Source organism: Zea mays, chromosome 1 (assembly GCF_902167145.1).
Source record: "Zea mays cultivar B73 chromosome 1, Zm-B73-REFERENCE-NAM-5.0, whole genome shotgun sequence".
Taxonomy (NCBI): domain Eukaryota; kingdom Viridiplantae; phylum Streptophyta; class Magnoliopsida; order Poales; family Poaceae; genus Zea; species Zea mays.
In genome coordinates, this window is record NC_050096.1 from 204,190,888 (window position 1) to 204,262,976 (window position 72,089).

At 43.7% G+C, this 72,089-nt stretch overlaps 2 protein-coding genes across 2 annotated transcripts; both read left to right on the forward strand.

Moving 5' to 3' along the window:
- Nucleotides 1-28,410: 28,410 nt before the first annotated feature.
- On the forward strand, nucleotides 28,411-29,791 carry LOC100282856 (gibberellin receptor GID1L2). Its single transcript, NM_001155762.2, has one exon. It carries the CDS (start codon nucleotides 28,512-28,514, stop codon nucleotides 29,493-29,495), a length of 984 nt encoding a protein of 327 aa, NP_001149234.2. The 5' UTR covers nucleotides 28,411-28,511; the 3' UTR covers nucleotides 29,496-29,791.
- A 28,390-nt stretch (nucleotides 29,792-58,181) lies between these two features.
- LOC100278083 (uncharacterized) lies at nucleotides 58,182-58,860 on the forward strand. The gene has a single exon (NM_001151476.2). The coding sequence runs from the start codon at nucleotides 58,291-58,293 to the stop codon at nucleotides 58,597-58,599; it is 309 nt and encodes a 102-aa protein (NP_001144948.2). The 5' UTR covers nucleotides 58,182-58,290; the 3' UTR covers nucleotides 58,600-58,860.
- Nucleotides 58,861-72,089: the final 13,229 nt, after the last annotated feature.

Below are 72,089 nucleotides of genomic sequence, written 5' to 3' on the forward strand. Positions count from 1 at the left end.
CCCCTCTAGGTGACTTTCAGTATGTTAGTATCTCTTTTGTTGCTTTTAAGTGTGTTGAAATAAATCACCAAAAAGGGGGAGATTGAAAGGGAAATGTGCCCTTGGGCCACTTCTATTTTGTTTTGGTGATTAAATGCTCAACACATTGTCTTGGACTAACATCTTGATGTATGAGCATAGGCACATACATTCGAAAGGCAAATTGAGAAACATAGGAAAGTGCATTTGGTGTATATTGCAAATTCTATTGCATGAAATAAGCAAGGTATGATTCTAGCATTTAGTAAATTGTTTTAGTTGCTAACTATGTTTATCTAAGTGCTAGGAAACTTCTCAAGTCGAACCATTTCTGGAGAAATGGTGTTTGGCTAAAATTAGCCAAACTTGTGCTAGTCTAGGAGCATCGAATTGTCCGGTGTGCACCGGACAGTGTCTGATGCCCAGACTATCCAGCCAGCGAACATGACGCTCTCGTGAAATCGCCGAGACGCCATGACTATAATTCACCGGAATGTCCGGTGTGCCAGCCACGTGTCTGGCCAACGGACGGCCCCACAATCCGCGCGGTCCATGTTAGTCCAACAACTGTCACCAGGCTGCACCAGACTGTCTGGTGTGCCAAGTTTGATACACATCTCAAAGGAGCAATCAAGTGAAGAGTTCTCCTCTCTCTCTCCATCTCGACTCATAACAACTTGGTTTCAGCTTTCACTAACATTCATTATAAACCAAGTTGTGTTGTTTAAAGTTGATTTTTGTAGGATCACCTATTCACCCGCCTCTAGGTACTCTCAGCCGCCCATGTGCAGCCAGACTTAAAGAGCATGGTCAAAGAGCTCAGACGATCGAGGCGAATACCGACGAACACGTTTCTACCAGGGGTAAAAAGCTTCATTCTACCACAACACAGTAACTCCTTCCACGAGAAGCCACTTGTAACTGGCCCCTTCCTTGTTCTATAAAAGAGGGAGGGTCGACAACAACTAGGGGGACCGAGGAGAACACAAGACCACGATACTCAACGACTTAGCCGATAGCCAACACCCGATACGTAGAATACATAGCGATGCAACCCCACATAGACATGGGAACTCTTCCCTCTTTGTCCTGCTTGTAGCCCCTACCACGAGCATTGAGCAACAAGGTTCCGGTGGTGCAAGCCACCGAAGACTGAAAGTAGGGTTGTTCTGCCCGAACCAGCTTAAATCTTGCGCCAACTGAGCACACCACCAGGATCTAGAACACACACATATAAATTTACTTGTTGGAGTTGGTTCAAAACACAAACACAATTCAATGAGTTTAGATTGTATACTTTCATTTGCCATATAATGAGGTCACACGGTCACTCGTCAACCTGCCATGGACAATACATTTGTTTTCAGTATACAAGGACACAAATCATGGCAACTCATCAAACAGAGTTTACCTACCATTAACAAATATGTTAGTAAGTCTCGTGGATCCCATGTCTTCACACAGCGCAAGCGGCCAACAACGGAGTGGCACGTGCCCAGGCTAGCTAGGCTCTTGCTTCACCACTGTACAGATGCACGGGCTAGGTCAACTAGACCGACACGTTCTATCTGGTGTACATGCCTTACTGAGGCTGTCATCATGTGTGTGATTGCGTGAGTGAGTGTGTATATCGGCCACGATGATTATATGACTCCTAGTTATTGATCTCCTCCCACTCCTCGACTTCTAGATCTTTTTTAACGGAGGAGGGAAATATAAGCTATCCTATTATGGTCACTTCCTCTGCTCTAGAAACTCTAACTCATTAGTTTGTTTGCTCTCTCTCTCCTATCTCACTCTAGCTCTCTGTCTTTCGCCATGGAAATCTTGTCTCCTCTTCCTTCTAAGTCTCCAGTAGGTGGTTGAGTCAACACTAGCTGGCACAACCATCTATGCCACTCTTCTTGACCCTTGATGTAGCTTCATTCTACATATCATGTCCTCATCGTCATTGTTTCTTCATCCCTCTCTCATTATTTTGAGGCTTTTAAGCATGTTTTAATGTCTTCCTATACTTTTTTGTAGGTATTTAGCTCAAACGATGGCATTGAGGTACTAGGGGGAAGATCTATGCATCGTCAACCTCACCGGTGTCTCCGATGCTCCAACAGTAGAGGTGATCCCCTCTTATCAAACCTTAACCCTAGATATGTTCTTCTTTAGATGTCTGGTTCTTGTTTTGATCCTTGCTTATTGCTTGCTTTGATGGTAGCCATCGAGGAGCTGGAGGCTCGATGGCGGTCGATGGGATTAGGTAGTCCATGACCATAAACGAGTAATTGTGGTTTTACATGTTGTTTGGAGTTGATGAGGACAATGATGTTCACATGGACATTGAGGATCTCTTAAACAATTTTTCTACAGATCCCATTCCCCTCAACTAGATCAAGGACTGAGTGCACCTAGAGGGGGGGGGTGAATAGGTGATCCTGTAAAACCTTGAAACTTAATCCACAAAACTTGATTAAGAGTTAGCACAGTTAAGCCAAGTGGCTAGAGAGGAGACCTTGCACAACACGATAACCACAAAGAGATCAACACATAGATGGCACAGTGGTTTATCCCGTGGTTCGGCCAAGTCCAACACTTGCCTACTCCACGTTGTGGCGTCCCAACGGACGAGGGTTGCAATCAACCCCTTTCAAGCGGTCCAAAGACCCACTTGAATACCACGGTGTTTTGCTTTTACTTTACTATATCCCGCTTGCAAGGAATCTCCACAACTTGGAGCCTCTCGCCCTTACACTTTGATGTTCACAAAGAAGCACAGAGTAAGGGAGGGATGAGCAACGCACACAAGACACGAAATCAGAGTATCAACACGCACACAGGTCACAACAAGAGCTCACAACACAACCCGACGAGTTCACAACTCAAATGGAGCTCTAGTTGCTATCACAAAGAATCAAATACGCGGAATCGAAGTCTTGATGCTTAGGAATGCTTAGAGAATGCTTGGTTTTATCCTCCATGCGCCTAGGGGGTCCCTTTTATAGCCCCAAGGCAGCTAGGAGCCGTTGAGTGCATTCCAGGAAGGCAATTCTTGCCTTCTGTCGCCTGGTGCACCGGACACTGTCCGGTGCGGATCTCCTTCCTTATTTGGCGAAGCCGACCGTTGGCACTTGGGAGCCGTTGGCGCACCGGACACTGTCCGGTGCACACCGGACAGTCCGGTGCCACTTCTGACTGTTGGCTCGTGCCACGCATCACGCGCGGATTCCGCGGCCGACCGTTGGCTCACCGGACAGTCCGGTGAATTATAGTCATACATCGCCAACGATTTCCCGAGAGCAGCAAGTTCGCTTGAGTCAGCCTGGCGCACCGGACACTGTCCGGTGCACCCAGACTGAGCTGCCTTCGGCTGAACAAAGCCATCTTTAATTCCAACTTGATTTTTCCTGTTTCCAGCACTTAGACATAATACATTAGTCTCCAAAACAATATACTAAGTCTTAGAAACATACCTTTATACTTGATTTGTACTTTGTCCACCATTTAACACTTAGGCACTTGTGTTGGACACTAAATCACCAAAATACTTAGAAATGACCCAAGGGCACATTTCCCTTTCAATCTCCCCCTTTTGGTGATTTATGCCAACACAACACAAAGCAAGTGCAAAATCAATTCAAATAAGAACTTAAGATTGTTTTGATTCAAATTTGGCATATATCACTACCAGAATCAATCGCTTCGCTGAGTGCCTGAAGCACTCGGCGAAGCCTTAAAAACACTCGGCAAAGAAGGCTCGGCAAACAGTGCATCGGCAAAGACTTCTTTGTCGAGTACTTTTTGTCGGGAACTCGACAAAGATGTTTGCCGAGTGCCAGGGAGCACTCGGCAAAGAAAAGCGGCCGTTACGGCACCGGGTGACGGAGACGGCGGCTTTGCCGAGTGTCAACGGCGACACTCGGCAAAGAAGATATCTTTGCCGAGTGTCTTCCGGGCAGCACTCGGCAAAGCCGCCTTCTTTGTCGAGTGCCAGTTGGAACACTCGGCAAAGAGCCCGCCAGAGAGGGTCCCCATGTCAGGCTCTTTGCCGAGTGTGCTGTGCGGCACTCGGCAAAGCCGACCTCTTTGTCGAGTGCCAGCGACATAACACTTGGCAAAGAACCTAAGCCGGTGCCTAGGTCTGTGCTCTTTGCCGAGTGTTATGACCCTGACACTCGGCAAAGTGACCAGTATATACCTTTTTTATTTGTTTTTTGTATTCCATCCACACAAACAGAAGATATCACATATATATCACATATATACATCACAGATATCATCACAGACATAAATAGCCAACACAAACATAAAACCGTCACCACAAACATAAATATCCATCACAAACATAAGTGTTCAACACAAGTATCAAACACAAACATAAGTCTCAAACATCGCAAGGTCTCACATAAGTATCAAACACAGACATAAGTATTATACATAAGTTCTGAAGTCTAAAACAATGAAAACACAACACTCATGGAGGTGGGCGGTTTGACCGGGGCTGCGTTGGGCTGAACCCTTCCGGAGGGTTGTTGGATGCCGCTCCAGATTGGCCCTGCACAGAGAAGAGATTGCATGTGTTATACCAGATGCATTACAAAAATCTAACTACAATTTTGATACTCACAGGAGTGTGGAATAGAGCAGGGTCAACTGGAGGGAACAATGGAGGTGGTGGAGCGATGCCCTGTGCGGCGCCAAGGCTCTGCATGTACTGGAACATCTCCGCCATCCTCTGATGATCTGCCCGGCGCTCTGCCTCCCGCTCCGCCATCATCCTCGCTTCCATATCGTGACGTTCCCTCCTCTCTTCTTCTAGTTGGGTCTATAATATTACAAGCCAACGTTATAGTAACTCAAAGAATAGGTATATAACTCAAGGAAGGACGAGTTATAGAAGCACTAACCTCGAGTTGTTGTATGCGATGCTGTGAGCTGTCATGCCGAGGTCGAATGGCTGGACTCGAGCCCGTGCTCCTTGCTCTCACCTGAGACAGAGTGGGAGTGGAGGACGAGTCGATTGCCCCGTCGGCAATCCAGTACCGCCCATGTCTCTTGCCTCCTCCGACCCTCATGAGCACATCGGGGTCGATCGGCTCGGTGCTCGGATCATAGTCTGGGCCATGGACCTCCTGCGCCATGGCGGTGTAGTCATGGAGGCGGCTGTAGACGGCGGGGTTGGTGTAGGCCTCGGGCCCGTCATCTGGGTTGTAGGTGACGTCAGACGTCGCCTTACCCTTATGGGCCATAGCATAGGCCGAGAAGGTGGAACAAGGCCTGCCACCATGTGACGCCGACTGCAACAAAAACCAACGAGATAGTTAGAAATAATATCTAACTTAGTGCTATATATCTAAATAAAAAAGGTGGCGTACCCATGCTTCGGCATATTGGCCCAGGCTCCGGCTGCCTTGGTGGTGGGACGGGCCTTGCATCATCAAACGCCGTTCCCGGTTAGCTGTGTGTGCCTCGTCCCACTCAGCTGAACACCACCTATCCACCATCTGCTCCCAGCACAGAGGATGTGCGGCGCACCAATGTGGAATCACCTGCAAAGTAAACACATAAAGTGCATATCAGAAGATAAAATAAAATTCATGCATTGAGTATTGGTACCAAACATGCATGACTTTACCTGCAGGTACTGCTCCCTGGTCAACGACATGGTTCGGGCCTGAGGTTTGGTCACCTTCTCCCCAAGGACGGAGCCGTGGTAGGTGATGATGGCCTGGATGCGGGCCTCATAGTGCATGTCCACAACTAGCTTCTTACAGCTCGTGGTGGCCACCACATCCGCCCTAGCCTCGTATCCAGCATCGCATCTGAAGAAATCATGCATACAAAAACGATGTATCCATACATTATTTCAAGAATTTGCAACGAATGCGACATATTTTACATTATACTAAGACTTACCCACAGCTCTTGCTTCACCCGCTCCGCCTTGTTATTGAATTCCCTGTCGTCCCGGTCTACTGCATCGGGGGCGACGGCGTAGTGGTCGAAGGTGAAGGCTGGGCCCGTCACTCCGGCGTACTCCACAAGTCCAGGGAAGTGTTCTCTGCACAGCAGGCCGAGGATGTTGTTGGGGGGGGCGACGATGACCCCCAGCATAATCCAAAACCGTCCAAGACCTGTCCAAGTGATAAATAAAAAGTATTAGTTTATATTATGATTTTGAACACATAATATGAACAAGAATGAAGAACATAAAGTTACATACCTCTCCCCTTCCGGCCGAATCAGCGGTCGTCTGTCCCGAAGTATGGGACGCGGCGGGAGACTCGCGGGGCCTCGCAGGTAGATGCTCCTCGAACTAGAGCCGCCTGAACCTGAGGCGTCCTGGTGCTGGTCGTCGTCGTCCTGCTGCTGGTCATCGTCGTCCTGAGGCGCCGCCTACTGCTGCGCTGCCTGCTCTGCCTCGTCCTGCTGCGCTGCCTGCTCTGCATCGTCCGCCGTCCTACTCCTCCTCCCCCTCCTCCTCCTCAGGAAACCGCCCACCATATTTGTCCAACAACCTGCAATTAAGAGTAAACAAATAAGCACATATAAATAGATGTATTTAAAAACAGGTGCGAAATAAAAAGTCATATAGCATTACATCGATTAAAAATAATCTTCATATGTGTCGGGGTTAGCCGGATCATAACTCTCATCATCACTATCAAGCATTTCAATCTCAACATCATCGGAAGACGCAACCTCATCATTGCCTTCCAGGATTCCTAAGTCATTATCATTTTGCACCTCATCCTCCTCCTCTTCTACAACCATTTCAATATCTACGTCCATTCCGATAGCTTCAGTTAAGTCTATCTCAAATCGCCCTTCTAGCCCATCTTCTTGGAAGAACTCTCCATCATATGTGTCCGGGTCTAAGTTGTAATCTTCATCGTTAGGAACAGGTAACCTCTCGTGCGGCGATACCTTATACACAACATCCCAACCCTTAAGATGTTCTTTCGTTTGACACGCATATGGGAGATAATACACTTGTGTGGCCTGTTGGGCCACGATATAGACATCGTCTCCTGCTAAGGTGGAATCTTGTCGAATTTCGACTATCCCAAGATTAGAATGTGTCCGTCTCATCACTTGAGGGTCAAACCAATGACATTTGAATATCACTGGAGTAAGAGGTTTGGAACCATAAAAATTGAGCTCATATATTTCTTCAATTCGTCCAAAATAATCGACATTGTCAAGGCCCGGCGTAAAGACTCCAGAACACGTTGTTTTCCGATTGGGCCGACTTTTGTCGTAGTGTGTTGTGCGAAAACGGTATCCATTGACGTCATACCCAGAATATTTCTTAACCCTATAAGCAAAGCCGTTGGCTACTTGTCTCAACTCGGCACTCATAGACGGATCTCTTTGGCCCTGCAAGTATTCGCAAGTTAAAAGACGCTAAATTGAGTTCAAAGACGTATCTCTTTTACAAACTAAGCACGTACCTTACGTTTGAACCAGGAAATGAAATCGGGCAACCCATTTCTCGCACCCTTTCTAAGAAGAGCGTCATATTCCTGTGGAGTGGGATCCCTTGATCGACGCCAGAATTCATGAAGAAATTGTTCCATGTATGGCGTCACCTCTTCAAGGTTGGTCAATACGTATAGCATGATATGCCGCCACTCTTCATGTGTCAGGGTCTTGGTGGTCGAGCCACTTGCGCTTCCGAGTTGGCCTCGAAATATGCTAAGGTTCGATTCATTGTCGCCATCATTGTAACGAGGGGGTGGATTATGCATGCTCGGCAGTTTGTCACCATAATAAGTTGTTGTGAAGTTTGAGACCTCCTCTAGAATGTATGCCTCTGCAATGGAAGCCTCGATTTTGCATTTATTTCTACATTTCTTTCGAATAGTCTTTAACATCTCTCGATTGGATAGCACCAACGTCCCTGCACGGGGCCCCCCATTCGTGCCTCATAGGGGAGATGAAGAATCAAATGCTGCATTGGATTGAAGAAGCCGGGTGGAAATATCTTCTCAAGCTTACACAGTAACACGGGGGCCAATCTTTCCAAGTCTGCAACAACGGTCCGAGATAACTCTTTTGCACAAAGCTGATGGAAGAAATAGCTCAACTCTGAAAGCGCTAGCCAGACATGCTCAGGGACATAGCCTCGAACCATCGCAGGAAGAATCCGTTCAATCCATATGTGGAAGTCATGACTCTTCATCCCTAAGACTCGCATAGTAGATAAGTTCATCCCCCTACTCAGGTTAGATGCATAACCATCAGGGAACATCAACATCTTGATCCACTGAAGTACTTCCTTCCTCTGGGCCCTGCTTAGGACGAAATCGGCCTTAGGCCTTCTCCACGTCTTTCCGCCACTTGGCGGCTTCATCTCTAGTTTTGGTCTATCACATAACGTTTGCCAGATCCACTCTTGCCTTCACATTATCCTTTGACTTATCAGGAATGTCCATAATTGTTGCCCACAGTGCCTCGGCAACATTCTTTTCAGTGTGCATCACGTCAATGTTGTGTGGAAGGAGCAGGTCGTCATAATAGGGGAGCCGAGTCAAGCCAGACTTATGTGTCCACATATGCTGCTCACCATATCCCACAAAACCACCATTTGTATTGGCCACGAGCCCATCTATCTGTTGACGAATTTCGGCACCAGTCATCGCTGCAGGTGGGCGGTCTGTCACTACGACACCTTTCGTAAAGTTCTTGATGTCTAGGCGGAATGGATGGTCAGCAGGAAGAAATTGTCGATGTTTATCGAAGGACGAATATTTGCCACCCTTTTTCAACCAAATGAACCTGAGAGCTTCCTTGCAAACTGGGCATGGGAACTTACCGTGAAAACACCAGACACAGAATAGCCCATAGGCCGGTAAGTCATGCATGGAGTACTGGTACCAAACATGCATTCTGAAGTTTGTCTTCGTAGCTCGGTCAAACGTCCATACCTCTTCCTCCCAGGCACGTACCAATTCATCGATCAAAGGCTCCATGTACATGCCCATTTTGTTCCCCGGGTGTCCGGGAATTATCAACGACACGAATATATTCTGCCTTTGAAAGCACACACCAGGGGGGAGATTGATTGGGATAACAAACACGGGCCAACATGTGTACAGGGCAGCGCTCATTCCATAGGGATTGAACCCATCTGTGGCCAAAGCAACACGTACATTACGAGCCTCTTCGGCTTTGTCACGGTGAATGTCATCAAAGTGTTTCCATGCTTCACCATCTGATGCGTGCACCATCTTGTCAGGATTGTATCGTTTTCCATTTTTGTGCCATGTCATCTGTTTCGCGGATTCCTCTGTCATGTACAGACGCTGGATCCTCGGTATGAACGGAAGGTGTCGTAGGATTGTCAAGGGGATGTCGAGCTGCCTCTTCTGTCCATCACCAGAGTTTACCTCCATAAACCTAGACGAATTACACTTGGGACAGTACTTTGCCTCCGCGTATTCTTTCCTAAATAGCACGCAGCCCTTCGGACAAGCATGAATCTGCTCATACGTCATCTTGAGTGCACGAAGTAGTTTCTGTGCCTCGTACATGCTCTTTGGCAGAACGTGATCATCCGGAAGTAGACTCCCAATAACCGTCAACAAGCCATCGAATGCGTCTCTACTCATGTTGTACTGCGACTTGAACGCCATTACACGCCCAATGGCATCCAGTTGAGAAACCTTTGTCTGGCCGTGAAGGGGCTTCTGTGCCGCATCGAACATGAAGTAGAACGCCTTTGCAGTCGGCTCTAGCTCGTCATCCATACATCCTCCCGTGTACTGTGCCTCCTGATAGTCGTTCAACATATCTGCTACCCCCGCATCCGCGTCATAATCCTCGACACATTGTCTCAGCACCTCCTCTCTCGTACGATGCGCTTCACCATGAAATATCCACCGAGTATAGCCCAGCGTAAATCCATTCTTCCAAATATGTTCTACCATGGTCTTCTTTGGTTTTCTTTTCCGATTGTCACAATTGCTGCACGGGCATGGGACTAGACTCGCTCCTTTAGCAGCTTCGTCGTATGCCCGTTCCACGAAATCATCGGTCTTTCTAATCCATTCAGTGGTGACATCGTTTCTTCCTCTACGGCCCGTGTACATCCACTCACGGTCCTCCATCCTATAACATATTTAACCAAAGCCTATCAACAAAAAAATCCGGCAGCACCTCCCCTGCACGGGGAGGTTTTCAAAGCCTGTAAATATAAGTAGCAGCACGATGGCTGACATCCACACACATACATATCCACACATATACATTAATGCCTAAATAACCACATAAACATAATTTGTGCAATTAAAAGACTTACCTAATGCAAGCAAAGTGACCATTAGAAACCTAACTCTATTTCACAATACACAATCACACACAAAAAAACTGACTCTATTTCACAATACACAATCAAAATGAGTTTGTACCTAGTTGCTCGGCGTGGACGGTGCACAACGGCGAACGGGCGTGACGGCGTGGAGGGCGCGACGACGGGCTTGCGAGGGCATGGAGGGCGCGACGGCGGCGAACCGGACGGCGAGGGGCGCGTCGAGGGGCGCGACGACGGCGAACCGGGCGGGCGCGGCGGCGGCGAACCGGATGGGCACGGCGAGGGGCGCGGGTGCGGCGGGCGGCCCCGGCACGGCGAGGGCGAGGGCGAGGGCAAGCGACGCGGGGGCAAGCGGCGCGGGCGGGCGGCGGCCCCGGCGCGGCGAGGGCGAGGGCGAGGGGCGCGGGTCGGCGATGGGCGCGGGCGGACGTCCTCGGGCGGCGGTCCCGGCGCGGCGAGGGCGACGGCGGTCCCGGCGCGGCGAGGGCGAGCGCGAGGGGCGCGGGCCGGCGGCGGTCCCGGCGCGGCGAGGAGCTCGGGCGGGCGAGGACGACGGCGAGGAGCTCGGGCGGGCGGCCCCGGCGCGGCGATGGCGTGGGCGGGCGGCCCCGGCACGGTGAGCTCGAGGGCGGGGGGCGCGGCGGCGGCGAAACGGACGGTGAGGGCGCGACGGCGGCGATGGTGAGTGAGAGAGTGAGAGTGAAGTGAGGAAGAAAGGTTAACTGGCGTATGTATACGGTCTTTGCCGAGTGCCCGCGATCTGGCACTCGGCAAAGATTTTTTTTTAATTTTAAAGTACGCTTTGCCGAGTGCCCTAGATGCGGCACTCGGCAAAGGCGCCTTTGCCGAGTGTCAACCGGGAGACACTCGGCAAAGATTCTGTCCTTACGCTTTGCCGAGTGTCATCTGTTGACACTCGGCAAAGTGTATTTTCATTTTTTAAATTTTGTCTCCCAAACTTTTTGTGGTATGTTCCTACACTATGTAGACCTACATGTATCATTTGTGGACAATTATAACATAGTTTCCATAGTTAGTAGATTTTGTTCGTTTATTTGAATTTCTTCGGAAAATTCAAATTTGAACTGCAGGTCACTCGAAACTTGGAAAACCGTGCATGAAAAAATGATATTCATGTTACTTAGCATAAGTTACGACCGATTGCAGAAGCGTACCGGAAACTTCGAGCAACATGCTCACTAAACATGGCCGTGAACTTGGCATCCACATGTTTAAAAATTGTATAAAACACAAACAAAGTCAGAAAATCATGAAACTTGTCCACGTGTCATGATATCATATGTACAGGCTGTGATAAAAATTTTAGAATGTTTGGAGAAAGTTGTGAGACACTATGTGTAGAAAACTAGAGGACTACACATGAAATCAAAGAGTTTCAATGTGGATCTCTTAGGTTTCTACACATAGTGTCTCACAACTTTCTCCAAACATTCTAAAATTTTTATCACAGCCTGTACATATGATATCATGACACGTGGACAAGTTTCATGATTTTCTGACTTTGTTTGTGTTTTATACAATTTTTAAACATGTGGATGCCAAGTTCACGGCCATGTTTAGTGAGCATGTTGCTCGAAGTGTCCGGTACGCTTCTGCAATCGGTCGTAACTTATGCTAAGTAACATGAATATCATTTTTTCATGCACGGTTTTCCAAGTTTCGAGTGACCTGCAGTTCAAATTTGAATTTTCCGAAGAAATTCAAATAAACGAACTAAATCTACTAACTATGGAAACTATGTTATAATTGTCCACAAATGATACATGTAGGTCTACATAGTGTAGGAACATACCACAAAAAGTTGTAGGATTACGGGGAGGCTACACTAGCGCAAAACAAAACTTTCAACCCCATAATACCAAGAACTATTGCGGTTATAGATCATGGAATTACCACTAGACGCGCAGAGCAGCGGAAGACGTCTCGATGTAGACGAACGCGTCGAGCAGTGTCGTGCAGTTGCCGGCGTCCTTCACGTCCTCGCACGGTTCGTCCAAATGCTCCAGATGCAGCACCTCCGAGGTATCCACACGTACAGGGAGGAAGCGCCGCGTACCGAACTGCTAGGTTCGCGACGGCGGCTTGGCGAGGGCGAGCGGCGGCTGCTGGTTTGCAGGTGGCAAATTAGGTTATCTCTTAACCGCGCCCCCGCCCCTCATTATATAGGCGTTATGGTGGGCTTCTGACGCCGAGGCCCATCATTAACCCTAAAGCCTAGTCTAATTTCGGATCTAATCCGAATTAGGCTTCCTTCCCCTTAAGTGTGTGACCCTATAGGTTCACGTACAAATAGACATAGCCCGAGTACTCTTACTTGGCCCAATAATTGACAGCGGCCTCTAGCAAGACATGTCAACTCCTATGTGTACGTAAAGATCATATCAGACGAACCATTGCGACATTACGTACATGTTGTTCCCTTTGTCTCACGATATTTGGTCTGGCTTTAAGCTGACCTCTCTTTCTCGATACTGTGAATTGGAATCCTTTCAATGGTTAACTCTTAACCCTAGCACGGCCATGCATTTCTTGATCCAATCACTCGAGGGGCCCAGAGATATCTCTCTCACAAAGAGAGGGACAAATTCCATCTTGACTGACCATGCCTCATAGCATGCTTCCTGACAAACCCAAAACTACCTTTATAACTACCCAGTTACGGGATAGCGTTTGATAGTCCCTAAGTAAGTCAATTCACATCTTGAGAACATGCGACAATCTCAGGTCTAAGGATACAATATTCATGTTGCAAGAAGAGAACTATATTACAATATCTCACGTTGGGTCGGTCCAGCCTCATGTCATACATGCGCCCACATTATTAGTTTAACATCTCCATGTTCATGACTTGTGAAATGTAGTCATCAACTAATACATGTGCTAGTCATCGACTCTGACTAGGGACATCATTTAGAATAACCATATAAGTAAAGAATCTCACAAACAATTCACATAATTGCTAATCAATACAAGGTGCCTTCCATGGATATTCAATTAAGCAATATATATATCATGGATACAAAGAAATATGCTCATCTCTATGATTATCTCTAGGGCATATTTCTAACAGTCTCCCACTTGCACTAGAGTTAATCTAGAAGATATCTAATACCCATAGATCTCACGTGTGCCTCATGCTTAGGTTGTGGAAGAGGTTTTGTCAAAGGATCAGCAACATTCAAATCCGTATGTATTTTGCATATCTTTATCTCACCCCGCCTAATGAATTCCCGTATGAGGTGAAACTTCTGCAGTACGTGTTTGTTTTTCTGGTGGTTCCTTGGCTCCTTAGCTTGCGCAATAGCCCCATTGTTGTCACAGTAGAGGTTCAATGGGCTAGATGCATTAGGAAACACACCAAGCTCGATGAGGAACTTTCTTATCCAAACACCTTCCTTCGCAGATTCAGAAGCTGCAATGTACTCGGCTTCTGTTGTAGAATCAATCACAGTCTCCTGTTTGGAACTCTTCCAACTAACAGCACCACCATTTATTGTGAACACAAAACCTGATTGCAATTTTAACTCGTCTGGGTCAGTTTGGAAGCTAGCATCGGTGTAACCAGTTACAACGAGCTCCTCCTTACCCCCATATACCTGGAACATATCTTTAGTCCTTCTTAAGTACTTAAGAATGCCTTTTACCGCTGTCCAGTGATCCTCACCTGGATCAGCCTGGTATCTACTCGTAGCACTTATAGCGTATGAAACATCTGGGCGTGTACTTATCATGGCATACATGATTGAACCAATTGCTGAGGCGTATGGTACTTTACTCATGCGCTCCCGCTCATTAGCCGTTGCAGGACATTGCATCTGGCTAAGGTGTTTACCATGTGACATAGGTATGAACCCTTTCTTGGACTGTTCCATGTTGAACCGTTTCAAAACCTTGTCAATGTACGTATCTTGACTTAATCCTATAAGCCTCTTCGACCTATCTCTATAGATCCTTATGCCCAAAATATATGCTGCTTCCCCTAAGTCCTTCATAGAAAAACTCTTTTTCAGTGAAGCCTTGACGGACTCCAGCATAGGAATGTCATTCCCAATCAATAATATGTCATCCACATACAAGATCAGAAATACAACAGCGCTCCCACTTTCCTTCTTGTAAACACAAGCTTCTTCTTCATTCTGATGAAAACCAAGCCCTTTGATCACTTCATCAAAACGAATGTTCCAACTCCGAGATGCTTGCTTCAACCCATAAATGGATTTCTGAAGTTTGCATATCTTTCCAGCATTGATCGGATCGACAAAACCCTCGGGTTGTATCATATACACGTCCTCATCTAGGTTTCCATTAAGGAAAGCTGTTTTGACATCCATCTGCCAAATCTCATAATCGAAATATGCGGCAATAGCTAGAATGATCCGAATAGATTTAAGCATCGCTACTGGCGAGAATGTCTCGTCATAGTCAACTCCTTGAACTTGTCGAAAACCCTTTGCAACAAGTCGAGCCTTATAGATGTGAACATTTCCATCCATGTCTTTCTTCTTCTTATAGATCCATTTGCATTCTATAGGTCTAACACCATCAGGCGGGTCAACCAAGTTCCAAACTTGATTTTCTCCCATGGAATCTATCTCGGATCTCATGGCGACATGCCATTTCTCGGAATCTGGGTCCATCATCGCTTCTGAATATGTTGCAGGTTCGTCGTTGTCTAACAACAACACTTCCCCATTGCCCAACAATAGCACTTCTCCTCGTGCCTCGCGAAGCCTTGCTGATCTTCGTGGTTGTGGTGGTGTTTCTCTTGCCATAGACGTCTCAACTTGTTCTGCTACATTAGCATCACTTGTTGAATCTTGTCCCACTGACTCATCCTGAACTTCTTCAAGATACACCTTTTGTTTACTTTTCTCTCTTTTGAGAAACTCTTTCTCTAAGAACACACCGTTTCGGGCGACAAACACTTTGCCCTCTGACCAGTGGTAAAAGTAATATCCTAAAGTTTCCTTTGGATATCCCACGAACATGCACTTGTCCGATTTTGGAGTGAGTTTATTCGACTGTAGTCGCTTGACGTAAACCTCACAACCCCAAATCTTCAGAAAAGACAAACTGGGAGTCTTCCCAGTCCACATCTCATATGGTGTCTTAACTACGGACTTAGACGATACCCTATTTAGTGTGAAAGCTGCTGTTTCTAGAGCGTATCCCCAAAACGACAAAGGTAGGTCCGACTAGCTCATCATTGATCGAACCATATCCAATAAAGTCCGATTACGTCGCTCAGACACGCCATTCCTCCGAGGCGTTCCAGGCGGCGTAAGCTGTGGAACAATTCCACAACTCTTTAGATGATTGCTAAACTCATGACTCAAATATTCACCACCACGATCTGATCGCAGTGCTTTAATTTTCTTGCCACGCTGATTTTCTACTTCATTCTGAAACTCTTTGAACTTTTCTAAGGATTCAGACTTGTGTTTCATTAAGTAGACATACCCATATCTACTAAAATCATCAGTGAAGGTTATGAAGTATTGGAATCCTCCCCTAGCTGTCGTACTCATTGGTCCGCACACATCAGTATGTATGAGTTCCAATAAATCTAACGTCCTCTCCGGTAAACCCGTGAAGGGCGCCTTGGTCATCTTGCCAAGTAAGCAAGCTTCACATGTCTCGTATGATTCAAAATCAAACGAAGTTAAAAGCCCATCAGAATGAAGCTTCTTCATGCGATTCTCACTTATATGACCCAAACGACAGTGCCACATGTAGGTAGGACTTAAATCATTAGGCCGAGGCCTTTTAGCACTAATATTACAGATAGGTGCATCATCAAGATTTAAAATGAATAACCCATTCATAATGGATGCAAAAGCCACAAACATGCCATTCTTAGAGATCACACAACCATTGTTTTCACTCGCAAATGAATAACCATCCTTCATCAAACACGAAGGAGACATAATGTTTCGACTCATACTAGGAACTAGATAACAATTATTTAACTCCAAAATAAATCCTGATGGGAGGTGGAGTTGCATCGTCCCGACGGTCAACGCAGCAACTCTTGCATTATTGCCTACCCGGAAATCAACTTCTCCTCTTTTCACGCTTCTACTTCTTATCATTCCCTGCATCGAATTGCAAATATGGGCAACCGATCCGGTATCAAATACCCAAGAATTAATATAAGAATCAGCAAGAAAAATTTCTGTAATGTGAATAGCAAGTGTACCTGCTGCGGCTGTACCCTTACCGCCGCGATCCTTAATAGAGGCCAAGTACTGCTTGCAATTCCTTTTCCAGTGACCAAGTTCTTTGCAATAAAAGCACTCTGCATCTGCAGCTGGTCCAGCCTTGGGCTTTTGATTTGGCTTGGATACTGTATCCTTTGCCTTGCCCTTCTTCTTTTGAGTTTTACCCTTCTTCTTAAAGTTGGGTTTGTTTTGGACCGCCATCACATGGCCGCTGCTGCCAGCGCTTTTCTTTATGTCCCCCTCTGCAGTTTTCAGCATGCCACATAGTCCATTGAGGCCCCTCTCCGCCCCATGCATATGGTAGTTCGTGATGAAGTTTCCATAGCTGGGCGGAAGAGATGCCAAAATGAAGTCAGTGGCCAACTCTTGGCTTATTGGGAAGCCTAGCTTCTCCAACCTCTGACTGTAACCAACCATTTTGATTACGTGTGGCCCAACTGCTGCGCCTTCTGCTAGCTTGCATTCCAGAAAGGCTTTGGACACATTGAACCTTTCAGTCCTAGCCTGAGTCTGGAACATATCCTTGAGCGCCACGATCATATCGTGCACCTCATGGTTTGTCTCAAACTGCATCTGCAGCTCAGGCTCCATGCAAGCAAGCATTAGGCAACTCACTTCAAGATTAGTATCCATTGCTTTCTTGTAAGCGGTTTTAGCTGCAGCAGTTGCATTTTCACCAGGATCCTCTGGCAGTGGGGTGTCTAGAACGTCTTCCTTTTTTCAGCCCTGAGAACAATTCTCAGGTTACGGATCCAATCCGTATAGTTTGTTCCATTTAACTTATCCTTTTCAAGAATTAATCGCAAAGTAAATGTTGGTGTGCTAGGTGCCATTTATCTACAACAAAATAATGCAAAATACTAAGACAAAAATATCCATGACAGAGTAAATCATATTAAACATTTAATAGTCTACTCCCACTAAAATCAATATCCCTCTATTGATACTTAGTGATTCAGAACCCACAACTAACAAGTCTACTAGTGAGCTTTAGCATCACCGCTAGAAGACAAGGTAGATCGGTAAGCAACTCCTTGCTAATCATATCATATATATGACTTCTGTTGTTGGGTGACAACTCTATGTCTCGGCTCCCAACCTTATGACTCAAAGTCCTTAACCATTAAGCTGACTTTGTTTAAGTTAACCAACCCTTTCTGCAGTTCGTATCCGATACAAACCTATCTAGTCAAGGAAAACTGGTGGCACCCTAATTTCATAGACCCACCACCAATTGTACAAGACTTATGATAGTGCAAGGTTTGGAGAGGCATTAAAACTTAAACATTTATGAGGGATCGTCCTACTTATAACATCGCACACAAGGACATATATGCAATATAAACAAGTAGAACAATAAGAATGGCATTCACACAACAGTTGTGATTCGGTATGGCTTGCTGTCACATGGTGATCCCCATCTCCAATAATCTATCCATCACGATGATCTCCATCTCCATGATATAGGTATGCCATCCTCCAGGTGATGAGTCCTTCAAGACCTATCTAACGTATGCTAGTAAACAAATTACATATACGCTTTGGATCATCACATGTTGACACGCAGGTCATTACATTAATTTTGGACAATACATGTGGCTCCAGCCGTATTGCCCTGGTCACGACACTCAGGTCATGAATAATTTATTAACATGCATCATATACACAATAGCCATACCGATCACAAGATGTCCTGCAAAAACAGGTTAGACAAACACGTTTCTATACGTTCGCCACTTCAGCAGATAGCCACTTCAGCAGATAACCTCATAGGATTCCATGCATCATATGTATGGAAATTCCACTGGAACTCTCATGCGGTTGATCAAATCAACCCAAATCCGAGACTTTCGACCCGAAGAAGATTACACTCATGACGTTGATCTGTTACATCAATCTGCTAGTTGTGTACGCAGTTAGCCCCGATGGTGATTCCAGCCGGTAGGGGCAAGTCGCGCATACAACAGAGAAGGACGAACTGATCTCTCTAGTCATATCCGATGTAATCTACTTCAACCCTTTATTACCAATTGATCTAATCAAACCGTGCATCAAGTAGATCCATCTCATGAACCTAGATCTAGACCTAAAACTACGTAGAACCTGGCTCCGATACCACTGTAGGATTACGGGGAGGCTACACTAGCGCAAAACAAAATTTTCAACCCCATAATACCAAAAACTACTGCGGTTATAGATCATGGAATTACCACTAGACGCGCAGAGCAGCGGAAGACGTCTCGATGTAGACGAACGCGTCGAGCAGTGCCGTGCAGTTGCCGGCGTCCTTCACGTCCTCGCACGGTTCGTCCAAGTGCTCCAGATGCAGCACCTCTGAGGTATCCACACGTACAGGGAGGAAGCGCCGCGTACCGAACTGCTAGGTTCGCGACGGCGGCTTGGCGAGGGCGAGCGGCGGCTGCTGGTTTGCAGGTGGCGAATTAGGTTACCTCTTAACCGCGCCCCCGCCCCTCATTATATAGGCGTTATGGTGGGCTTCTGACGCCGAGGCCCATCATTAACCCTAAAGCCCAGTCTAATTTCAGATCTAATCCGAATTAGGCTTCCTTCCCCTTAAGTGTGTGACCCTATAGGTTCACGTACAAATAGACATAGCCCGAGTACTCTTACTTGGCCCAATAATTGACAGTGGCCTCTAGCAAGACATGTCAACTCCTATGTGTACGTAAAGATCATATCAGACGAACCATTGCGACATTACGTACATGCTGTTCCCTTTGTCTCACGATATTTGGTCTGGCTCTAAGCTGACCTCTCTTTCTCGATACTGTGAATTGGAATCCTTTCAATGGTTAACTCTTAACCCTAGCACGACCATGCATTTCTTGATCCAATCACTCGAGGGGCCCAGAGATATCTCTCTCACAAAGAGAGGGACAAATTCCATCTTGACTGACCATGCCTCATAGCATGCTTCCTGACAAACCCAAAACTACCTTTATAACTACCCAGTTACGGGATAGCGTTTGATAGTCCCTAAGTAAGTCAATTCACATCTTGAGAACATGCGACAATCTCAGGTCTAAGGATACAATATTCATGTTGCAAGAAGAGAACTATATTACAATATCTCACGTTGGGTCGGTCCAGCCTCATGTCATACATGCGCCCACATTATTAGTTTAACATCTCCATGTTCATGACTTGTGAAATGTAGTCATCAACTAATACATGTGCTAGTCATCGACTCTGACTAGGGACATCATTTAGAATAACCATATAAGTAAAGAATCTCACAAACAATTCACATAATTGCTAATCAATACAAGGTGCCTTCCATGGATATTCAATTAAGCAATATATATATCATGGATACAAAGAAATATGCTCATCTCTATGATTATCTCTAGGGCATATTTCTAACAAAAGTTTGGGAGACAAAATTTAAAAAATGAAAATACACTTTGCCGAGTGTCAACAGGTGACACTCGGCAAAGAATGCTTTGTTGAGTGTCTACTATGTGGCACTCGGCAAAGAAGCCTCTTTGCCGAGTGCCAGCCGTTGGCTCTCGGCAAAGACTGACAGCCGTCAGCTCTGGGACGGCCGCTGACGGCCCTTTGCCGAGAGCCCCCCTTTGCCGAGTGTTTGACACTCGGCAAACTATTCTTTGCCGAGTGCCGCCCTGTGCCGAGTGTTCAGCACTCGGTAAAGAGGCTCTTTGCCGAGCGCCTAACTTTACCGAGAGCGGCACTCGTCAAAGCCTTCTTTGCCGAGTGCCCGACAAAAGGCACTCGATAAAGAATACAACACTCGGCAAAGCCTCGGATTCCGGTAGTGTATGGATCATTCTTTGCCACCACTTGGTTTGTTTTTGCAAATCAAACTCAATTTCCTATCTCTAAGTCAAACACACTTGTTGAAACATAAAGAGAGATATTTCACGAGAAATTGATCAAGGATTCAAAAACTCCCCCTTTTTCCCATAATTAAGCCTTCTCCCCACAAGAGACCAACTTTTGACAATAAGAGACAAATAGGAGTATTTTGACAAACAAAAACTCTAACTCTACTATTTTCAAAATTCACAAGTGGTTCACAAGTGGTAGCTGATCCATTTCTTGCTTTGGCCTTATGTTCTCCCCCTTTGGCATCAAGCACCAAAACGGGATCAATTTTGGCCCTTTAACCCCATTGCCTCACCAAAATCTTCAACTAAGAGTAAAAAGGCAATAAGAGTACAGAGATGAACTTGGAATAAGTTACTCTTTCATCAGAGTGCAGTGGAAGTCTTGCATGGTCCAAGTCCACCTTTTCCCTTTCAAACCTCCTTTGAGACTAAATTAAGCAAACTCAAGCAAACAGTTAGTCTCAAAGGGTCAAGTTGTAGCACATCTCCCCCTAGATGTGTGCATCACTTGCAAAGGACTTGTGAGGTCCGAGGAGTGCTTGTACAACTTGAGCACCATAAAACAACAAAATGCATTAAGGAACATGATCAAAGGCATAAACACATGTATGCTATGAATCAATCCAAGTTCCGCGAATCTAAGACATTTAGCTCACTACGCAACTTGTAAAAGGTCTGCTCATCTAAAGGCTTGGTAAAGATATCGGCTAGCTGGTTCTCGGAGCTAACATGAAAGACTTCGATATCTCCCTTTTGCTGGTGATCTCTCAAAAAGTGATGCCGGATGTCTATGTGCTTTGTGCGGCTGTGTTCAACAGGATTATCCACCATGCGGATAGCACTCTCATTATCACATAACTTTGCTCAAATTGTAGCCAAAGTCTCTGAGGGTTTGCCTCATCCAAAGTAGTTGCGCGCAACACTGTCCTGCAGCAACATACTCGGCCTCAGCGGTGGATAGGGCAACAAAAGTTTGTTTCTTAGAACTCCATGACACCAAGGACCTTCCTAAGAATTGGCACGTCCCCGATGTACTCTTCCTATCGACCTTACATCCAGCATAGTCGGAGTCTGTATATCCAATCAAGTCAAAGGTAGACCCCTTTGGATACCAGATCCCGAAGCAAGGCGTAGCGACTAAATATCTAAGAATTCGCTTCACAGCCACTAAGTGACACTCCCTTGGATCGGATTGAAATCTAGCACACATGCATACGCTAAGCATAATATCTGGTCTACTAGCACATAAATAAAGTAAAGACCCTATCATAGACCGGTATGCCTTTTGATCAACGGAATTACCTCCTTTGTTGAGGTTGGTGTGTCTGTCGGTTCCCATTGGAGTCTTTGCGGGCTTGGCGTCCTTCATCCCAAACCGCTTGATCAAGTCTTGTGTGTACTTCGTTTGGGAGATGAAGGTCCCATCCTTGAGTTGCCTAAGAAGTCTTCTTGAGGAGGCGATGAAGGTAGACCCGGTTGATGGCGTGGCAAGCCGTGTTCACGGCTTCCGACCAAAAGCGCTCGGGGGTCTTGAACTCTCCAAGCATCGTCCTCGCCATGTCTGTAAGCGTCCTGTTCTTCCTCTCTACCGCACCATTTTGCTGTGGTGTGTAGGGAGCGGAGAACTCGTGCTTGATTCCTTCCTCCTCAAGATACTCCTCTACTTGAAGGTTCTTGAATTCGGACCCATTGTCGCTCCTTATCTTCTTCACCTTGAGCTCAAACTCGTTTTGAGCTCTCCTTAGGAAGCGCTTGAGGGTCCCTTGGGTTTCAGATTTATCCTGCAAAAAGAATACCCAAGTGAAGCGGGAAAAATCATCAACTATAACAAGACCATACTTACTTCCTCCTATGCTTAGATAGGCGACGGGTCCGAAGAGGTCCATATGAAGTAACTACAGGGGTCTTGATGTTGTCATCACATTTTTGGCATGATGAGAGCTTCCCACTTGTTTTCCTGCTTGACAAGCTGCACAAGGTTTATCTTTTTCGAAAGTAACATTAGTTAGACCTATCACGTGTTCTCCCTTTAGAAGCTTGTGAAGGTTCTTCATCCCCACATGTGCTAAGCGGCGATGCCACAGCCAGCCCATGATAGTCTTAGCAATTAAGCATGCATCTAGACCGGCCTCCTCTTTTGCAAAATCAACTAAATAGATTTTGCCGTCTAATACACCCTTAAAAGCTAATGAACCATCACTTCTTCTAAAGACAGACACATCTACATTTGTGAATAGACAATTATATCCCATATTACATAATTGACTTACGGATAACAAATTATATCCAAGCGACTCAACTAAGAATACATTAGAAATAGAGTGCTCATTTGAGATTGCAATCTTGCCTAAGCCTTTAACCTTGCCTTGATTCCCGTCACCGAATATGATCGAATCTTGGGAATCTTTATTCTTGACGTAGGAGGTGAACATCTTCTTCTCCCCCGTCATGTGGTTTGTGCATCCGCTGTCGATAATCCAGCTTGATCCCCCGGATGCATAAACCTGCAAGGCAAATTTAGGCTTGGGTCTTAGGTACCCAACTCTTGTTGGGTCCTACAAGGTTAGTGACAATATCCTTAGGGACCCAAATGCAAGTTTTATCTCCCTTGCATTTTGCCCCTAGTTTCCTAGCAATCACTTTCCTATCCTTTCTACAAATCGCAAATGAAGCATTGCAAGCATGATAAATTGTAGAAGGTTCATTTATTATTTTCCTAGAAACATGAACAACATTTCTTCTAGGCATGTGATTAATAACATTTCTCCTAGCTAAATTTCTATCATGCATAATAGAAGAACTAGAAGCAACCATGGCATGAGAATGAAAAGCATCATAACTTTTATAACCATTTCTAGAATGTCTCCTATCATGATATATGAAGGCATGGTTCTTTTGAGCACTACTAGCCATAGGGGCCTTCCCTTTCTCCTTGGTGGAGATGGAAGCCTTATGGCTTGTTAAGTTCTTGACTTCCCTCTTGAAGCCAAGACCATCCTTAATTGAGGGGTGTCTACCAATCGTGTAGGCATCCCTTGCAAATTTTAGCTTGTCAAATTCACTCTTGCTAGTCTTAAGTTGGGCATTAAGACTAGCGACTTCATCATTTAATTTAGAAATGCAAACTAGGTGTTCACTACAAGCATCAACATTAAAATCTTTGCACCTATTGCAAATCATAACATGTTCTACACAAGAGTTAGATTTACTTGCTACTTCTAGTTTAGCATTGCAATCATCATTAACACTTTTTAATGTAGAAATGGTTTCATGACAAGTAGATAGTTCACAAGAAAGCATTTCATTTATTTAACTTCTAGAGCAAGAGAATTTTGTGCACTAACAAATTTATCATGCTCTTCATATAAAAGGTCCTCTTGTTTTTCTAGTAATCTATTCTTATCATTCAAAGCATCAATCAATTCATTAATCTTATCAATCTTAGTTCTTTCTAATCCCTTGATAAGCATGAATAGTCTATTTCATCATCATCACTAGACTCATCCTCGCTTGAAGAAGCATAAGTAGTATTGTTTCGAGTACATACCTTCTTCTCCTTTGCCATGAGGCATGTGTGATGCTCGTTGGGGAAGAGGGATGACTTGTTGAAGGCGGTGGCGGCGAGTCCTTCGTTGTCGGAGTCGGACGAGGAGCAATCCGAATCCCACTCCTTTCCAAGATGTGCCTCGTCCTTCGCCTTCTTGTAGTTCTTCTTCTTTTCCCACTTTCCACTCTTCTTTTCCTGGTCACTATCATTATCGGGACAATTAGCGATAAAATGACCAATCTTACCACATTTGAAGCAGGAGCGCTTCCCCTTCGTCTTGTTCTTGTGGGGGTGCTCCTTGCGACCCTTTAGCGCCGTCTTGAACCGCTTGATGATAAGGGTCATTTCTTCCTCATTAAGCCCGACTGCCTCAACTTGCGCCACCTTGCTAGGTAGTGCCTCCTTGCTCCTTGTCGCTTTGAGAGCGACGGTTTGAGGCTCGTGGATTGGGCCATTCAATGCATCATCCACGTATCTCGCCTCCTTGATCATCATCCGCCCGCTTACAAATTTCCCAAGAATTTCTTCGGGCGACATCTTGGTGTACCTAGGATTTTCACGAATATTGTTTACCAGATGTGGATCAAGTACAGTAAAGGACCTTAGCATTAGGCGGAAGACGTCGTGGTCCGTCCATCGCGTGCTTCCATAGCTCCTAATCTTGTTGATGAGGGTCTTGAGCCTGTTGTACGTCTGGGTTGGCTCCTCCCCTCTTATCATTGCGAATCTCCCGAGTTCGCCTTCCACCAACTCCATCTTGGTGAGCATGGTGACGTCGTTCCCCTCATGTGAGATCTTGAGGGTGTCCCAGATCTGCTTGGCATTGTCCAAGCCGCTCACCTTATGGTACTCGTCCCTGCACAATGAGGCTAACAACACAGTAGTAGCTTGTGCATTTTTATGAATCTGTTCATTGATAAACAAAGGACTATCCGAGCTATCAAATTTCATTCCACTCTCTACTATCTCCCATATACTAGGATGGAGAGAGAACAAGTGACTACGCATTTTGTGACTCCAAAATCCGTAGTCCTCTCCATCAAAATGAGGAGGTTTACCAAGTGGAATGGAGAGTAAATGAGCATTGATACTTTGAGGAATACGAGAATAATCAAAAGAGAAGTTTGAATTAACTGTCTTCTTTTTCTCATAGTCGTTGTCGTCATCCTTTTGGGAAGAAGAGGATTCATCGCTGTCGTAGTAGACTATCTCTTTGATGCGCCTTGTTTTCTTCTTCCTCCCATCTTTTCTTTTGTGGCTCGAGCCCGAGTCAGTAGGCTTGTCCTCCTTTGGATCATTGACAAAGGACTCCTTCTCCTTATCGTTGACCACCATCCCCTTGCCCCTAGGATCCATCTCTTCGGGCGGTTAGTCCCTTTCTTGAAGAGAATGGCTCCGATACCAATTGAGAGCACCTAGAGGGGGAATGAATAGGTGATCCTGTAAAACCTTGAAACTTAATCCACAAAACTTGATTAGGAGTTAGCACAGTTAAGCCAAGTGGCTAGAGAGGAGACCTTGCACAACACGATAACCACAAAGAGATCAACACAGAGATGGCACATTGGTTTATCCCGTGGTTCGGCCAAGTCCAACACTTGCCTACTCCACGTTGTGGCGTCCCAACGGATGAGGGTTGCAATCAACCCCTTTCAAGCGGTCCAAAGACCCACTTGAATACCACAGTGTTTTGCTTTCACTTTACTATATCCCGCTTGCGAGGGATCTCCACAACTTGGAGCCTCTCGCCCTTACACTTTGATGTTCACAAAGAAGCACGAAGTAAGGGAGGGATGAGCAACGCACACAAGACACGAAATCAGAGTATCAACACGCACACATGTCACAACAAGAGCTCACAACACAACCCGACGAGTTCACAACTCAAATGGAGCTCTAGTTGCTATCACAAAGAATCAAATACGCGGAATCGAAGTCTTGATGCTTAGGAATGCTTGGTTTTCTCCTCCATGCGCCTAGGGGTCCCTTTTATAGCCCCAAGGCAGCTAGGAGCCGTTGAGTGCATTCCAGGAAGGCAATTCTTGCTTCTATCGCCTGGTGCACCGGACACTGTCCGGTGCGGATCTCCTTCCTTATTTGGCGAAGCCGACCGTTGGCACTTGGGAGCCGTTGGCACACCGGACACTGTCCGGTGCGCCTTCTGACCGTTGGCTCGTGCCACACGTCACGCGCGGATTCCGCGGCCGACCGTTGGCCCGGCCGACCGTTGGCTCACCGGACAGTCCGGTGCACACCGGACAGTCCGGTGAATTATAGTCGTACATCGCCGATGATTTCCCGAGAGCAGCAAGTTCGCTTGAGTCAGCCTGGCGCACCGGACACTGTCCGGTGCACCACCGGACAGTCCGGTGCACCCAGACTGAGCTGCCTTCGGCTGAACAAAGCCATCTTTAATTCCAACTTGATTTTTCCTGTTTCCAGCACTTAGACATAATACATTAGTCTCCAAAACAATATACTAAGTCTTAGAAACATACCTTTATACTTGATTTATACTTTGTCCACCATTTAACACTTAGGCACTTGTGTTGGACACTAAATCACCAAAATACTTAGAAATGGCCCAAGGGCATATTTCCCTTTCAAGGACCCTACTGGCAAAGCTATTGGTGTTGCCGCCATTGGCTCAACTTATAGCTAGACTAGCAAATTTGACCAACTAGTGCAAGACTCTTCCTCTTGCCCTTCCACGGTTCCACCTCTAAAATTTGAGGCTTTGAGAAGATCAAAGCCCTATAAGGCGATGAATGGTAACCAAGTCAAATATGCAGCTAAGTGTGTCCATTGATGTAACCAGTACTCTGCTCCTTTTCTCGTGATGGCACCGGTCGTCTAACTCAGTATAGAGATAAGTGTGTTAATAGGCAAGAGAATGTCACATGCCTTAGAGCAACTCCATTAGTTCTATAAAAGACTCCCTAAATCAATAATCTAGAAACCTAAACCAAAAACTCATCTCCAACATCTCTCTAAATGAACTTACTAAATTTAGCTACTTCTCATCTAACCTCAATTTCTCCCTACATTTAGCAACCATTTATCAACTCTCTACACAAAAGCCCGACGATAATTTTTTATATTTTTTTGCCTTTTCCACTTTATAGTAAAGATAAATTAACATAGTCCATATGTCGGATGCCGACGATGTACAATCACGACAGATAGTCAGCTAGAGATTAAACAATTGCCAATGAAATAGCCGCACGTGCACATGTCGAAAAAGATATATTAACATAGTCCAATGTAATCTGTCATCGCTGATGGTCCCACTTAAACGGGTGACATGCTCAATTTTAACATATTTAGATATTAATATATAGAGAACTGATGGAGGATATGAGTTTTTTGTTTCCTATATTATTGAGGACTTGCTAAACCTAGGATTTAGGTAGTATAATTATACATAACTACTGGAGTCGCTCTTATACTAGGATTACTTTCACTCCCGATGCTCAACATTAGGAATACGATCTTAGAGCATCTCCACTAGTTCCTAAAAAAGTCCCTAAAATTAATTTAGGGTGTTATTAACCAAAATCATGCTCTAAAAATTTCTTAAATAAAGTTCACAAATATACCAACTTTCTAAATGTTTTTTATTTAGTCGCCAGATTTAGGAAGATGTTTGGAACTCCCAATAACCTATTTCTCTTGTCAATCGCACCGTAAAGTCACTTGTGTACCATCAAGTTCACACTCGTGTACAATTGATGCACTTTGAATAATTTGAGTTGCGGAAAGAGTAATTTTATCATCCTCGTTTGATAAGTCTAAAGATGACCTATCCAAAAAATTTAGAGAAAAACATTCATATGAATGGAAATAGTAATCAAGAGAAGAAGAATAATTATTGAACTTTGTCATGCAAATGAAACTAAATTTGAAATTGCAAATAATAATTAGAAAAGTCGAGTTAGTATAATTTAAAAGTATTTAACAACCTAAGAATTGAGAACTATTAGAGGATAGAATTGTTTTTGTTTCCAACATATATTTATCAACTTGCTAAGGGCTAGTCTAGGAACCCCATTTCCCCAAGGGATTTTCATTTTCCTAAGATAAATTAGTTCATTTACCCTTGAGAAAATAGGAATCTCTTTGAAAAATGGTGTTTCCTAACTAGCCCTAAATCTAAATTTAGTCAGTATTTTTTTTAAACCAACGAAGATACTTTTAAGGCACCTCATTTTCAGCTTTGTCATGTGCACCTCTTATTTTGTCCCTTCGTAAAAATATAAAAAAGAACTTTACACAATAATAAAAAAAGAACTTTACACATAAATCTGTCTAAAAAATATTTAAGGGTTAGTTTGGGAACCCCATTTTTTAAAGATATTTTTATTTTTCTCAAGAGAAAATTACCTAATATCATTTGATAAAATAGAAATCCTTTTGAAAAATAGGGTTCCCAGCTAGACCTACAGAAAAAAAACTCTAAAATAGTTGTTGGTAAACCAGCAGGTGAGCAGTCGAACATCGTGGCCGCCTCTGCTCAGCCCAGATCTCCGATGGCCACCGCACCCGCCGCCCCGCCGCCGGCCTCCGCGGACGACGAGATCATCTACGAGTCCATGCCCTGCATCCGCGTCTACAAGGACCGCGTGGAGCGCTACTTCGGCACCGAGTTCGTCGCCGCCTCGACGAACGACTCCACCGGCGTGGCCTCCAGGGACGTCGTCATCTCCCCCAACGTCTCCGCGCGCCTCTACCTCCCGCGCCTGGACGACGGGAACGCCAAGCTCCCCATCTTCGTCTACTACCACGGCGGCGGCTTCTGCATCGGCTCCGCCTTCAACCCCATCTTCCACGACTACTTCAACTGCCTCGTGGCCCTCGCCGACATCCTCGTCGTCTCCGTCGAGTACCGCCTCGCCCCGGAGCACCCCGTCCCCGCCGCCTACGCCGACTCCTGGGAAGCGCTCGCCTGGGTCATCTCTCACCTCGGCCCCGCCGGCGACGGCGCCCGGGACCCGTGGATCGCGGGCCACGCCGACTTCTCCCGCCTCTTCCTGGGCGGCGAGAGCGCGGGCTCCAACATCGCGCACCACATGGCGATGCGCGCTGCCGCGGAGGGGCTGGCCCACGGCGCCCGGATCCGGGGACTCGTCATGATCCACCCCTACTTCCTGGGCACGGACAAGGTGCCCTCCGACGACCTCAGCCCGGAGGTGCGCGAGAGCCTGGGGTCCCTGTGGCGCTTCATGTGCCCGACCACCACGGGGGAGGACGACCCGCTCATCAACCCCTTCGTTGACGGCGCCCCGCCGCTAGCGTCCCTGCCGTGCGGCCGCGTGCTCGTGTGCATCGGCGAGGGCGACGTCCTCCGCGACCGCGGCCGCGCCTACTACGACCGGCTCAGGGCCAGCGGGTGGCCCGGCAAGGCAGAGATTTGGCAGGCGCCCGGCAAGGGACACACGTTCCACCTCCTGGATCCGTGCTGCGACGAGGCCATCGCGCAGGATAAAGTCATCAGCTACTTCCTCAGCCACTGACTCGCCTCGCGTCCTCGCCGGTGGTGGTGGCGTTGTTGGGCTTGGATCAAAATTAGCTTCTTTCATGCTGGCGCTACACTACATACCTTACTTCTAGTACATATCAGGTTCAGAGTTGTATCCGTATTCTTTGAAATTGGATCTCAGAATGGAGCTTTGCCCATTGTTAGTAGGCAATGGTGTTGATGTATTGCACCTGGTAATTTGGGGACGATGATACAGTCATAGTGTCATACATATGAAATTATACTTGTTTGTCACACAGAATTTGTTGAAACAAATGTTCCATCTTTTACTACTCACTAGTATAGCTGAAGTGAAAATCGTGCCCCCATTATTTGTACCAGCCATTGCTTATGAAACCACTTCTCAGTTTGGGTACAAGTGTCAGCTGAATTTGCCAATACAAAATTTGGAAACATCAGTTGCATCTTTTACTAGTAGAACTGAAAATCACGCCTTCATTATTTGCGGCAGTTATTGCTCATGGAATCATTTCTCGATTTTGAGAGAACTCAAAATAAAAACTAAGAAAAGTATGATTTTTTTTCGAATCAGCCGGGCTCGATTGCTAAGACACCCCTACAAAGAAATCAACGAAGAACTACAAAGAAATCAACGAAGAAATAATTGGAAAGTTCAGCTGTTCCTTTGCACAATTTTTTAGGATTTAGGGATAATTATGACTATACCCTTCTCTGACCTTACAATTATAATTGTATTCCTCATTTTTCAGTTTTGTGATTTTATTCCTATGTTTTGAAAACGAAGCCATTGTTTGTCCCCCTAACACCATAAGTGAAAATTAGAATTAGTGATTAAAAATAAAAAATAAGAGGTAAAATCAAAATTACACGATTAACACTAAAAATTTCAATATTATTTTCAAGGTTAATTGTGATTATATCCTTCTCTCAACTTATAATTATGATTTTATCTGTTGTTTTTATTTTTTAATCACTAATTCTGATTTCACTAATGGTGTTAAGAGGGAGGGGCAAACGATAACTTTGTTTTCAAAACAGAGAGATAAAATCACAAAGTTTAAAAATAAAGGGTAAAATCGCAATTGCAATGCCGTGAAAGGGTATAATCACAATTACACTCCTTTTTATATGCTTGCTATTTTGCTCTTTTTCTAGCCTCTCCTGCTTCCCATGTTAGCCTACGTTGATAGGATAATGACGAAGGCTGAAAGTCAATGGCTTTGTAACCCGCCAAAGATGCCATAAGCCGCCATAAGGTAATATTGTTTTGAATGTAATGGCAGGAGCTCCGCCTCTCAATTAAAAAGAAGAAAGGAATTGACCTAGTTTTAAGAAAAACTGGGTCTAAAACCTACACAGGGGGCACAAGCTCAAGCAACCTAGACTTCGGCAACCTCACACACAAAGTCTATCTAGGATCATCGTTGCCAAGCTCAACATAAGGGACGAACAACTTCAACTTTCCAAAACGGACAACACAGGTCAAAGGAGGAAACAACCAAAGTCTATACCCAAAAACCGGTACAGAAGTAGGAAGACCGCGGTGCGCCATCGTTGTCAAGCCTCGAGACACCCCACGCGAGGCAGCTCCGATTCTTCACCAACGGGACTTCCAAACTTGATCCTCCGCCCCGCCCCGACAAAACGCCAGTCTCCGAAGCAATCCGGTCCATGAAGAAGGGGGGTGTTCGAACCGGTTTTGAGCCGGCGGACAGTCCGGCCCTGAGGCCGGACGGTCCGCGGTCCGGACGGTCCGCGCCAGTGGGCCGGACGGTCCGCGCGTGCGCAGAACAGATTAGGGTTCCGAGTTTTGTGCTACGGTTGTTAGCTATATTCGCGGGATTAGCTCGGAATCAGTTGTGTAAAGGGTCCAGCCCCCCTCCTCTATAAATAGAGAGGTCTACGGCCGATTTGTAATCATCAACAATCGAATCAATACAACTTTTACTCGCATTTTATCCTAGGAGTAGTTCTAGTCTAGTTTAGGTTTAGCCACTCGATCCCCAAATTCTCCGCCTCTCCTCGACTCTACGTCGATTAGAGGAGTCTAGGTCGGCCTGCCCGAGCCTAGACACCACCTAGGATCTCCACTCCCCGACGGGGTCCCTCCCGGGAGCGAGATCCAGGCGCCGTCGGCGATCTTCCGCCGTCTCTGCGTACGTGCGGACCGTCCGGCCCCAGGGCGCGGACCGTCCGGCCGTCAGGCAGAAGTCCCAGCAGCGCACCAGGCCGCGGACCGTCCGGCCCCAGGCCGCGGACAGTCCGCCCTTGCGCAGAGAGCACCACCGCGCCTCGCACCAGGCCGCGGACCGTCCGGCCCCTGCGCGCGGACCGTCCGCCCCTGTGTAGAGGGCACCGCCACGGTTCTTGTTGAGTGTTTGGCGCTCCGAAAAGGAGTCAACATACTTTTGGCGACTCCGCTGGGGACGACATATCTAAGCTCATCAAATCGGCCCTCAATGGCCGGTTCAAGGGATAGCTTTGATATTTCTCCAAGCAACATCATAGAGCCGACTTGGGAAACCTTGCCGGCTGACGAGCAGCTCCAGTTCGAGGAGCACAAGGAGCGGATGATCCAGGAGGCGAAAGCAAAGTTCTTGGCCAACTTCAAAGTGGACAGGAACAACAAGGTCGTCCGACATCGGGCAACGGATCCGGCTTCGCTCCAACCCACGCCAGATATCCCCAATGTAAGTAATACCAACGATCTGCAATCTCTTAGAAATTATGTAGAAGATCAGCGTGAACAAATGCAGAACATCATAGGGGGTATGCAAAGCGATCTTAAGAGACTAGTACGTGCATTTGATAAATCTAGTACCGCAAATTTTCCTTCGCACGAGGTTGAGTTAGGAGATAACGCGTGTAACACATCGGCTACAGGTTGTCACTGTAGGAAACGGGTGACGCCTAAGAGGGGGGGGTGAATTAGGACTTCTAAAACTTTCGCTAAACTAGGCCACAATTAAAACCCTAGAGCAGAACCTATGCAATTAATCAAACTAGAATGTGCAAGCTAGGTTTTGTCTAAGTGTTGCTATCTCTACCGCAAAGGCTAAGTTTCAATCTACACTAGATATATATGAATACAAGATTGAAACTTAAATGCTTTAATATAAATGCGGAATGTAAAGAGCTAAGTAGAGAAGCAAACTCTCGTGGATGACGCCGGTATTTTTACCGAGGTATCCGGAACCACGCAAGGTCCCGACTAATCCTCGTTGGTGCCCCTACGCAAAGGGAAGCCCACGCGAGGGCCAAGCACCTCGGTCGAGTAACTCCGTAGAGAGCCACGGGCCTTCTCCACGCGCAAGTGGTGCTCCGCTTCCGGCTCCTCTCGGACGCTCCCCGCCGTCTCCACTATCGAGCTTCCGGCCGAAACGCCGCGGGCCTCGTTCCCTCCGGTACACGGTGGCGGCCGTGGCACAAACGCGGTTGCCACGGTCTCGCAAGACTCTCGCCCCACTCGGTACAATTACAACGACTCACGCAAGAGCCGAGGGGTTGTGAGGTTTATCTAAACTCACTCAACTAACTAGGATTCACCTAGAGCAAGCGCTAAAGCGGTCTAACTAACCTAAGCACTTCGCAAAGCACCTACGCTAATCACCGAGTGATTCTATTAAGCACTTGGGTGTTTGAGCACTTGGAAATATGCACTATGTGTATTGGAATGTTGCTTGGGCTCTCACACTTGAGAATGGCCGGTTGGGGTGGTATTTATAGCCTCCACACCCCCAACTAGCCGTTGGACAGAAAGCAGCAGCTTTCTGTCGTCGGGTGCACCGGACAGTCCGGTGCACCACCGGACACTGAACAGTAGATGTCCGGTGCACGCCACGTCAGCCGACCGTTGGCGCTTGTAGCAGTCGACCGTTGGATCCGACCGTTGCCTTTCTGCCCGTTGGCACACCGGACAGTCCGGTGCACACCGGACAGTCCGGTGCTACAGCCAGAGAGCGCCTGTCTGCGGCCTCTCTGCGCAGACTGTCCGGTGCCTCACCGGACAGTCCGGTGCACACCGGACACCGATGTCCGGTGCGCCACCTGGCGCTGGCTGACAGCCCTTGACTTGGATTTCTTCGCTGATTTCTTCGGGCTTCTTTGTTCTTGAGCATTGGACTCCTATGCATCTTTTTATGTCTTCTTTTGAGGTGTTGCATCCTCATTGCCTTGGTCCAATTCTCTTCGCATTCTGTGAACTACAAACACAAACACTGGAACACTTATTAGTTCACGGATTGTGTTGTTCATCAAACACCAAAACTCAATTAGCCAAATGGCCCGGGGTCCATTTTCCTTACAATCTCCCCCTTTTTGGTGATTGATGACAACACAACCAAAGCAAGCAAATAATACAAGTATTTGAGTGAAAATATGCAATCTTCTTGCTAGGATGCGTGATTGTCCCCACAATGTGACATTATGGACTTAAGCCTCCCCCTAACTCCATAATTCACTTACTTCCTATTTTTGGACCAAATAGCCAAAACCACTTAAAAAGCCATTTGTAGATATAAAATTTTAAATTGGTGGTGTTTGGTGTTTGATATAGTTTTCATTGCTTTGGCCCCTAAACTTCTCCCCCTTTGGCATCAACCACCGAAAAGGAAGACATTAAAAGCATGTAGGAAGTAAATAAAGGCTTGCCCTCAACAAATGATATCACTAGAAGGATATTAAATTAAGCCATGAAAGATACCACTTGTAGACCATGAAAGATACCACAAGGAGGAGTTCCTCAAAAGATTATTTCCCCTAAATGAGTATTCTCCTTTAGAAAGAGTTTTTCTCCCCCTTTAGAGATGAAGAAATACTCCCCCTGACAGAGATCCTCTACTTAGGAAAAAGCATGTGAAAATTAGAGGTGCAAGACATGATTTGAAAAGACTAACTTCCCTTATGCATAGGTAACAGAATATGAGTTAACCACTTATGCATTTTTTTGCGACAAGGAAGCATATGATATGAAATATAGTCTAATCAAATATTGGAGAAGACATGTAAATGATACTGAAAGTAGTCTCAAAAGATACCAATTGAAGATCAATGGCGAGCTTGAGAGACATGAGAGTTCTTTGAGATTTTGCAGTGGAAGATTGTTGTCTTTCTCCGGGGACCTCTTTTTCCTTACAATGAGACTATCACATGAAATAGACTTGAAAAGGTGTTAGTCTCAAAGTGTTAGATTATAGAGTAACCTCCCCCTAAAGGTGTGCATACAAGTTTTGAATACTTGTAGGAGACATGCACTTTGATTTGATATCAAGAGGGGCAAATTATCCATAATCCTAACTTTGGCACATATAAGTTAAATGATACACTTGTAGAAATCAAAAATTTTCAATTGATGCATCATTTACTATGGAGTGATATAAAAGCTATGTGCCATGCTTAAATAAACATTTTAAGCCATGTAGGTTTGCTTAAGAGTATGAATTAAGAACAAGCAATCCTACCATATGATTTACCTAGTATGCATGATTTTGAACAAAAGTACATAACAAATGTAATACTAGGCAAGAAAGGTAAACTAGATAAAAGATAAATAGATACGCATATCTAAAAACGAGAAATACAATAAAACTAGTTACCTTAGTCATGGGTGGGAAATTTGGGTCCAAAGTTTTCACTAACCCACTTGGCACTAAACTTGATCCAATATGATGTATCCCATGATATACATCCCAACTTTGCCAAGTCTCCAAATTTCCCGAAGACCTTCGGTCCACTCACTTCCCTTTCGGGATCCAAACCTTCTTGGTGCTTTTCATGTTTGAAATTATCTCCTTTGGCACCCAGATGCGTTTGGCCCCCTTTCCTTTGTTGGCTTGCTTGTTAGCCTTTATTGCTATCACCTTTCCGTTCTTTTTCTTCTTGATCAAATATGGTGTAGCATCCTTTTTGTTCACCTTTTTGATGTAGGTGTTGGAGATTTTGCTTGATGGCTTTTGCCTTTGTTTATCCCCGGTCATCGCCTTGCATTGGAAAGACTTGTGGCCTTCCTTGTGGCACAGCCTACAAATCACAGTTTCTCCCTCTACAGGCTTGTTCACTCCCGCAGTGGTGTTATCCTGTGGAGGTCGAATTTGTTTAGCTTTGCCTTTCTTGTCATACAAAGCCTTGCCAAGACGAGCCACTTCTTGCTTTAATTGTTCATTTTCCTTTGCAACCTCATCCGAACATGTCTCTACAACAATATTCTCAACAACAACTTGGTTGCAGGGGTTAGAATCATCAATTAAATCAAAGCAGGAAGTAGAAGCATCTTTCTTAATTATTTCAGGTATTTCAACTAAAGATGCTGCTGGGGTGCTACCAATGTTTTCTAGCTTAGTAGTTAGCTCATTGTTGTGTATGCTAAGAATTTCCATTTTCTCTAGCAAATTTTCAATAGCTTCTTGGGAGCTAGCTAACTTAGCCTTAAGTTTTTCATTCTTTTTAATAAGGCTATCATCGGTAGCAGTGGATGGAGCACTAGATTCTAATAGCTCAATTTTAGTTGATAGCTCACTATTTAAGTTTGCAAAAGTTTCAAATTTTTCTAGCAAACCTTTGTAATCATTTTGAGAGCTAACCAACTTATTTTTCAAAGTTTTAAGTTGAGCCTTTTGCTTAGTGCAAACATCCTGGAAAAATTCTACGGCTTCCGCAAGCTCATCTAGAGAGGCCTTTCCCTCACCTTCATCATCACTACTACTTTCATCACTAGAGGATGGAGTGCCTTTATTACCTCTTGCCATGAGGCATTTGTGAGATGACCGTGATGATCGTGATGAGGATCGGTGGCTGCGCGTCCTTGGAGGTTCATCTTCACTTGAAGAATCATCCCACGTTCTAACACTTGTTAGCGCCTTGCCTTTGCTCCTCTCCTTTTTGGGTTTGGCCATATTTGGACAGTTGTCCCTGAAGTGGCCCTTCTCCCCACATGCGAAGCATCCTCTCTTCCTTTGCTTTTTCCTGTCAATGTTAAAAAGAAGATCCTCGACCTGCAGGGGCACACCCATTAAATTAATCTTGCGAATCATCCTCATTACCTTTCCGACGCGTCGGATTGTTTCTTCGTCCTCGGAGGATGATGTGCATGGTTGATTATCTTCATCATCATCACTTTCTTCTTCTTCCTCTTCTTCACTTGAGGAGCTTGGAGTGGGAGCCTTCTTTTTGCCCTTCCTTTCATCACATGCAAAAGCATATGGTCTTGAGGAAGTTGGCTCCTCTCCCCGACTCATTTTTCGCGACATCTCAAAGGCCGCGATTTTCCCAATCACAATGGTCGGGGTCATGTTGCTCAAGTCCTCCATGTTGTGAAGGATGGTGATGATGCTCCCATATCTTTGTTGTGGTAGCAGGGAGATAATCTTCCTCACAATGTCCGCATCACCTAGCTTATTAATGCCAATAGAATTGAGCTCATTGATAATTAGATTCAATCGAGAATACATGTCTCTAACAAGCTCATCATCTTTCATAGCAAAAGAATTATACTCATTTAAGACTAGGCAATGTTTTTGCTCACGGACATTGGATGTGCCGTCATGGAGCTCATGCAATTTTAGCCAAATCTCATTAGCAGTTTTCAAGGTAAATACTTGGTTAAAAATATCCATGCTAAGAGATTCATACAAGCAATTTTTGGCTCTAGCATTTAAATGAATTTCTTTTTCCTCACTCGTGGTGGGTTTCTCGGGATTCTTGAGGGGTTTCATCCCGTCACGAGTGACTCTCCAAACACCTAGATCAACAGCCTCTAGGTAACAAGCCATTCTAGCACTATAATAAGGGAAGTTAGTGCCGTCGAAGTGTGGTGGCCTATGGGTATCCATCCCTTCCTCTAAAAAGCGTCGGCTCTTTTAGCGGTGAAGCTAAAGCGTTTCAAATGAGCCAAACCGGGCTCTGATACCACTTGTAGGAAACGGGTGACGCCTAAGAGGGGGGGGGTGAATTAGGACTTCTAAAACTTTCGCTAAACTAGGCCACAATTAAAACCCTAGAGCAGAACCTATGCAATTAATCAAACTAGAATGTGCAAGCTAGGTTTTGTCTAAGTGTTGCTATCTCTACCGCAAAGGCTAAGTTTCAATCTACACTAGATATATATGAATACAAGATTGAAACTTAAATGCTTTAATATAAATGCGGAATGTAAAGAGCTAAGTAGAGAAGCAAACTCTCGTGGATGACGCCGGTATTTTTACCGAGGTATCCGGAACCACGCAAGGTCCCGACTAATCCTCGTTGGTGCCCCTACGCAAAGGGAAGCCCACGCGAGGGCCAAGCACCTCGGTCGAGTAACTCCGTAGAGAGCCACGGGCCTTCTCCACGCGCAAGTGGTGCTCCGCTTCCGGCTCCTCTCGGACGCTCCCCGCCGTCTCCACTATCGAGCTTCCGGCCGAAACGCCGCGGGCCTCGTTCCCTCCGGTACACGGTGGCGGCCGTGGCACAAACGCGGTTGCCACGGTCTCGCAAGACTCTCGCCCCACTCGGTACAATTACAACGACTCACGCAAGAGCCGAGGGGTTGTGAGGTTTATCTAAACTCACTCAACTAACTAGGATTCACCTAGAGCAAGCGCTAAAGCGGTCTAACTAACCTAAGCACTTCGCAAAGCACCTACGCTAATCACCGAGTGATTCTATTAAGCACTTGGGTGTTTGAGCACTTGGAAATATGCACTATGTGTATTGGAATGTTGCTTGGGCTCTCACACTTGAGAATGGCCGGTTGGGGTGGTATTTATAGCCTCCACACCCCCAACTAGCCGTTGGACAGAAAGTAGCAGCTTTCTGTCGTCGGGTGCACCGGACAGTCCGGTGCACCACCGGACACTGAACAGTAGATGTCCGGTGCACGCCACGTCAGCCGACCGTTGGCGCTTGTAGCAGTCGACCGTTGGATCCGACCGTTGCCTTTCTGCCCGTTGGCACACCGGACAGTCCGGTGCACACCGGACAGTCCGGTGCTACAGCCAGAGAGCGCCTGTCTGCGGCCTCTCTGTGCAGACTGTCCGGTGCCTCACCGGACAGTCCGGTGCACACCGGACACCGATGTCCGGTGCGCCACCTGGCGCTGGCTGACAGCCCTTGACTTGGATTTCTTCGCTGATTTCTTCGGGCTTCTTTGTTCTTGAGCATTGGACTCCTATGCATCTTTTTATGTCTTCTTTTGAGGTGTTGCATCCTCATTGCCTTGGTCCAATTCTCTTCGCATTCTGTGAACTACAAACACAAACACTGGAACACTTATTAGTTCACGGATTGTGTTGTTCATCAAACACCAAAACTCAATTAGCCAAATGGCCCGGGGTCCATTTTCCTTACAGTCACGACCAGTCACAACCCCTTTATGGGATGCCGATGGACACATACCCTAATCAACCGCAAATCAGCAGCAAACCAGCCGATCTGCACATGCCCGGACCGTCCGCACGTGAGCGCGGACCGTCCGGGCCAGCAACAGTCGGGCCTATTTTTAATGAGTTACCTAGATATGCGCCCGAGCCACCACACACGGCACAGAACCTAAACTACCCAGTCGGACCGTCCACGTACAACAACGGACGGTCCGCACATAATCACGGACGGTCCGGGCCAATGTCCGGACAGTCCGCACATGACCTTTTTGAGGAGGATTGTTACCGGAATTCTCACCCGTCCCAGCAGCACTTCCCATCGCACTATACAATGCATCAACCCATTAATTCAAGGTCCAGAGCCCAGGAAAGCTTTCCGGTCCCACCCAGGAGGCCGAAAAGAAACGATCAAACCTATGACCCATATAGGGCAAATGAAAATGCACCACGTAACTCAAACCAATGGGGGGAAAGACAACATGCTAATATCCAGCCAACCCCACCTATGTTTGACCAGAGAGCCGGTGGTCTCGCACCGGCTGCCATTGATATAGTAAGGGAAGAGATAGCCGGGGCGTTCCGAGATAAGCTCGGAGTAAGCATGGTCCCTGGGGGGCAATCATATCGGAAACCTTATGACAGCCGATTTGATCACCACCCATACCCACAGGGAACCAGGATACCCGAATTCGCAAAATTTTCGGGTGATCAAGGGAAAAACACACGCGAACATATGGGCCAGTTCTTAGCACAATTGGGAGAATTGGCCGACACAGAGGCATTTCGCGTACGTTTATTTTCATTATCGCTAACAGGAACCGCGTTTGCATGGTATGCCACTTTACCTCCTAATTCCATTTCATCATGGGGGGATCTAGAACAAAAATTTCATGATCATTTTTTCTCCGGTGACTATGAGTTGGATTTGGTAGATTTAGTATCGTTGCGACAGACAAAAGATGAATCGGTTAATGATTACATCCGGAGATTCCGAGATACGAGAAACCGATGCTTTCAAATTCATTTAGCAGAGAAACAGCTAGTAGGATTAGCCTTTAATGGTCTGCGATATTATTTAAAAGAAAGATTAGAAGGCATCCAATTCTTTACACTAGCACAATTACACCAAAGAGCTTTGGCTTGTGAAAGCCGAAGCAAAGAAACTGCTAAAACAATTCGTCACAACGTACATGTAGTAGAATGCGACCAAAGTAGCTCAGAAGACGAATCAGCAGAGGTGTATGCTGCTGAAATGGTTTGGCCAAAGCAGGCCAAATCTTCGGCTCGTGCCTCCTTACAGCCGGTTCAAAAGAAACGGCAAGAGGAGGTTAAGTTTACATTTAATGTTGGTAAGTGTGATAGAATATTTGATGAATTACTTAAGAATGGCAACATTAAAATAAATCACACTGTTCCATCCGCCGACGAGCTAAAACGTCGTGCATATTGCAAGTGGCATAACTCATTTTCTCATGCCACTAATGATTGTAATGTATTTCGGCGACAGATTCAATCGGCCATTAACGAAGGACGATTGAAATTTCAGGAAATGCAGGTGGATACAGAGCCCTTTCCGATGAACATGATTGACTTCGAGGGCAAGAAAGTCCTGATTCGGCCAAATACAGCTGATAAAGGCAAAGGCAAGGAAACAATCATCGGCAATGCTAAAAAGGCCGATGGGGATTATAAAGCTTCTTGCAGGAAAGTGGTTGCCGAGAAGACTCCCGATGGAGGGGAGACCCTGAAGGTGACCATCACAACCTCTAGCATTGGGGGGCAAGCGCAGACGGGAAGACAGTTGCAGGAACCCGTGCTGCGCATCACGGACAGTCCGCCGTCCAGACGCGGACGGTCCGACGCTTCGCCGGACGGTCCGGAGGACTCTGGCGGACGGTCCGGCCGTGCTCAGGACCCCCAGCGACCACGTACCTTCAAACCACGACAACCCGAGATAGGTACGTGGAAAACCAATACATTTAAAGCAGCTGGTCGGCTGATCAAGCCTGGCCCGACTTTCGATCAATTGTTGTCTAAATACGTGAAAAAGAAGGCCGGCCCTAGTGACCGGCCACCAAAGCGACCCCGCTCACCCATTCATGAGCAACGTCAGGTCAGGCCGATTGGATCACCTCACCAATCGGATGAAATGAAAGGTCCTATTGTACAATTGAGACCTAACATGCCAACATGGACACCTCCACCTCCATATCCACCTATGCCATATCCATACACATATTTACTTCCACCATATGTCCCAAATCAAATGTGGGGCATGCCACCATATCCATTTGGGATGCCACAGTACCCCGCCTGGGGGGCACCCCAAACATCTGTTTTTGACAGGTTGACGCCACCAGTACAAGACCGATTGAGCACTGCTCAATCCGGTCACCAGGCACAAACCCAACAGGATTGCCGGACTACTCGGCCTTCCAGGCCGACCAATCCGGCAGGGGGCATATGCCTGCAGCAACTCAAAAAACAACAAAAAAGGACATCATCAAAATAGGCACTGCAGATGTTGTCATACAAGAAGATAATAAAGGGCCGATGATTTTCGGCGAATCGGCCAACACGATCGAAAAGGATACGACTACCATCAAAACAGCCGATCCAAAATACTCCATGCCTCGATGGTGTCCAGCGGGATTGACACGATCCCAAAAGAGAAAATTACAACGCCTAAGAGCAAAGGAGAGCCAGGAGAAGGAGGCGGAAAAGACATTTAATGACACACATCCACTATACCCGCCACCGCAAAAGAAATGGAGACCGAAGGCCGTTGAGAAAAAACAAACGGCCACAGAAATAGAAAGTCAATCTGCACCAGGCGCGGACCGTCCGGCCTCTGCGCGCGGACCGTCCGCCGTTCACCAGGAAGTCTCTGGACAACCTGCACCAAGCGCGGACCGTTCGGCCCCCGCACGCGGACCGTCCGCCGTTCACCAGGAAGCCTCCAACGACACGACAACATCAATGGAAGAGGACGACCTGCTTGGAGAAGACCTAGTCGACTACGAGGCTTCTCCAGAACGCCCAGGTATGGATGTAAATATTATTACATTTTCTGCCGATTGTACTATCATCGGCGACGATGAACCTGTTGTTGCCTAGTTTGATTTTGGTCCTAAAGAAGCCGCCTTTACTAAACCAAAGGAATCGGTAAATCATTTAAAGCCGCTCTTCGTGCGCGGTCACATTGATGGGATACCGATTGCTAAGATGTTGGTAGACGGAGGGGCGGCTGTAAATCTAATGCCTTATTCATTATACAGAAAATTAGGAAAACAAGATGACGAACTTGTCAAGACCAACATGACCCTCAGCGGTGTTGGAACTGATAGTTCGATCAAAGCCAGGGGAGTCACGTCCGTTGAATTAACCATCGGGACTAAGACCCTTGCTGCTGCATTCTTCGTCGCTGATGTAGAAGGAAATTACAGTTTAATTCTAGGCAGAGATTGGATTCACGCCAATCAATGTATACCTTCTACATTACATCAAATGCTAATACAATGGGTAGGCGATGACATAGAACAAGTACATGCTGATGTATCGGCCTGCATCGCTGTGGCCGATGCCCCTGTACTCTGGACTTATGAGACTGCTACATGTCTCACAGGAGTAGACTTTTCTGATTATCAATTCATAAGTATAGATAAGAAAGGTTTCATTCCTGTAATGCTAGAGCCGATGGAGAATCGGCTAAATCCTAAATAAAGTTAAATGATGAATACACACAAAATTCATGAGTCTTTGGTCACGGACAGTTCGGCCGCCAAGGCCAGATGGTCTGGTCTTTCACAAAAGAGTTCGGACTTTAAGACCGAACATCTACCACAGCGAAAAAACAGTATTACGGATGATCCGGTCCCCGAGACCGGAAAGTCCGCCATCACGCAAAGATCATCTGATTCCTCTGTGGGGGACATGATAGAGGAATTCAGAGATCTTGATAAACTAGGACAGGGGTTTACATCGGCCGATCCTTTGGAGGAGATTGACATAGGAGATGGTAAAACTCCAAGGCCGACTTTTGTAAACAAGACCCTGGAGACCGATTCTAGAAATGAGATGATCGGTCTATTGAAGGAATATTCAGATTGTTTTGCTTGGAATTACACTGAAATGCCTGGACTAAGCCGAGAAATTGTCGAACATCGGCTGCCTATTAAGCCTGGTTTCAGACCTTTCAAGCAGAAAGCTAGAACATTTCGTCCAGATCTTCTCCCACGAATCAAGGACGAAATCCACCGGCTGCTAGAAGCTAATTTTATTAGACCTTGCAGATACGCAGAGTGGGTCTCCAATATTGTGCCGGTGGAGAAGAAGGAGTCAGGTAAGCTTAGAGTATGCATTGATTTTCGTAATTTAAATAAAGCAACTCCTAAGGATGAATATCCCATGCCCATAGCCGATACATTAATCAATAATGCATCAGGAAATAGAATTATTAGCTTCCTTGATGGTAATGCCGGATATAATCAGATTTTCATGGCCGAAGAAGATGCGTCTAAAACGGTCTTTATATGTCCAGGCTTCATTGGTTTATTTGAATGGGTTGTCATGACATTCGGTCTTAAAAATGCTGGTGCTACTTATCAGAGGGCTATGAATCTGATCTTCCATGAGTTGTTAGGAAACACTGTGGAAGTCTACATTGATGATATTGTAGTCAAATCGGCTGAGTTTAGTTCTCATATAGCTGATTTGCGCAAAGCCTTTGATAAAATGCGTTGGTATGGTTTAAAAATGAACCCACGTAAATGTGCTTTTGGAGTGTCGGCTGGTAAGTTTTTAGGATTTGTCATCCATGAACATGGTATAGAAATAGACCCTGACCGAATCAAGTCTATTCGGAATGTGGGGCCTCCGACGTGTAAGGTCGAAGTGCAGTGGTTTCTTGGCAAGGTGAATTATTTACGAAGGTTTATTTCTAACTTAGCCGGGAAGATTGATGCCTTCACCCCTATCCTTCGGCTTAAGAATGATGCTGAATTCACTTGGGGGCAGAGCAGCAAAAAGCATTTGATCTCATTAAAAAATACTTGTCTTCGGCTCCCGTGTTAAAAGCACCACAAGTAGGAGCACCATTCAGATTATACATTGCAGCTGAAGACAAGGTTATTGGGGCTGTTCTGACACAAGAAACTGAGGGGAAGGAGCATGTGGTGACATATCTAAGCCGAAGGTTGGTGGATGCTGAAACAAGGTACACTTTTATTGAAAAGTTATGTTTATGCTTGTTTTATGCATGCACCAAATGTAGATGTTATTTACTGTCTAGTCGTTGCACTGTTTCTGGTCAAGCCGATGTAATCAAGTACATGTTGCATAACCCAATTATGAGTGGTAGAATTGGTAAGTGGGCTTATGCACTCATAGAATATGACTTGGCTTATGAACCATTGAAATCTATGAAAGGCCAAGTCATAGCAGATTTTATTGTAGAACATCGGGTTAATGATATTCATGAACTAGACATATCATACCTCACTATTACTCCTTGGACTTTATATTTTGATGGATCGGTTTGCAATGAAGGGCAAGGAATTGGCATTGTGCTTGTTTCACCAAGTAATGTCTCCTTTGACTTCTCTAGCCGATTGGAAACGTATTGCACTAATAATCAAGCTGAATATGAGGCCCTCCTATTCGGTTTAGAACTGTTAAATGGTATCGGAGTAAAACATGTGAAGGTATTTGGTGATTCTCAGCTGGTTGTCCAACAAGTGTTAGAAGAATATCAATGTCTTGATGGTACTCTAAATAGTTATCTTGAGAAATGTTGGAGCATAATCCATTCTTTTGATGAATTCAGTATTCAGCATATCTCTAGAGTTGAGAATCATAGAGCTAACAACTTGGCACAAGATGCATCAGGTTATCGGATAAAGAGAGGGAAATTTCACAAAACTGAAAATCTGATAACCAGTGCAGAGCCAAATTCCCAGGTCGCGGACCGTCCGCGTGTTGACGCCGGACCGTCCGAGGTTACCAGAAAGGTTCTCTTAATCGATTCGGCTGACAATGAAGCCGATACAAGTGATTGGAGGACACCTATACTTAATTATTTGCAAAATCCCAATATCAGGACAGATAAGAACATTCGGCGAACAGCTTTCAAGTATGTTTTGATGAGTGATGAACTTTACCGCCGAACGGTTAATGATGTCCTGCTTAAGTGCTTGGGCCCAGATGATGCTATATTAGCCATGGCCGAAGTACATGAAGGGATTTGTGGTACCCATCAATCAGCTCCAAAGATGAAGTGGTTGTTGCGAAGGTCTGGTTTTTATTGGCCTAGTATGACAGCTGATTGTTTCAAGTACTACAAGGGGTGCCAAGTGTGTCAAAAATTCGGCGACCTACAGTTGGTCCCTGCAGCCGAATTACATCCTATCATCAAGCCTTGGCCATTCAGAGGATGGGGATTAGACTTTATTGGAGAAATTCATCCTTCATCATCAAAGGGGCATCGGTTTGTGTTAGTTGCCACTGACTATTTCACCAAATGGACTGAAGCCGTTGCTCTAAAGAACATGACGCACAAGGAGGTAATTGAGTTCATAACTAAGCATATTATTCATAGATTCGGCATTCCCCAGACCTTGACTACAGATCAAGGTACTTCTTTTATGTCAAAGGAGGTACGTGAATTTGCTGAATTATACAGAATTAAGCTGCTTAATTCGTCTCCATATTATGCTCAGGCCAATGGACAGGCCGAGTCTAGTAATAGGACATTGATTAATTTGATAAAGAAAAAGGTATCTGATAATCCTAGACATTGGCATAAGATTTTGTCTGAAGCTTTATGGGCTCATAGAATATCTAAGCATAGTGCTACTAAAGTATCTCCTTTTGAGCTTGTCTATGGGCAGGAAGCAGTGTTACCTGTGGAAATAAGTTTGAATGCTGTCAGGTTTGCCAGACAAAATGATCTAACTACTACTGATTATTATAATTCAATGATGGATAATATTGATGAGGTGACCGACAAGAGGATGATAGCTTTGGGAGCAATAGAAAAGGACAAGATCATGGTAGCTAGGGCCTACAACAAGAAGGTCAAAGCAAAATCATTCCAAGTAGGAGACTTGGTGTGGAAGACCATTTTGCCTCTAAGGAATAAAGACCGAAAGTTCGGGAAATGGTCGCCAAGCTGGGAGGGTCCTTATAAAGTGAAACAGGTGATGTTTGGTAACGCTTATTTACTACAAACATTACAAGGCAGGGATTTACCTAAGGCTTTGAATGGGCGTTTCCTCAAACAGTACCATCCTAGTATGTGGCAAGATGCCTAAGAAAACCGATGTGATCACATCGAGTTAGTTGCTTTTGGTTCGCCCAGCTCCACCAAAAGGCAGGGGGGCATATGTTCGAACCGGTTTTGAGCCGGCGGACAGTCCGGCCCTGAGGCCGGACGGTCCGCGGTCCGGACGGTCCGCGCCTGTGGGCCGGACGGTCCGCGCGTGCGCAGAACAGATTAGGGTTCCGAGTTTTGTGCTACGGTTGTTAGCTATATTCGCGGGATTAGCTCGGAATCAGTTGTGTAAAGGGTCCAGCCCCCCTCCTCTATAAATAGAGAGGTCTACGGCCGATTTGTAATCATCAACAATCGAATCAATACAACTTTTACTCGCATTTTATCCAAGGAGTAGTTCTAGTCTAGTTTAGGTTTAGCCACTCGATCCCCAAATTCTCCGCCTCTCCTCGACTCTACGTCGATTAGAGGAGTCTAGGTCGGCCTGCCCGAGCCTAGACACCACCTAGGATCTCCACTCCCCGACGGGGTCCCTCCCGGGAGCGAGATCCAGGCGCCGTCGGCGATCTTCCGCCGTCTCTGCGTATGTGCGGACCGTCCGGCCCCAGGGCGCGGACCGTCCGGCCGTCAGGCAGAAGTCCCAGCAGCGCACCAGGCCGCGGACCGTCCGGCCCCAGGCCGCGGACAGTCCGCCCTTGTGCAGAGAGCACCACCGCGCCTCGCACCAGGCCGCGGACCGTCCGGCCCCTGCGCGCGGACCGTCCGCCCCTGTGCAGAGGGCACCGCCACGGTTCTTGTTGAGTGTTTGGCGCTCCGAAAAGGCGTCAACAGGGGGCACGCCTCACGTCATCGTTGCCGAGTCACATCCTCTGACGTAGCAGCTCCAACTTCACATTGCAAGATCACACCTCCACTCGTATACCGGACGCGAGAAGCAAAAGGAACAACTGAAAGGCGACGACATGGTCGAGACGAACTTCAAAAGTGACGCCTTCAGGAAGGTACTGACATCGAGGACGCCATCGTCGCATGTCCGTGATGGGGAGTGCAACACCCTCAATAGGGAAAACGACGCCATCGTCGCATGTCCGTGATGGGGAGTGTCCATAAGGTAATATAGAAAAAAGGAAAACAATCTGGCCTCTGCATTTCCATAGGTTTCTAGTTGGGCTTCGTTTTTAATCTGGCCCATTTGATTTCTTTGTGAGCATTATCTTCACCAATCGTCCAATCTATGGCAATGAATGACTTGCCGGCAGACACCCTCGGACCACGGGACCAGGCCTTCGTGGTCAAGCACTCTCTGAGAACTCAGAGTTCCATCGTCAATCAGTCAACTGAAATGCGCATGTGCGAGAAGCATTTAACCAACTGAAGACAGCACTTGTCAATACAATTATTTAATGACAAAGATCAGCTGTTCTTTCAGTACATGCAACGAAGGGTGACTACGAAATGGTTTCCAAACAAAGTTTGATGGGGCTTTCAACCGTGGTACCTGTTCGGTGTGGCTATCTGCCTATCTGTGGGTATAATCTCCGATGAAATGTCATTAAAACTACTCTGACCTCTGATAAAGCATATTGTTTGGTAAGGCGTCGGCACAGGCATCTCCAGAAAACATGAGAATACACAACGACTGGTGCTCTTTAGTTTGATTACCTGAAATCTCAGTAAGGAAAGAAGGGATGCTCTTGGGATTTTTTTTCAGCTCAAAGCGTCAGTCTTTTCAGAGCCCGTAAGCAACGAAGCACTTTTCTTTGGCTACCAAAGATATGTTTAGGGGGGCGGCAGTACCGCATTAAAGCAGCCCATTTAAAATTTACTTATGCCGCAGTTGCTCTCTACTGACCTCCCATATGTTTATCGGCAACTTTTAGATGATTCTGAACTAAGTTGAATTTCGTAATATGCTTCAGACCTGGATAACTTTTTTCCTAGGAAGAGCCCATATAAACGGACTAAAAGGATGTTTGAATGCACTAGAGCTAATAGTTAGCTACTAAAATTAGCTGAACATATCCAAACAATGTAGCTAATAGTTTAACTAATAGCTATTTCAGCAAATTAGTCCATACTTAGCTAGCTATTTATTACCTAGCTAATCCCACTAGCAATTTTTTAGCCAACTAACTATTAGCTCTAGTGTATTTAAACCCCCTAAATCTGATTCTAATGCTACATACATGTTCAGGGTACCTATATGACAATCTCATGTTAAGAGCGTCTCCAACAGTCTGTAAAGCAAATACCTACAAACAATACTTTACCCAATGCTATGTTTCAAAAGGGGAAAATGCCATTGTCACGTATGGCATTGCTTACTGAAGCAAACTATTAACCTATACACCTTTTTTTCTGAGACAATGCGTCTATTAGCAAACCAATTTGCAGCAGACAAAAATACTCCTATTACTTTGCAGCAGACGAAGATTATTCTAAAAAGATTTGCTGGAAATGGCTTTTTCTTACTATAGATATAGGGCCTACATATACGGCCCGGTTTGGATACCCCTATGGTTATAATAATCAGATTATATAATGAAATTCTGATCTAAACAGGATTGATTATATGATGGATTAATATAACCAAATCTCTTGATTACCATAATATCATAATTCAGATGAGACCATGTTATAGAGAATTATGGGTGCCGAAAGTCCAACTTGGCCCCTACCAGTGGCAGATCCAGAAATAGATGAAAAGGGATGCTGAATTATGTATTGGAGAGACTAAACATGGCCCCACAATATGAATTAACGGAACCACTGTGGAGATGATGCGCAATTACATGGACCTGTAATCTGTTACCATCATGGATCAACAATTATGGAGCTTTCTTCCAATGACTATGCTAAAATTACTATAAAATAGTATAGAGTAACAACTTTGTTAAGATATAAAACTAAAATTCTAATAGAAAAAGGGGCTAAAATAAAAAAATTATCACTGCAACGCCGCCTGCCTGACGGCTGAAAACAATAAGTGGTGCCATGTGTGCTTCTTCACCTTCTCAGCACACTGCAGGGAGCGGCGCCACCTTAAGTTCGACTGCGCAGAAACAAAATAAAGACCAAATAAATGTGTATGTAGTGGCCTAACGGCTATTCACGTAGAGGGCATGTTTACTTTATAGATCATCTTTGTGATATGGCAGATTAGCTACCAGACAGAAATGGTAGAAGCAAGAAAGAGCAGAGTTCTGAAGAGACACGGGCTGCTGGACCAGAGCTGGAGCCCCGGCAGCCTCGGTTCTGTATCTGCCCCTGCCCTTACTACAAAACTATAAAAGATAAGATAAAAATTTATTATTTAATCAACCATGACCTATTGTTCCAAACACTATGATTATTATAATCCGCAATCTTGAATATGGTAATTCTATTTATAGTCTAGGTTGTAATAATCGTACTATCCAGATATGCAAGCCTCATAAGACTATAAAAAAGATTTTTTCCTATTGGAACTTGTTCCATTAGGAGAGAATTGGAGAGGATTAAATCTTTTTCTAGCCAAAATTGAAAAGGAGATTTAATCCCAGTCAATCCACTTCGGTCACTGTGCAAACGAACAAGACCTTAGGAAACATCCCGGTTTAATTTGAAAAGAAAAAAATAATAATACCAGCAATGCTACGTTACTATGTATAACATCCCTTCTTGAGGCCAAAAGACGAAAAGAATATCGATGCTAGAACTTGCAACGAGAGAATGACATATCTCCATCAGTCGCCTACTAAATTTGCATCAAATTGCCAGCGGTCACCGCAAACGGTAGGTGTACTTTGTCTTGGGATACAATTATTCTTTCCATAAACATATACAAGCACTTTAATATTTGGGAGACGAAGACAATTATTGGTCATTGGGAGTTGTGTTTTTCCGGCACCATTTGGTGTATGAATGGAAATGGAAGTGACCTTGCTTAGGAATTGGAGTTGTACAATTGTTTTCCTGAAGTGTAATACGGATGGAACTCCTGGCATACACCGACACAATGAACAAGAACCGACACAACGAATAGTTCTTTTCCATTTGTTTATCTAAGATGTCATCAAGGTTTTCGGACTCTGTAAGCGCTGGGTCACTTCTTTCTGCTGATGCTGTATAAAAGTACTCTCATTTTTTAAAAGTTTTTGTGAGTTTTTTTTTCCATGTGATGCCTCTGGTTTCTTGTCTACTAATCACTCATCGATTCATTATCCACCTTTCCCTTTGAAGTCATAAAACAAGTCTAATTCATACGACTGGATTAAAAGAGCATTCCAGTTAATTGCATATGACTTGCAAAAAAATAATTTCATAAGACTAATTAGGAAGAGTATTCCTGTTAATCTCACAAGACTAGATTAGAGGAATATTCCAGTTTGGACAGAATTCCTTCTTGTAAGGGTCAACTTATACAAATCAGAGTTGATTTCAATGCTATATACATTCAGGGTTCCACGTGTCATTAATCATCCTTCTCCAATGTTGCAATTGCGAATTTACCCTTCGTTTTTCAAATTTATGATGTTATCCCTTGTTTTGAAAACGAACTTATCACTGTTAGTGAAAACCAAAATTAGTAATTAAAAAATAAAAAACGAGAGCTAAAATCACAATTGCAAGGTGAGATAAGGGTATAATCACAATTAATACTAAAAATAATATTAAAATTTTAGAGTTAATTATGATTATATCCTTATCTCATCTTCACAACTGTGATTTTACCTCTCATTTTTTATATTGTAATCACCAATTCTGATTTCCACTAACGGTGTTAAGGAGATGGGTAAACGACGGCTTCGTTTTTTAAAAATAAAGGGGTAAAATCATAAAGTTAAAAAGCAAGAGTAAAATCATAATAACAAAGTTAGAGAAGTGTATAATCACAATTATTCCAAATTTAATTAAATAACTGTTGCACAGCTGATGGCCTCTCATTAATTAATCGACAACTTATTTTAATCCATGTTAACTTTTTTAAGACTTAAACACCTCAAAGTTAGACAACTAGAGTTGACTCCAGGGCTCTGTGTTTTCTTAAAGTTGATCCCAATAGTGTTACGTGTGACATTCCTTTGTGCAGCCAAAGAACATAGATGCTAGGCTTTTTCTTATGACGAGAAAGGGCATCAATCACCAAGCTAATTTGCAGCTTTTGAGAAACTCCGAAACTTTTGTAGCAAATGATCTCACTCAGACTAAATTTAACTCTGACGCTAAATTCGCTAGGTACAATTTGTTACCTTTAGATGAAAGTCTAAATGTTGCATTTGGTTGAGGAGTGAATGGAAATGGAGCGGCTTCGTTCATATTTTGTGTATGTGGTTTCTAACGAAAGAATAGCGGAGCGGCTCCTGCAGTCTTTATATGTAAATATATCATAAATAGTTATGATACTTTTACTCCACCAAAACGACCGAATATAAGCGTTCTCCTCTCTTTTTCCCTCCACACTCATATGAGTCTTCAATCAAACAAAGAACAGAGCGACTCCACTCTATTATACTCTTCAACCAAATAAAAAATAGGGTAACTTTGTTCTGCTTGCCAAACACAGAACAATATGACTCTATTATCAGAAACTGAAATGAAACTGCTTCATTCTAGTTGACTCTCCAACCAAGTATACACTAGAGCATAATCCCAATCCATATATGAGCTTGTTCGGTTATTCCTATCTCATGTGGATTAGATAAGACTAAAAAAATTATGAAAGATTTTAACTTATTTGGTTTTGAAACTCACATAATCCCACCAATCCAGGTATTGAGACCAAAACGAACATGAAGGAATTGAGTGGATTTGAATTCATAGCTAGTCATAATTTTTTATAATCCCTTCCAATCCTATACAATCCATATGGAATGGTAATTACCCAAATTAAATTTAAGTGTGATTACATAGGAGTGCCCCCACGTTAGAAAAACAAAAACGGGCTCCAAGTATCTGTTTGGTTCTTTTAAAATATATATTACCAGTGCTACGTACGACATTCCGTTTTGAGGCCAGCCGAACATCTGTGCTACTGCTAGACTATTCTTGCGACGGTGAATAAACATAAATAAACTGGCGTACCTTAATTCTCAACCCACCAAACAAATTTGCAGCAAATGACCTCTCGTCACCGCAGATCGTAGATGTACTTGCTGGTTTAGAAAAACATAGCCGCTCTTTCCGTAAACGTATATGAGCATTTTGATATGCAGCAGACAAAGGCAATTGGCCGATGAATCTTAGCGCTTTTGTTGGCCATCAAGCTTGCTGGAGGTCCTGCCCGAGTCATTGAAGATCATCGTTGTGGGCAGCGATTTCTCGGCAGATTTGCGCAATGATTAAGGTGATCCTCAAACATATACGAGCGATTTGCTTGGCCAGTCAAAAGCTGGGTTTTTTTGGTGGTGGAGCTGGAGCATAATGTTTTGAATTTACGCCGTACGATGCGTTTCGTTGTTTAGAACAAAAAAAAAGAAGCAACTCTGAAAGGTATAGCAATTTAATCGAGTATTTCCCGTCATAGCATTTGTACGGCTGATATGCTATAGAAAAAAATACCAGTAGGTTTAGAGAATGTTTGGTTCATTTTGGCACCCTCCTAAAGGTAAGGGACTAGTCCTTAAAATTTGTATTTGAAAAGACTCATTTAGTAATATCGTCTTAGGATTGGAAAAAAAAACTCGAAACTCGCGAGCCGGCATGAGCTTGGAGTGACTCGACTCGGTTCGAAGTGTCTCACGAGCCAGGTTTTCGAGCTCGTTAATGCATTTTGAACCATATGAATTCCATCTTTTTGACCCTCCTTTATTTCGGTTACACTAATGGGGGAGAATGTTAAGAAGTATTTTGGTCCTTTTATGATTCATTTAATACATTTTGAATACTTTAGTTCCTAAAACCAAATAAGATAGATACTAAATTTTAGTCTCCTAACTTAAATTTTAGTCCCTGGATGAAATAAACCAAACGACCCTAACTAGTAATAGAATATACAAGGAGCACTTGGAAGTTTGCGCAAATTGGAAATATGTCCTTATGCCAAAATTAGACAATGGTTAGTTATTTTAACTAGCTCACCGATCCGTGCTCTAGCACGCCTGTAAAACTGCACAATTATTACAAGTTTCACGGATAATTTTAATATGTATAAACTATGTAAAATTGGTTATCTTTACTCTCTCTATGTACTAACACAATAGATACTTAGATATTTTACACTTTTTTACCCGGCTATGATAAAACTTACAAATTGGACTATTTATATTTTCATATTTTTTATTAGCATCCCTGATTTTTTCTATACATATTAAGTTGAAATTTTAATTTAAGTTGTATCAATTGCATCTCTTCTTGTGACATCATAAATTTATATTTTGGCTTTTGAACTTTTGATATCAGATTTTTTTATTCAAAATTCTAGTGTCTGTTATATTCTTTGTTCATTTTTTATTTATATCAGTTTCCATTAGTTAGGATGGCATAAACGAACGTTTTATTGTGCTGCCGACACTTAAGATGTTGGATATATTTTATATCAAAGAATTATAAGTGTAAGTACTATTATTTAAATTATAGTACCTGCAATTAAACTATCAATACTGATATGTTATAACCTGTTAGATAAAATATATAAACTTCTATAAAGTAGCAACTTATAATTTTTCATTATAGAGTTTTAATATAATTTAGAATGAAGGTCAGTGTTTTTGGTATGTGATTTGTCTAGGGAATATTTTTCAACAATGATAAACTATTAAATTATAGTTATCACTAATCTATATGTATATATTTGATATATTTGGCATATATCATTTAAATTTACTTTGAATTTAATGATTGTTGTAGTGGGCATATAGCATATATGTCCACAAACATCCGGACATTAGTTTGGTTGGCTACAATCCTCATAGAGAATAATAGATATTGGATCTATTATGTTCCCTAAAAACAGTCCATTTTTTCATTAGAGAAAAAATTAATTACCCCCTAAATCTACATCTAAACTACCAACCTATTATAAAAAGATGAAACAAAATATATCCTTTTTGTTTACATCTAAAGTATCCACCAAAACCGTTGTAAAAGGACGTAAACGAAAATATTCCTCAAACTTATGTCCAAATCATCATTATAAATTAAAATATAAACGCTATACATTATATATGTTTCTAAATTATGTGGTTCTACACTACAAAATTCAAAGTAAATGTAAAACCTAGTTGTCACCATGTATACATATACATGCATATCTTAGCGTTGAATATATATTTTATTTTTTATCTTTTAGAAAAAAATCTAACATTTACAAAGTACATCTCAATGACACTGGAAGTCTAGTTTAAATCATATTAATACTCTATAATAATAAATTTTGTAAGTTGTTAATTAAGCTAAGTTTATACATGACCATAACATTATAAATTCAATGATCATAGTTTATTTAACCATGAAAACTTTATTTTTTATTTAAAAAATAATATACCTTTTTAGGAGAGAAAAATCAACTTCTTAAGCACCCTAGTGCATCCTGAAACAAACCTTATATGCCATTGCAATAACTACAAGAAGAGTTTAGGACCTATAATCCATTTACTTAATTAAATATAAAAGGAACTATGAGTAAAATATACAATAAGAACTACATTCAAATTTAATACATGGATAAGAAAATACAACAACTAATAAGATTAAAAGTTCAAAGCCAGAATACATATAAATTCATGATATCATAAAAGGAATGCAATACAATAGATATAACTTTAGCCAAAGTTTCATGTAAATACACATTAGAAACTTGTAGAGTTGCACTGCAACAATGGAAATACATATAGACTAAATGGTACCACACACACACACAATTTGTCCATGGAACTTTTTAATGCTTATTTACATAAGGTTATGTAGGGTGTAGGGACTAGATGGGATGGGATGGTCCGAATTTGTTGTCTAGATGAAATAATGAGTCTATCCCTGTTTTTTGTGTTATCGGATATGGTGGGCTGGAATGGCCTTGTCTATAGTTTGTTTGGAAGGATGAGGATGGAACAACTATTATGATTATCCTCATGTTTGCTGGCGAGGTTACATTCTAAAAATTTCACCATTTTCTTTACCTTCTTTGATTTTTGGTACAAAACACTAAAAGTTAATAAAACAAAAAACAACATAAGGTCGATGCATTATACATAACATGAAGTCCGATCTTGATACATAATACTAAACCTAAGGTTGTCACATAATGCCAACTTTAGGCTTATACAATACAGAAAACTAAAGCCAACACATAGTACGAAATTCAAGCTTTAGATTTGTTAATCTATAGTTATTTTTCCATTTGGTACAAGCAAAAGAACCATTCAAGTTACCATTTCACTACTCTAGAAACTTTTCACAAATGAACATAGCTACATAAATAAACTTATGGTCTAAAATAAGGTTGTAGAATGTTGTTGCAATGTCAACATTCTTCACTGAATATTGAAAGTAGATTGATATGTGAGTGTCCTTTGAGCAATGGTCTTTAAGCCATTTCTATATTGGTTTTGGTGTTTGATGACCATCACTATGTTATGGACTTGCTAAGAGAATGGTTGCATGTTCATAAGAGTGAGAATCGAATATTCAATATGAATAATAGCTCAAATTGAAGTCAGAAATTAAAGGGCGTAATTTGGAAAAGAGGAACTATGAGTAGTTCAAGTACTTGGATATGTTCTAAATGGTCCTAGGAACATGTTGAAACATCTTGGAAAGTTTAGAAAGATCAAACATTGAAAAAGGTGTTCTGGAGACAAATTTGAGTGAAAGTAAGCAATTGAGTTTATATGAACAAATAGATGAAGACCTATGGCTTAGACCAGTTGAATGAACTCTATAAGAAAAGCCCAAATTAGACTGTCTGCTGCTCTGTATAGCACTGGGACAGTTCGTTGTGCATCGGACCGTGCACCGGACCAGTTACACGAAGAGCATATTTTTGGGGTCATGGAAGGCATTGGCACACCAGACTATTCTAGTGGTGCACCGAACCAGTTAAACAAAGTGCTTGTTTCTAAAGATAGAGAAGGAACAAACAAATGAAGATGTTCATGTTGAAAATATAGGAGTTTGTGGATTTTAGGACTTTATGAAGAATAATGCTTAGTGCAGGGTTTATGCACTCACGGGATTTATCTGCTGCCCCTGCTAGGAAGCACTAGAGAAATACATGTGTGTAAGGGAGTTAGCCATGGCTAGAGTATGCCACTAGATTTATCTAGTGGTTCCTACTGATTGAATGACCTGGCATAATGTTCATTGCATGGTAGATTTGAATAGGGTCACAAGAGCTTCCAGTGTGCATCATTAGACTTTTCCACTGATGGTTGGAGTTCTTGAGTGGCTACAACGAGAGGTTATAGGGATCATAGGAATAATCTAGTGCCCCACCAAGGAGTCATTGTAGAAAATCTTATAGCCACTAGAAGTTCCCATGACTAGTTTGACTTAAGCAGAGCGCAAGTGTGGCCAGCAAATTTATCCAATGGTGCACATTGTATTGCACCAGAGGAATCATTAGAGGGTTTAATTTTTTATATCAAACCTGAGATTTTCGATCATGGAATGCTTGCTCTGGTGGTTTCTGTTCGATGAGCACCAGAATTTTCTGGTGCCTACAGAGACAGCTAACCAGGAGCTCTTCCAACAACTAGTTTTGTGAGGGCTCTATAAATATGTATTTGTTGGGTCTTTGATCCTCACTTGCCATTCTAAGAATTGCAACACTTGTGTGATCTCTTAAAAACACCTCCAACTCATATCCTTGCTAGTTGCTTGATCTAAGGGGAAATTAAGAGAGATTTAGTGCATATTTAACTTGCACCTAGTGGCACTAGTTTATATTTATATCCTTAGTTTTATTGTTACTCTTGGAGGTTAATGCCACCTAGATGGCTCGGTGGATTCAAGGACCATTGAGGGGCTTGCGGTGATTGTTTATCGCCTTCGATCAAGTTGATTATAAGGGGAGATTGTGAAGGGTAACTTGAGTAGAATGATCGTGGCTAGTTGGAGTGCTCCTTATTGATTGATTCTTGCGTCATCCAAGTTGCGGGTCTAGCTTGAATGGCTAGTTAGCATAGAAATCATTATATTGAGACTTGCCATAATGTGAATGTAGGTTGCAAGAAACCAACCACATTAATAAATCTTGTGTTCATCTCTTGCGTATAGTTCGATCTTGATCACTACGCTTGCGCTTTCATTCCTATATTATTATATTCCTTGTAGTTATAGCTCTCAAGTGTAAGTGCAGCATTGATCGATTCCATCGGTCTAGTTTAGTGTAGTTGTAGCCTTGATCAACTGCTTCAGTGTGCTTCAAACTTGAATTATGGCTCTGTTTGAAGTACGATATTGTTCGGTTCAACTTCTTTGAGATTCTAGACTTATCCTCTATCTGATCTAGCCACTTTGTTTTAGTTAGAGTAACTCTCACAGTGAATCGATATGCCTTGACTCTAATTATTTACCAAATCACTAATCTTGACACCTTTAATACATTGGTGAAAGGAAAAAAACCTAACAATAAGTCCAAGTGCCGTCGCCCCAAGTAATGACACTTAGACACTACTATGTGCCTCACGAATACTATTACTACATTCGTTCTAGAATAGAATTTATTTTAGCATTTACTTTTTATGTCTATATTCAAATGGACGATAATGAATCTAGACACATATATAAAACACATACATCAAGTATTGTATGAATCCACTAATTTTTTAAAATGGATTTTAATTTGGGACAGAGGGAGTACGCCATAACCGGTCACCGGGGAAGAAGAAAATAAAAATAGTGGACCTCATTGGGACCCTTTGTTATAAGCCCTAGAAAACAAAATTAGCCACAAAATGTTTATATTCATTAATCACCGAAACCCAGATTAGTTGTCTTGATGCCTCTACATTTCCATGAGCGAACACCTGGTTCAGATGATTTGTTTTCACACTTATCAACCGCTAAACCTTAACGTACACTAAGCCTATATATATAACTAACAGCATCTTTGCGGTGCTCGCACCTCTATATATATGGTCGCAGACACCCTTGTCGAATGGAGCCCAAAGGAGACTTCACAAAGAGTATAGCTGTATCTCTATAGCTCTATAGCGCCGATAGATCCATCCTCTCTTTCCACTCCTAGCTAGCTAACATATCCACACATGGCGGCCAGTTCCAAGGTCGTGTGCGCATGCATTCTCATCGTTCTCGTCATCTCAAGCCACGCCGACGCGAGGCGGCTGGTGGCGGCGACGTGCAACGGAACGGAAGGCGGAGCATGCAAGGGTGGCATCTTCGTCCAAGGATATGCAGGCCTCAGTGCAAGGCAGAAAATGGCGGCCACTGCAACGAGCACTGAGCAGGTCGTCGGCGGCGGCGGCGAAGGCATGCCGGCGACCACCACGGACTCCCGGCCTACGGCTCCCGGCAACAGCCCCGGTATTGGCAACAAAGGGAAGATCAACAACTAGTTTAATTGCCGTGTGTGTTCTTGTATGCGTTCTTATCTAAGTAATAAGCATCCAATTAAGCTGAGTGCTAGTAGCGCACCGGCCGTACTCGTTTATTATTGTAATCTAGTGCTTGCTGCCAGCGCCACCATATTTATGTCCATTTTCTCTTTTCATTTGGCATTAGTTTCGTACGTGCTCGTCTCTGTGTACAATGTCCAGTTCACACTGTGCATTATGAACTTTTGTATTATTATCTTGTAACCATGCATATGTTCGCATAAATTAAATAAAGTTCTGCGTCTAGCTCATATGGATATGTCAACCGATCGAGATGCGTCACACACTTGCATATATATATGTAACTCCTGTGTTCTTCTATATATATAGCTAACCACCTCGCAGGAGGTAATTAACTGAAACATCTAATATATAAACTCTGACAAAACATTATAAGAGAAGCAAAATAGCAAGATCGTCAAGACAAGAGGGTTTTATATCATTCTCTTCCCCATGCATGTTTTCTGAGAGCATGTGCATATATGTGTGGTGGTGGCCCGATGAACAAAAGTGAGCTGTGGAGAAGAGGGGAACTTGGAGGACTGCTGGCTACCTAGCTATAGCTAGATATGGCATTGTCTCCCTCCCTGCCTTGACATTCTCCCTTCTGCCTTGCACGAAACATTGCCGAATTTGACACCATATCCAACTTTCCAAGTATCGTCCCAACCCATCCGAAGCTCTCAACTTGTGTTTTTTTTTCTTTGCTACTATATATGCATTCGGTTTTGAGAAACGTTAGCAAAAGGCCAAGAATCAGCACATCACAGATTAAGAAGTGGGGATATATTTTATGACGGCAGGTTTGCATGCCCCCATTCGCACAGATTCGACGTCGTTGCTTAAAATTATTCTCCGCGCGCATGCATGGTTGTCGACAATAAGAAACCATTAGTCCATGATGCTCTCTCATCACGGTTTAGTTTAGATTTTAGGACTGCGCAAAAACGTTCAGTTGCGGAGGACGACGTATCTGTGATGAGTGATGACTTTATAGTGCTTACATTTCTATGCTGATGGCGTGGTGGCGTCACTTCTAGTTATTTACTCCTGGCTTAAATTCTAGTTATATGCTGGTGCATTGTTACCTGTTCTATATATCATATAGATAGATCATTTTTAAATAAGATAGTTATTTAAACACGTTAGCCTCGTCCGCACGGGCTATCGTCTTGATTGTGCCGCCGCCTACATGAGCGGACACATCACTAGTTTACACGTATACATGTCCATATGGGATGGGTCCACTGGAGACAGCCCATAGCCCGACACTGTTTAACACGACTCTTTGTCCACCGGGGTCAGCATGCCAGTCTAGACCGATTATCGTGTCGTGCTTGGGCCTTAGGTGCGGCACGGCGGACTAAACTCGTATAAATCAGTTTTATTTTCCCTATTTTTTATATAAATATCTATAGTATATGCTTTAGTATAAAAAATAAAATACAAAAATATGCATGTTTTGTTGGCTAGATGGGTGCCTCTAAAAGTAGCAACCAAAATTCAAATCCTAGCTTGTTCATAATCTCTACTCCTATACGGAACCAGTTTTTGTCGTACCTCTTGAAAAAAGTGCTTATATTCCTTCCTAATCTAACCTGCTGTTTGGCGGGCTCTCCACGGCCTAAGACCGGACGATCAGCGACCTGGAGGCGGGAACGGGATTCTTTGTGTTGAGCCAGACGGTCTGTGCCTGCTAACTAGACGGTCCGCACATGCACAGGGTGGCGACATTCGCCAACGTCACCTGGATCTCACCTCCTGTGAGGGACCCCGTCTGGGAGGAGAGATCTTAGTGTTTATCTTGGGATCGGTAGACCATCCAAGAAGTTTCTAAAGGGCGTAGAGTCAAAGAGATGTGAAGATTAAGATGAAGAAGGCTACATTACTGACTACTCCTATGACAAGAAAGCAAAGAAATTGATAAATAGGTTAATTAGTTCGATTGATGATTGTTAATAAAATTTCATTATATAATTTAAAAATGAATATATGTTAAATTTAAGATAGTTATTAATAAAATGAATACAAATTAAAAATGAATATATGATAAATTTAAGAGAGTTATTAATAAAATTCCATTTTACCCTGGTGCCTGTGCACCAGGAAGCATAACGTCGCCCCTCGGCGGGAGGAGGTTCTTTTTTTAAAAAAAAGAAGAAAATATATAACACCTCATAGATTTTGAATAAGTTAGTCCTCTCTAGATTATGGGATTTTTTTCTGTTTCATATGCTGTGAAAATAAAATGAGTCCACGTCCTCGTTCTAAAATATTAATCGTTTTAGTATTTTAATAGAACCATACAATACTTAATATATATATTTTATATATATATATATATCTAGATCTATTGTGATCTATTTAAATATAGATATAAAATTTAAGGACTAAAACGATTAATATTTTTTGGTCGGAGGCTTATACGGTTTTCTATAAAATTCCTGGATGAGCCCATGATGTCTGAAACACAAGAAATCACGCAAAATGATCAGACCATGACAGAAAAGTTCTAGAAGCTTAAAGTAAAACGCTAATCTAAAACGTTGAAGGAAGCTTTAGAAAAATCCAAATTAATCCATATATGAGCTTGCACTACCGGACACAACTGCTCCGTAAATACTTGGTAAATTCTTTATCGAGTGTGACTCTCGGTAAAGAAGTCTCAGCGAATTGTATATCGGCAACGTCTTCTTTACCGAGTACATTTTGTCGGACACTCGACAAAAACTTTACCGAGTGTCACCTGGTACCCGACAAAGAAAAGTCACTATTACGATGCAAAGTGGTGGTGACAAAGCCTTTACCGAGTATTAGGGAGAACACTCGACAAAGGCTCTCTCTTGTCGAGTGTCTGCTAGACTAGTACTCGGCAAAGAAGGCTCCTGTTAGCCCCTTTGTCGGTCCCTTTGCCGAGTGCTCCCTCATTGCCAACTGCCTGTTGGACTAGCTCTCGGCAAAGGGGGCACCAGTGGGCCCCTTTGCCAGGCCCTTTGTCGAGTGCGGTGGCTACATCACTCGTCAAAAAAGCTTTACTGGTTCTCAAGTGCGCCTTCTTCGTCGAGTGCTACTTTGCCGAGTGTTACACTCGGTAAAGTGACCAGAAAACTATTTTTATTTGTTTTTATTATTACATCTAAATAAACAAAATATATATATCATTGACATCACATATATCATAGAATCAACACATATATCACAAACACCATATATCTCACAAATATCAACACATCAAACAAGTTTTACAAACATAATTCTCACCAAGTATCTCACAAAAGTTTGAAAACAAGTATCTCACCAAGTATCTCATAACAAGTTTCTCAAACATGTCACCAACACAAATGTCATCAGCGAGGTCGGCGGCTGAACTAGTTTGGCAAAGGGCCGGGTGAAGCGTGAGGGTTGTTCGATGGCGCCGATTGTCCCAACATAGAGAAGAGATTGCATGTGTGAGACCAGATGAATATATATCATGCAAGATTAAAATTTTGATACTCAGAGTAGTATGGAACTGAGCCGGGTCAACTGGAGGGAACAACTGAGGTAGTGGAGCAAACCCTGTGCAGCAACAAGGCTCTGCATGTTCTAGAACATCTCTGCCATCCTCTGCTAATCCACCAAGCGAGCCACCCGCTCTACCCTTATCCTCGCCTTCATCTCCATCTGTTCTCTCCTCTTCTTATAGCCGAGCCTATAATATTTAACCCTAATGTTATAATAATGCAAAGAGAATGTATATAACTCAATGAATGACAAGGCATAGAAGCACTAACCTGGACTTCTTGGATGCGATGCTATGAGCTGTCCTTGTGAGGTCGTATGGCTGGGATCACGCCCGTGCTCCTTACTTGCACCTGAGATAGAGTGGGAGTGAAGGATGAGTCGATTGCTCCATTGGCAATCCAGTACCACCCATGCCTCTTGCCTCCTCCAACCCTCATGAGGACATCTCTGTCAATGTACTCGGTCCTTAGATCGTAATATGTCCCATGTGTGCCATGGCAGTGTACTCAATAAGGCAGTTGTAGACGACAGAGTTGCTATATGCCTCGAGCTCGTCCTCCGGGTTGTAGGTGACGTCGGACGTCGCCTTGCCCTTTTGTGCTATAGCATACGCTGAGAAGGTGGAGCAAGGATGGCCATCATGTGATGCCGACTACGAGAAAACCAACGAGATGATTAGAATAATGTCTAATCGAAAGTTAGACTAAATTAAAGAGAACGTCCACCCATGCTTCTGTGTATTTGCCGAGGTTGTGGCCACCTTAGTGGTGGGAGGGACCTTGCATCATCAAATGTCACTCCCGGCTAGCGTTGTGTGCATCGTCCCACTCAGTCGAGCACCATCTTTGCACCATCTACTCCCAGCACTCAGGATGCGCGGCACACCAATAAGGAATTATCTATCAAAAAATAAGTACACATCATATCAAAAGATAAAATACAATGCTTGATGTATGTATGTCTAGATTTATCACCATCTATTTAAATATAGACATAAAAATCAAGAGCTAAAATAACTAATATTTTAGGGCGGAGGGAGTATTAGATACTCCGGCTTCGTTCCTTCGAGAAGGAATCAGGCCACAGGTTCAAAACAAAAAGAACACCACATACCATTTGACCAAAACATCTAAGGTAACGCACAACCAGTTTCAAGAGTCTAAGAGCACAAGGTCATTCAAAGAAAGCAAAGCATTATATAGCTGTAGACATAAAGCTTCTGGCACCCATGGACAAGCGAATTCTTTGTGCCTCCACTGCTTTGTAACAGCACCCCCACTTCTGCATGCAGCCAGTGCGTTACTCTGAACAATACCTGGGAAATAGATTTTGGACAGCTAGCATTTCTCAAATACCAGTTCATTCCTTGTAAGCCAAAGAGAGAGACTAGCACATGGCAACAGCTCCTAGCTATAAGCAACAAGTTTCTAAATTCTTGAGAGCGATAGTGTCATGCCATTTCCACACAAGACCACGGACCAGTAGAACATCGATCGGATCTTCAGAAGGAAGAGAGAACCATGCTTGCACATGCAATGCCTGCTGCTCGTTGGACGGTGTACTACACCACCACATCGATCAGTCTGGCTGGCCAGCCGCAACCGCAAGGCGCGCAACGACCGCACAATAATGCGCGCCTCTCCTGACACGCATGCATGGCGATCGATCCTCTCTGATCCATCCGATCCTCGATAAGATCTCTCGCAGTTCGGAGATCACCAACCAACCATGCATGAGATGAGATTCCTCTCTACGACTCCGCACTCACTCTGCCGCTCGCTCTCCCCGTTCCATGTGAATGTACCAGACCGCCCAAGATTCCTGACAAATTCGCAGTGCCCCTGGGAATATTCTAGGTTTCCGGCATGCGCCACATTGGTCGTCGACTCGTCGTCTCCAACATTCTCAGTGGCTGGAGGCCAGAGCGGCACAGCGTACGTCCAGTCCAGCCGGCGCTCCGCCGAAAAGAGAGTCCCGCGCCGCCCGCCGCCCCTGGATACTCCTTGTGTTGCGTGCAATACAACCTAGTCCGCGGCATGATTGGGCGCACAAGCCAAGTGAAGGCCTGGCCTCCATTATAGGTGGGGAGGACGGAGGAAGGGGGGAGGGCAGGCATGCCGCCAGTGATGAGCTAGCGACTAGTGGTGCAGAGGCTGCCTGCCGGCGGGCAACAGCGACGGCACATGTGCTTTGCGCTGGTCCTTATCTCGACGTGGAGTTTGCAGACTTTTTTGTGATCTATTGACTTGACTTAAAGTGCTACTTCCTCCTTGTTGGGGACCTTCGGCGTCCGAAGGTCCTCAAAAACATAATTTAACAATGTTTCTGGAGTATAAATGTCTGAACAGGTATCTTCGGACTCGTATCAGAAAGGGAGAAGCTCAAAAGATACGAAGGTTGACACAGCGCCGAAGCTGTGAAGCAGTAAAGCTTCGGCATGTTCGCAGAAGAGGGAACCGACTTAAAGATGAAAAGGCCATTTAGACCTCGATAGATTGCTATGGAATTATCACCAAATGTAAAGGGCATGTATGTAATTTTGTATGGGATGTACCCCGTGCCTATAAATAGGTGAACAGTACTCCCGTACTGTTCACGTTGACTTGGCATTTGCTTTTGCGTCACACTTGTATTTTCATCTCCTTCCAAGCCGAAGGTACATTTATAATTCAATATTGTCTCTATTTCTCTATGATGAGTTAATAAAGTTAGATGAATAATGTTATATGGTTATTTATGCTATCTTTTATGTTTCATATGCCTCGTCTTTTACTAATGTATGCTGTATTGATGAAGGTTAGTCCTTCATGACCTTCGTCCGGAGATCGTTATATCCTAAGGGAAATAATGTTTCAAAGGACGAAGAACCTTAATGTTTAACATTTTCTGTGTTGCCTTGTTCTTCACTCATAGCATTTGAGAACAAGTCTCCAACACTCCTCTCTAAATTTAAAGTTATTTTGCCTTTTTTTAAGTTTTATAAGTTATCTTGGTTGAAGAAAATTTGAAATATCACTTCTGAGAAGTAAAAAAATTTCAAATTTAACTAGAGTATAAAAAATATATTTATATATTTTAAAAAATATTATAAAATATTCAATTTATAGTTAGTTTAAAGATACTTATAACGGATCAAAAAGTATTAGTAGTTTCTTTCATTATTTAATTCAACTTTCAATTATTTGCTTTTTAGCTAGAGTGTAAAATATATATATTAGTATTTATATCTTTAAAAAGTTATTATAGCATATATAATTTATAGTTAATTTAAAGAAACTTTAATGTAGCAAAAGTATCCGTAGTTTTTATTATTTAATTCAACTTTCAATTATCTGCTTTTTAACTAGAGTATAAAAATATATTAGTATTTATATCTTTAAAAGGTTATTATAGCATATATAATTTATAGTTAATTTAAAGAAACTTTAATGGATTAAAACTATTTTAATCCAACTTCCAATTATTTGCTTTATTGTGAAGTAAGGTTTTCAAAACGATAAATTGAATTGAAGGAGAGTACACTAGTAGAAAAAAAACTCTATGGCTATAGTAGGGTATAAATTTTGCACGCGGTTTGATTTTGGTTATCAAACGTCAATGAAATAAAATGGCACATCCCACCTGAAATGGAAATTGGGTTAACCATTTTTCTATAATTAATTTTGGTGGTTGACGACCAACACAAACACATGGACTAACTAGTTTGTCTAGAATTCATGGTTTACAGGTGCATAAGGTTCAACACAAACCAAGAAAGAAATCCGGTTATGGACACAATCAAAAATGGAGCAAATGGACATGAGTGTGCTGTCCGGGGTGCCACCGGACAGTGTCCGGTGCAACAGGACCGTACAACTTCGAATCAACCACTCTTGGGAATTCTAGGTCCGCTATAATTCACCGGACTATCTGATGTGCCACCGGACTGTCCGATGAGTCAGCGGAGCAATGGCTCTCTGCGTCAACGGTCGACTCTCCCAAGTGAACAGTGATGAACAGTACCACGACAGAAGTCAGAGCAACGAAGTCAGAGGGGCACCAGACTGTTGAGAGCACCTAGAGGGGGGTGAATAGGTGATCCTGTAAAAACTTGAAACTTAAAGCCACAAACTTGATTAAGTGTTAGCACAATGAAATCAAGTGGCTAAGGAGAGCTCTTGTGAACCACAATTAACACAGTGAGAACAAGCACAAGAGACACAAGGATTTATCCCGTGGTTCGGCCAAGTACAATACTTGCCTAGTCCACGTTGTGGCGTCCCAATGGACGAGAGTTGCACTCAACTCCTTTCAAGTGATCCAATGATCAACTTGAATACCACGGTGTTCTTCTTTCTTTACTCTTTCCCGTTTGCGAGGAATCTCCACAACTTGGAGCCTCTCGCCGTTACAATGAGATGATCACACAAAGAAGCACAAATGTAAGAGTGGGAAGAGCAACACACACAAGCCTCAAAGCACGAGCACAAACACGCACACAAGTCACAACTTGAGCTCTAAGATCACACACGGAGTTCTCAACTCAAGAGGAGCTCAAATTGTTATATCACAACAAATCAAATGCGCTAGAGAGATGTCTTGGTGCTAAGAGATGATCAAAGAATGCTTGGTGTACTCCTTCATGCGCCTAGGGGTCCCTTTTATAGCCCCAAGGCAGCTAGCAGCCGTTGAGAGCAATTCAGGAAGGCAATTCTTGCCTTCTATCGACTGGTGCACCGGACAGTCCGGTGCAGATTTCTTTCCTATTCTGGCGCAGCCGACCGTTGAGGATTTGGAGCCGTTGGCGCATCGGACACGCGTCACGCGCGGATTGCGCGACCGATCGTTGGCTCGGCCGACCGTTGGCTCACCGGACAGTCCGGTGCACCACCGGACAGTCCGGTGATTTTTAGTCGTACGTCGCCGACGTAATCCCGAGAGCGGCCTTTTCACCAGAGCCAGTCTGGCGCATCGGACACTGTCCGGTGCACCACCGGACAGTCCGGTGCACCGAGACTGAGCAGAGTCTTGGCTGCTTGAGCCAAGTCTTTTCCATTTGTCTTTTCTCTGATTCTAGCACTTAGACAAATATGTTAGTACACAAAAACCAATGTACTAAGTCTAGAATCATACCTTTGTATTGATTTGCACTTTGTCCACCATTTGGCATAGTTTAACACATAACAATTTGTGTTGAACACTTAATCACCAAAATACTTAGAAATGGCCCAAGGGCACATTTCCCTTTCAATCTCCCCCTTTTAGGTGATTTATGCCAACACAATAAAAAGCAACATATAGAAGTGCAACATCAATGCAAATGAGAATAAGAATTTGTTTTGATTCAAATTTGGCATATTTGGATCATTCTTTGCCACCACTTGGTTTGTTTTTGCAAATCAAACTCAATTTCCTATCTCTAAGTCAAATTCACTTGTTGAGGCATAGAGATAGGTATTCCAAGATAAATTGATCAAAGATTCAAAAACTCCCCCCTTTTCCCATAATCAAACATTCTCCCCACAAGAGACCCTTTTTTCCATAATCAAACATTCTCCCCACAAGAGACCAACTTTTGACAAGAAGAGACATTAAGAGAATTTTGACAAAACAAAAACTCTAACTCTACTATTTTCAAAATTCTCAAGTGGTAGCTGATCTATTTCTTGCTTTGGCCTTATTTTCTCCCCCTTTGGCATCAAGCACCAAAACGGGATCAATCTTGGCCCTTAAACCCCATTACCTCACCAAAATCTTCAACTTAGAGTAAAGAGGCAATAGGATCATAGAGATGAACTTGGAGTAAGTTACCCTCTCATCGGAGTGCAGTGGAAGTCTTTCATGGTCCAAGTCCACCTTTCCCTTTCAATGCACCTTTGAGACTAATTTAAGAAAACTCAAGCACATGGTTAGTCTCAAAGGATCAAGTTGTAGCACATCTCCCCCTAAATATGTGCATCACTTACACATGGACTTTTGAGGTTCGGGGTTGCTTTGTACAACTTGATCACCACAATTAAGCAACAAAATGCATAAAGAAACATGATCAAAGGCATAAAACACATGTATGCTATAAATCAATCCAAGTTCCGCGAATCTAAGACATTTAGCTCACTACGCAGCCTGCAAAAGGTCTTCTCATCTAAAGGCTTGGTAAAGATATCGGCTAGCTGGTTCTCGGTGCTAACATAAAATTGTGGTGCAGAGGCTGCCTGCCGGCGGGCAACAGCGACGACACATGTGCTTTGCGCTGGTCGTCCTTATCTCGACGTGGAGTTTGCAGACTTTTTTGTGATCTATTGACTTGGCTTAAAGTGCTACTTCCTCCTCTCTAAATTTAAAGTTATTTTGCCTTTTTTTTAAGTTTTATAAGTTATCTTGGTTGAAGAAAATTTGAAATGTCACATCTGAGAAGTAAAAAAATTTCAAATTTAACTAGAATATAAAAAATATATTTATATATTTTAAAAAATATTATAAAATATTCAATTTATAGTTAGTTTAAAGATACTTATAACGGATCAAAAAGTATTAGTAGTTTCTTTCATTATTTAATTCAACTTTCAATTATTTGCTTTTTAGCTAGAGTGTAATATATATATATATTAGTATTTATATCTTTAAAAAGTTATTATAGCATATATAATTTATAGTTAATTTAAAGAAACTTTAATGTAGCAAAAGTATCCGTAGTTTTTATTATTTAATTCAACTTTCAATTATCTGCTTTTTAACTAGAGTATAAAAATATATTAGTATTTATATCTTTAAAAGGTTATTATAGCATATATAATTTATAGTTAATTTAAAGAAACTTTAATGGATTAAAACTATTTTAATCCAACTTTCAATTATTTGCTTTATTGTGAAGTAAGGTTTTCAAAACGACAAATTGAATTGAAGGAGAGTACACTAGTAGAAAAAAAACTCTATGGCTATAGTAGGGTATAAATTTTGCACGCGGTTTGATTTTGGTTATCAAACGTCAATGAAATAAAATGGCACATCCCACCTGAAATGGAAATTGGGTTAACCATTTTTCTATAATTAATTTTGGTGGTTGACGACCAACACAAACACATGGACTAACTAGTTTGTCTAGAATTCATGGTTTACAGGTGCATAAGGTTCAACACAAACCAAGAAAGAAATCCGGTTATGGACACAATCAAAAATGGAGCAAATGGACATGAGTGTGCTGTCCGGGGTGCCACCGGACAGTGTCCGGTGCAACAGGACCGCACAACTTCGAATCAACCACTCTTGGGAATTCTAAGTCCGCTATAATTCACCGGACTGTCTGATGTGCCACCGGACTGTCCTTTGAGTCAGCGGAGCAATGGCTCTCTGCGTCAACGGTCGACTCTGCCAAGTGAACAGTGATGAACAGTACCACGGCAGAAGTCAGAGCAACGAAGTCAAAGGGGCACCGGACTGTTGAGAGCACCTAGAGGGGGGTGAATAGGTGATCCTGTAAAAACTTGAAACTTAAAGCCACAAACTTGATTAAGTGTTAGCACAATGAAATCAAGTGGCTAAGGAGAGCTCTTGTGAACCACAATTAACACAGTGAGAACAAGCACAAGAGACACAAGGATTTATCCCGTGGTTCGGCCAAGTACAATACTTGCCTAGTCCACGTTGTGGCGTCCCAATGGACGAGAGTTGCACTCAACTCCTTTCAAGTGATCCAATGATCAACTTGAATACCACGGTGTTCTTCTTTCTTTACTCTTTCCCGTTTGCGAGGAATCTCCACAACTTGGAGCCTCTCGCCGTTACAATGAGATGATCACACAAAGAAGCACAGATGTAAGAGTGGGAAGAGCAACACACACAAGCCTCAAAGCACGAGCACAAACACGCACACAAGTCACAACTTGAGCTCTAAGATCACACACGGAGTTCTCAACTCAAGAGGAGCTCAAATTGCTATATCACAACGAATCAAATGCGCTAGAGAGATGTCTTGGTGCTAAGAGATGATCAAAGAATGCTTGGTGTACTCCTTCATGCGCCTAGGGGTCCCTTTTATAGCCCCAAGGCAGCTAGCAGCCGTTGAGAGCAATCCAGGAAGGCAATTCTTGCCTTCTGTCGACTGGTGCACCGGACAGTCCGGTGCAGATTTCTTTCCTATTCTGGCGCAGCCGACCGTTGAGGATTTGGAGCCGCTGGCGCACCGGACACGCGTCACGCGCGGATTGTGCGACCGACCGTTGGCTCGGCCGACCGTTGGCTCACCGAACAGTCCGGTGATTTTTAGCCGTACGTCGCCGACGTAATCCCGAGAGCGGCCTTTTCACCAGAGCCAGCCTGGCGCACCGGACACTGTCCGGTGCACCACCGGACAGTCCGGTGCACCCAGACTGAGCAGAGTCTTGGCTGCTTGAGCCAAGTCTTTTCCATTTGTTTTTTCTCTGATTCTAGCACTTAGACAAATATGTTAGTACACAAAAACCAATGTACTAAGTCTAGAATCATACCTTTGTATTGATTTGCACTTTGTCCACCATTTGGCATAGTTTAACACATAACAATTTGTGTTGGACACTTAATCACCAAAATACTTAGAAATGGCCCAAGGGCACATTTCCCTTTCAATCTCCCCCTTTTAGGTGATTTATGCCAACACAACAAAAAGCAACATATAGAAGTGCAACATCAATGCAAATGAGAATAAGAATTTGTTTTGATTCAAATTTGGCATATTTGGATCATTCTTTGCCACCACTTGGTTTGTTTTTGCAAATCAAACTCAATTTCCTATCTCTAAGTCAAATTCACTTGTTGAGGCATAGAGATAGGTATTCCAAGATAAATTGATCAAAGATTCAAAAACTCCCCCCTTTTCCCATAATCAAACATTCTCCCCACAAGAGACCCTTTTTCCCATAATCAAACATTCTCTCCACAAGAGACCAACTTTTGACAAGAAGAGACATTAAGAGAATTTTGACAAAACAAAAACTCTAACTCTACTATTTTCAAAATTCTCAAGTGGTAACTGATCCATTTCTTGCTTTGGCCTTATTTTCTCCCCCTTTGGCATCAAGCACCAAAACGGGATCAATCTTGGCCCTTAAACCCCATTACCTCACCAAAATCTTCAACTTAGAGTAAAGAGGCAATAGGATCATAGAGATGAACTTGGAGTAAGTTACCCTCTCATCGGAGTGTAGTGGAAGTCTTTCATGGTCCAAGTCCACCTTTCCCTTTCAATGCACCTTTGAGACTAATTTAAGAAAACTCAAGCACATGGTTAGTCTCAAAGGATCAAGTTGTAGCACATCTCCCCCCTAAATATGTGCATCACTTACACATGGACTTTTGAGGTTCGGGGTTGCTTTGTACAACTTGATCACCACAATTAAGCAACAAAATGCATAAAGAAACATGATCAAAGGCATAAAACACATGTATGCTATAAATCAATCCAAGTTCCGCGAATCTAAGACATTTAGCTCACTACGCAGCCTGCAAAAGGTCTTCTCATCTAAAGGCTTGGTAAAGATATCGGCTAGCTGGTTCTCGGTGCTAACATAAAACACTTCGATATCTCCCTTTTGTTGGTGGTCTCTCAAAAAGTGATGTCGGATGTCTATGTGCTTTGTGCGGCTGTGTTCAACAGGATTATCCGCCATGCGGATTGCATTTGAAAGGGAATTAGGCTTACACCTAGTCCCTAATTAATTTTGGTGGTTGAATTGCCCAACACAAATTTATTGGACTAACCAGATTGCCCAAGTGTATAGATTATACAGGTGTTAAAGGTTCACACTCAGCCAATAAAAAGATCAAATTTGGATTCAACACAGGAGCAAAGGGCCAACCGAAGGCACCTCTGGTTTGGTGCACCGGACTGTCCGGTGTGCCACCGGACAGTGTCCGGTGCACCACCGGACATGTCCGGTGCACCAGAGGACTCCAACGCAAACTCGCCACCTTCGGGAATTTCCAGAGGCACTCGC

Bases quoted from the DNA above. Each gene is read 5' to 3' on its own strand.
- LOC100278083 (NM_001151476.2), top strand. From the start codon at position 58,291: ATGGCGGCCAGTTCCAAGGTCGTGTGCGCATGCATTCTCATCGTTCTC.
- LOC100282856 (NM_001155762.2), top strand. From the start codon at position 28,512: ATGGCCACCGCACCCGCCGCCCCGCCGCCGGCCTCCGCGGACGACGAG.